This window comes from Papaver somniferum, chromosome 10 (assembly GCF_003573695.1).
Source record: "Papaver somniferum cultivar HN1 chromosome 10, ASM357369v1, whole genome shotgun sequence".
NCBI classification, from domain to species: domain Eukaryota; kingdom Viridiplantae; phylum Streptophyta; class Magnoliopsida; order Ranunculales; family Papaveraceae; genus Papaver; species Papaver somniferum.
The window spans coordinates 131249408-131321496 of NC_039367.1; the positions used below are offsets into that span (position 1 = coordinate 131249408).

Below are 72089 nucleotides of genomic sequence, written 5' to 3' on the forward strand. Positions count from 1 at the left end.
ATGGAGAGGCAGGAAGTTCTTACTAAGACTCAAACGGATATGGATACAACTCAGAAAGAGGTACTCACTTTTCTTAAAATATTAACTGATCGATTTCCACAAGAGCCGCGACAGCCCCTGGAAAGGAACGCATTCAACGCACCCAGAGAAGGTACTTCAGCGGCGCGTGCCTACATGGACCTGATCAAAGAAGCAACATCAGATATGAGGTCCTGTCATGGAGACTCATACACCGGGTACTGATTCTCACAACGATCCTCCTCAAATCAATAGTTTCACTATGAACCAGAGGCCGGATCAGGAAGAAGTTTCTCTAGGAAAGTTTATGCGAACTTTTACACCTCTCGAAAAATCAGCGGGCGGAGACGTTTTGCTGCAATCAACCAGAGGAAGGTCACAATCGTGCCCTACATGTCACAGCATGCATCAAGGATTCAGAGTTCAAGAGGGCCCTTATCGACACAGGAGCGTCTTCGAATGTGATTACTCTCAAGACTCTCAGGACATCCAAGGTTCGCCAAGGCGGCGCAGTCATGCATTCATCTCACAGAAACCGTCATGAATTTCGAAGTATTCTTAAAGAATAACCAATATCCTTCGAAATTTTTTCCTAACAAGCTCGATACTCTATAGGTCTCTTTTTAATCAGATTTTAAAGCTTGGGTTCGCGTTAGGTTTTGTTCTCCTAAAGCGGGCAAGAAGGGAGCGGTGATGAAATCCGAACCCTTATCTTGTTTAGGTCAGGCCTTGCCCTTTACCAGGAAAATAAAGACAATATGGTTCGTCCTCAAACAATTAGCACCTTAAGGAGTACAGTAACTCGCTTGCAGGGGATTCGCGAGTGTTTCGATTGGACTTAACTCCCGTACCATACGGGGGATGAACCGTTGTTGTCGACTCAGGCCACGACTCCTATGCCGTGTGGGAACCCGAGGGGCCGAGGTGATATTGTTATCACCTTCCTTCTCTGCACACAATTTAATATATATTTTTTTTTAATTTGACCCTTCCGTAGGGTTTTAAAAAAATAAAGTCCAAGTCCAATTTAAAGTTCAAAAAGAAAAAAAAATTACAGTTTTCCTCACACACTCTAAAAAAAAAAAATTAAAAACTAAATCCTAAAATTGTCATCTTTTCTTCTCTTTTCTTCTCTTTTCGCTTTTCGCTTTAAGCTTTTTCCTCTCCAAGTCCTTAGTTTTCACTTCGAACCTGCAAAATAAAGATAAAAAGAAACGCAAAAAGGAAAAACAATTTAAAAATAAATAAATAAATAAATAAACCTAAAAAAAAATAATAAACCTAAAAAAAAAAATTCTACCTAAGCACAGGTCCGCGTCGGCGGCGCCAAAAATTTGATGTATTTTCAAAAGTTGTTGTGAATAGTGGTAAGAACTGGGGTTCTTTTCGAACTTGTGAAGGAGATAAATTTTTTTTTTAGATTTAAATAAATTTCATAAGTGAAGCAAAATAGCAAAGTGATTGGAATATTTTTGGAGAAACTGGGGTTAAGGATTCCACTTTTTCTACCAATTTAAAATGATATTTCTAATATTATTATGCAAATTTTTGTTTTAAATAGTTTTAATTATTGCAAAAATGGATTTTATAAAAGAATAAATGTAAGTTAAAAGCATGGAATATCAAAAACTCTAAGTCAAGCATATACCATCAATTAAAATGACAACTATTTAATAAAAATCCTTGGAAAAACTCTTTGTTCAAGGCAAATAATTAAATATAATAAATTGCATAAATAATTAAAATAGAAATTACCCCTTTTTCATTGGCTGAATAGTTTCCTCCGTTGCCCCAGAGGATGGTTTAACTCATCATTGTGTAAACTTGCTCAAAATTGATATTCATTGCTCAAAAGATGTTTACAAGGATGAAATGGAGAAATATGATAAAATCGGCGTTACAAAGAACGATATCCCTAAAGTGCAGTAGTATTTAGAATACTACGACCCACAGTCGACAGTCGTTTTCACTGTTGATAAACGACTGTCTTGGTCAGTGTGTTCTTCGCGTTCTTCCCTTCCAGCAGCAGCAGAAACTTTCTTCTCTGGAAGTTTTTCTATCGATTCCCTTGAACTCTTTGTTGCTCTATTCTATCCCCTCTCACTTTCCAACCTTTCTAGTAGACCCAAGGAGCATATTTATACTCAAAAACACGCTGAAATCCATCGCTATAACTCCAAATAATCCTTCATTACTCGGGCAGTGAAGAGAATATTTTCTTACCATTTTTGGAATTTCACACGTAAACTTCATTGTAGCACGCTCCAATTCAGCTTATACACGCCTCAGAATTCGTCTAACGCTAGCAGAACTTCTCCATGCACAGCAGAAACATATTTTTGCTCGTGTTACAGTCCACGTACTCTGTTTTGGGATTGTGAATCACACCGAGAATTCCATCCAAAGTATATCACATCTCTCTACCAAATTTCAGCCATTGAATCGACCCATGACCCCTTCATTTTCTCAATTGAAATTCTTCCAGAACTGTTTAAGTATTTCCCGCCAAAATTCAGAATTTGAATTCTTGAAGATGACTGCCCCCTAACCGTCTGTGGAGTGTAACTAGCAGGTGTCCAACTCAAGTGCCCCTTATAAATTGAGGTGCCCCTTATCCAAAACAGAGAGTCCGAATAACAAATGTCCTCCTGGATGCTCCGCATAATTTTTCGAGCCGATTTTTCCAAAATTATTTATTTCCAAAAAAATACCTACAAACACATAAAACACCATAATAAGGACGAAAACGAGTACTATCAATAGAGACATTGAGGACAATTCAGACACAAAAATGTGTCTACCACTCCACGACATCTACATGACGGTACCAATTCGACAACTGATGAGCTCGAAGTGGTCAACATCGGGGATGGGGAATATCCTAGGTCTATCTCCAGTTCGACCTTGTCTGCGGAGGAACACACGATACTTGTGCAAATTCTCAAGGAATACCATGACATATTTTCCTGGACGTATGAAGAAATTCCAGATTTAGATTGGTCACCCATCATCTACATGCCATACCTGGATCCAAGCCGGTTGCAGTTCAGACACGAGGAAAATGGACAGATCAGGTGCTGCATGGATTTCAGAGACTTGAACAGATGTCGCCCCAAAAACGATTCTCTTCTACCTAACATCGACATGTTAGCAGATGCTACCAGCGGACACGGCATGTTCTCCTCCATGGATGGATGTAGCGGCTACAACCAGATAAGGATATACGAGCATGACAAAAGTAAGATAGCTTTTCGAACTCCTCTCGGAAATTTTTATTACACTGTAATGCCATTTGGTTTAAAGAATGTCGGTGCAACGTATCAACGCTCTATGACGGCAATCTTCCGCCGGAGCCGATACCTCAAGAGAGCCGCCTCAAGAAGATAACAATGTCCACGCGTCATGTCGAGCAAAATACGGGCGAGTCACTCTATCAAACGATGGTGCATGTCTATCGTGCTATGTTGGAGAATCTGTGCTTTTGGTCATCCTCTGGACTTCGTGAAGTTGTTGAACGCTCATCTACAACAGCATCTGCCCTGCTAGAAAGAACCAGTTTTGCTGAAGCAGCAAGAGGAAAGCCACCGAGATACAACATCCTGCGCGTCCAAAATTGCCAACTTCAACTCTAGTACCACATGCACGACTGCTGAAATAATGAAACAACGTCCAAGATATTCCATATATGGATCGACGGTAACTACATCAATGAGAGACGCTTTCATAATTTGTCTCCCGTGGAAAAAGTAGTTTTGTTGCCAAAGGAGATTGCACCTGGGACTTAAGAGGGTGCCAAGTTCGTACAAGTTGCCACCACGCATCTCCCTGCCAGTCTCTTCTGATCACAGCTGCTGCCAAGAACTGTTGTTGCTTGTCGATTGATACCATCCAGAGCTTCACCATATCAATGACCATTACGTACAAAAGACCCATCGGGCATACAAGATAGAACAATATAAACCACGCTTGGGGACTGAGGCTTAGCACGAAATTTCTTCACCGTCAGTCAAGGACTTCTTCAACACGAGAGAGATGGTCAATCAAGAAGCATGGAATTCACAAAAGTAAATCAAACTGCAGAGGAAGCCACTTCAACGCTCCCTCCAGCAGAAGCTGCTTCGATGGTATATTCAAGAGCCGCCTCAACACTCTCTCCGGGACCCACGTTCGCTTCAGAATCCTGCTTCAATGCTCTCTCCAGGAGCCACCTCCACATTTGCTTCAGAAGCTGCTTCAATGGTTTATTCAAGAGCTGCCTCAACGCTCTCTCCGGGACCCACGTTCGCTTCAGAATCCTGTTTCAACACTCTCTCCATGAGCCGGTTCAACGTTCGCACCAGAAGCCACTTTAACATCCTCTCGAGCTGTTTCAACACACAAGCTACATCAATAATCTGCGCTTTGGTCAAGTTATCTTTGATGTACTCATTGCTCAACATACGTCTCATCCATCCTTCATAAGGGCCCATCGGAGCATGACAAACCTTGAAGTCGATAGGAGAAGGGTTATCTTGTGGAACGAATATTTTCAGATAGTTGAAAGGGCGCGGTGAACAACTCATCATCTATGTTCGGCATATCTTTGAAGCTGTCAACACTCCCTGACTTGGCATCAGCATTATCCCCAGAAGACATCTTAGCAGGACCCCTTTTGTTCATCCTACAATAAAATAAAAGCGGGGGAGTCAGTACTTGTATGAAAACGCATGGGATGTGTAGTCACGCACGACATGACATACATTCACGTTAAAATACACCAGGCTGGGCAAAGCAAACAAGGCTGGTATTGGGCCACGTCAGCAAACGAGGCCGGTGTTAGTCAAGTCCGCAAAGCCGGTGTTGGTCGAGATCGCAAGGCTAATATCCCGTCACGCAAGCAAGACTGATATCACGTCACGCAAGTAGGACGGTATTGGGTCACGTCAGGCCGGTATTAGTCAAGGCTAATCAAGGTCACAAGGCTGGTACTGGTCCACGTTGGCAAACAAGGATGGTATTGAGCCACGTTAGCAAACAAAGCCGGTGTCGGTCAAGTCCACGAAGCCGGTATTGATCACGGTCACAAGGCCGAAAGAAACAAGACAGCAAGGCCGGTGTCGATCGAAGCAGCGATGCCCGTCAGCAAGGTCGGGGTTCGTCAAATCAGCAAGGCCGGTGTTGGTCAATGGGAAAGTCTGGTTTTGGGGTGAGGCAACAGGTATGGTGTTTGGTTGAAGCAGGCACAGCCGACCCGAAGCAAAGCCGGCATGCTGCGGGTCCCGCTTTATCAGGCACAGCCAGCCCAGATTGGTCAAAGCAGGCACAGCCGACCCCAAGCAAAGCAGGCACGCGGCGGGTCCCACGTTCGAGCAAGGCAGGCATAACAAGCCCACGTTCGAGCAATCAGGCGCATGATGAGTCCCACGATCGAGCGAAGAAGGCGCAACAGTACGTTGAGCAGGCACATCAGCCCCACGCTCGAGCGGAGCAATCACGAAGCAGACTCTCGACCGAAGCAGGCATAGCAAGGTCGTTCGAAGCAGGCAAGTGATGAGTGCTAAAAAGTGCATATTTCTATATATTTTTCTTGGCATTTAACTCATCCTTTGTGCATTAATTCTACATTTTATCCCATATTCTGTATTTTCGTTGTTTTCAAGAATAAATAATTTTCTTAATTAATTTTGCATTTTTAGGTAATAAATAAAGCCTGGTTAACTCACGGAGCGAAAAAGAGCAAAGAAACGGCAAAGACTCTCGCTAGGAGGAAGCGAAGAATGATGTTTGCAAGAGCTGGATCAACGAGAAGTGGGCTTGAAGAGGAAGAATTGTTCTTAAAGAAGATATGGGCTTGGCATACCCAAGGCCCAAAACCCTTACCCAAATCCATTTCCATTATCCATACCCATTTCCATGAGAGCCGTCAGATTGGATCCATCTTGTCATCCAACGGTCACCTCATCATTGTGCATCAAACTCCGAAGCTCCCATCAAACACTATAGTACCTAACTCCATCTGAAGCCGTCAGTTTTGTTGTATCTCATCATCCAACGGTCGCTTCTATCGCGTCGTTGGATCATTCCATCACCTTTTCATCCTACACTTTAGCTTCGTTGAGCATCAACCTTTGATACATCCGCCTCACACCCTAGCATCAGAAACCTATACCCTCAACCAAACACATCCTTCTTCTCCATCGGGTTCTTCTTCTCATCTTCCCCAAAAACTCCACAGTTCTGCAACTCCATCACCTCCACCAGCTACACCTTCTTCTCGAACCACACAACCACCACAACTACCCGACAACACCACGACATCTCTCCCTAGCCTAGACTTCTTTCCAAATTCACATCTCTGAACCCTAGGTGTGGGTTTGACAAGGAAGCTCGAGCTAGGGTTTCACCAACAGCGAGGAGAAGACAAAATTGAGGGCAGGAAAAGCTTCAGAAGAGCAGAGGGGACATACCCAAAGCATGGGTCGAGCAGAATTCACACATGGGTATGTCGAATTTGATTTTCCCCAAAAGTTAGGGTTTGCAAATTTAGGGTTTTGTGAAATTAGGGATTTTGTTGTAAGCTATAAAAGGGAAGCTGTAGAGAATGCAAAACTTGTTCTTGGGTCATCCGATAAACCCCCTAATTGGGTTAAGTTCATGTTCAGTTTCAATTTAATCTCATGTTTAGTTTTAATTCCATGTTTATCTGTATCTTCATGTTAAGTATGTTATAAATCACTGTTGCTAAGGTTGAGATGAAATTTAATTCCTGTTAGGTGGTAAAATATTAGGAAGGAATTCTTGTAGTGATCAGTTGCCTAGGGAAGTGATGAACTTAGTATGTAATATCACCTGTGATTGAGTGTGCCTTAAACAGACACTCAATGCTAGGGGTGATTGAGTAACTTAGCTCATTAACTTTCCACAAATGCATACCCTGGACTAAGGAAGGCATGAACCTCCCCCTTTTTCCATTAGGGACAAGAGTATGAACTAGAATTGCTACTATCTAGCTAGGTATAAGATGGATTCAAGACCTTAGTGTTTTACTTCTTTGTCACTGTTTTACTTAGAGAACTCACTGCTCATTGCTCACTGTTATTCATTGCCTTTGCTTCTTTGGCTCACTGCCACTGTCACTTATTGCCTCTGTCTCAGTTACTTTTAAGTTATTATTGTTGCTCTTGCTCACCACTGTCTTTGTCACTATATTACTCTTTTACTCACTGTCCTGTTTAGCTACCTTGCTATTTTGCACCACTGTTACTGTTAGAGAATTAGCTTAGGAGGATCTCAACACACACCAAGTCTCTGTGGAATGACCCTGTTCTTGCACACAAGCTACAACTGACCCTGTGCACTTGCAGGTATAACATGTAGGCTGCTTCATTGTCTTATTTTCTCACATCTTTAAAAGCCTACCAAGTTTTTGGCGCCGCTGCCGGGGACTTGGCGCTGTGTGTTGATTTGTTCTTTGCTGTTTCGTTGCATTCACTTCCATCTTCAACTGCCATTGTTGTTTTCTTTTTCTTTACTTTACCCTGTACATATTTTGTTTAGTTTTTTTTTCTTTTCAGTCGTTGCTACTGCAACTGTGTAGTTCTGCATCATTTGCATACTACTTGTATATATGTGTTAGCTGTACTGTTAGTTGTAGTTTTAGCTTTTCAGTCAATTGCATCATTGTTTTATCTCACATTTAGTTTAAGTCACCTGCATCATAAGTCCTGTAACATATCCTTGTTGTTTTTCTTTCCTTGCTCATTTGCTTGTTGTTGCTCTTAGCTTGCAGCTGCACTTGCATCATTTGCTGTTTACATTGCATTCTTGCTGTTTGCATCTTCATCTAGTTGTTTGCTTGTTGTTCTTGCACAGCATCAAAGCATCTTCTTGCCTGTTGCTTTAGTGCACTGCTGTGAACTGCTTAGCCCATTTGCACCTTTGTTGCTGGTTCTGCATTGAACCTGGTGCTGCTGCTGCTTGCACTGCCTCTACTGTTGCTGGTGAACTGGTGGAACTGAGGCTATTAGTTTCCCTGTTGCTGCCTGCTGCTGCCTTCTGCACCTGTTGCTGTGTGACCTGACCCAAAGCCTGCTGCTGATCTGCTCCTGCTGCTGACCTGCTCCTGCTGCTAGGCCTGAAGTGGTGCTGCTACCATTCATAAGCTAAGCCCAACTGGGCCTCAACAAAGATAAAAGCTTAGGATGATCCAAAGCCCAACTGGGCTTTTGCAACCAAACTGAGCAGCTGGGTTGTGCTTAAGCAAGTAAGCCTAAACCCATTAAGAGAACCCAACCTGTGGGCTTCCATTTTTAATTTGTGGGCTTGTAATAATTTTTTCCATTTTTCTGTTGGGTTTGTAATTAATTTCTTGTGGGCTTGTTTGTGTAATTGCTTGTGGGCTTGTGGTGTTAGATTGATTTGGGCCTGTAGTTTTAAATTAGAAAAACTGAACTTTTGAAAGCCCAACTGGGCCTCAGACCAAACAAGCAACAGTTGGGCTATTTCAAAAGCTACATTGGGCTTCAGTTTGCATACACATTGTGGGCTTAGTTCACCTTCCCTTGGCAAAGCAATTTCTCCCACCAATGTGGGCTTGCTCCCAACACTAAAACCAAAATTCTTGCTCCCAATACTAAAACCAAAATTTTCTACCTCTTTAAAACCAAATTTGCTCCCATCAAAACCAAAAGCTCCCAAATGGGCTTTGTCTTCAAAGTCTAAAACCAAAGTTTTCAAAACCCAATAAACCAAAGTGTTTTCTTTTCCCATTAGGTCCAAATTTTCTAAAACCCATTAAAAACCAAATTTCTTTTTCAAACCCGACAAAACCAAATGTTACCCATAAAAACCAAATTTTTCCCAAAAATCCAAACCCATTAAAAACCAAATTTTGGGCTTTGTAACATAGTTACTTAGCTTTTGAGCCCAATCATGTCTAGATCTTGGTCTACAGTTGGGGAATACAACAAATCCCTTAGAGAACTTGCGTATGGACATACTCCACGTTATGAACCTCCCATAGACCATGATGTCAATAGTCATAGGAGTTATAATGGACATTTTCAGAGTCCCGAGCCTCAATACATGAACCCTAATGACTATTCACACATGCATCATTCATCACAACGTGAAAATGAACATTTTGTTAGTGCCTCACTCACACAATCATCACTGATCGATCAATTAGAAGCTCGAATCGCAGCTTTAGAAATGCAATCACATGAGGAATCTGTCACATCTAATTTTCTTAGGCAACCTGAAATCTATGCATGTCCCGAATGTGGTAGTTTAGACCACCCTGTTGAGAATTGTCATATTTTGCATAATTTTAGGCAATCTAGAGAAAATCCAAGGTATGAAATGCCCATAAATTGTGAGAATGGTAGTCATTGGGACCATAATCAATCCTTTGAGGGTTACGATCAATATTTTGTAAACCCTAATGACCATGCACACATGTACCATTCACCACAATTTGAACATGAAGAATTTTGTACTTCCATGAATTTAGACTCCACCACAGAAGCTTTAAGACTCAGTAAGCAAAACTTTGATAGATCTACATCACGAATTCATGCATATTTAGATCAGATTTTGCTTCACCTACAAAAGGAGGAAATTCATGAGGAAATGTATGTTGTCCCTAATGAAGTGTCTAGTCCCATTCATGTAAATGATGTTGAATATGAACCTAATTTAGAGGAACATGAATCGACTAATGACACCACCACTGTTAATGAGGACCAATATGCATGCTACCATGATGGTGATTATGATGATATGTTAGAAGAACATGAAAATATTGTGGAACCTGTTGGTTCAATAACATATGGCTTCTCGCCCTCGACCTTCATGAATGTTGTTTTTTCTAATACTCATTGTAATTCATATGATTTTGATATTGACATGGGATTCGTACAATTATTCTGTGAAGATGAGCATGACATAGGAATAGTTGAATCTTCTATAGACACTAATGCTAATATGCATGAAAATATATTTGATGTGTCTGATTCTCTACCTAGGTCACATTGTGATATTTCTCCTGATTTTCCGATGCATGAGAATAAATTTGTTGATGATGTTGATGACTCTGATTGTGATCTTGCCAATTTGTTTGATGATTGTGAGCATGTTGTGACACGTGTAGAAGACTTAGGAGATGTTGATGTGATTAGTAATGATGTGCCTATCGTCCTACATAAGTCACAATCTGTTGGCCTTCCACCCAACCTAGATTTGGTTTGTACCCATATTGTCAAACCGATTTTTCTGAGAGTCCCTAATCTAGGTTTGGAACTGTGTGCTTCCCAAGTCCTTTTGGACTATTTTGCTTCTAAGTATAATACATTTGAGGAACCACAGTTGGAATTAGCATGTGTACCCGTCCCTAGCAAAGTTCATTTCGAGTTAGACCTTGTACATGATGAACCCCCAAAACTGCGAGATTTTGTTTCCAAAATTTTATCCGTTGAAAAATCCAGGTTTGGGGGTAGCTCATTTTGTTTCACAGCTTCACTTGCATGCCTATCATATTATTATTGTGTGAAGCTGTTGAAACCTCTACACTTTGTCTTTTGGGTTGATCCTCAATTCTTTAGATTGCTAGTGTATGGTGAATTTTTGTATATAATCCAGTAGATAAAATTTCTTAAAAACCTTTTTGTTCCTTTTGTATATATTTTGCTAATCCAATATGATCTCGGCTGACATATGTTGGATTCTTGCCTTGAATAACGGAGTTCTAATATTGCTTTCGCCGAAATCGGGTATTCTCTTTCCTTTTTCTCTACTCAACATGATCCTCTTCATATGTTGTATTATAATTTTGTTCATATTTTGAAACATTGAGGACAATGTTTAGTTTAGGTTTGGGGGTGAAAAGTAGATACTTTGATAATATGCCATAATTGAAAACAAGAACTCCTTCTTTTTGAAAAAAAAATGAAAAATGAAAATAAAAAATAAAAAATTGAAAAAAAAACATAAAAATGGAGCTCATTTACCTTGAAATGTTGACTCTTGTGCAAATATGTAATTATTAGGAGTCTTAGTCTAGATATTTAGGCACCCTGATTCTAGCACAATTCACATAGTGATAAGAAATTTGCACGCGCACGATCTACCAATACATGTATAGCCTCGATCTTCAAGGTGTTTGATAGGAAGTCACGATTGCCAATCACTTTAGAATACTGAACGAAACTTGACTAGCTTGTTCTTTGGTTGGTTGGGATAGAAGGTGGAGGTTACATTAAGAAAGACAACCATCGAATTTAACTGGGTGCATCAAAAAGGGCTACCTCTTGCAAAGTGTCATGTAATCTTTTGTTTCCTTTTGTATATGTATCAAAAGTGTTTCCTTTTCAAAAAAAAAAAAAAAAAATGTATCAAAAATAAAAAAAAAATCAAGTATTTATCAATTCCATCCTCTCTTGTTCCAAAAATAAAAGAGAGTAGTCAATGTAAATAAGAGTCATGTAAAGAGTCATCTTTTGTGTTTTATTGTAATAAGCAAGGAAGGGTGTATGCCATTGATGTACAACGCGAGTAATTGTGAAATACCTCCAACTCATTCACAATTCTCGTAAAGTCCGGACAGCTAGCTAGATTTCGACCTTGATTCTTAGCCTGAGAAACTATCTCTTGGTGATTAGTAGTCATAACATCCGATCTTTCTTTACACATGTGTAGATACACTTTACACTCTTATCACATGTCTTTATTTGTTATCAGTGCTAGGATTGTGCCTTAGATAGCTAGATTGACATCTCCATTTTGCTGTGAGCTTAAACTGTTTTGCACATGTCACATTTGATGGAATCTGAGCTTATATTTTGTCCTAGAACTTTGTAGGTACGTTCTAAGCAAACCTGTTCACTCGTCCACTAGGGACACTTAGTGGTTTAAAAGGCTTAGTGCATACGCTAAATGCATTCGAGAGACCAGCGACAGTGGTATAGGTAGGATTTCCTTAGTTTTGTTTTACTTGAGGACAAGTAAAATTCAGGTTTGGGGGTATTTGATGAGTGCTAAAAAGTGCATATTTCTATATATTTTTCTTGGCATTTAACTCATCCTTTGTGCATTAATTCTACATTTTATCCCATATTCTGTATTTTCGTTGTTTTCAAGAATAAATACTTTTCTTAATTAATTTTGCATTTTTAGGTAATAAATAAAGCCTGGTTAACTCACGGAGCGAAAAAGAGCAAAGAAACGGCAAAGACTCTCGCTAGGAGGAAGCGAAGAATGATGTTTGCAAGAGCTGGATCAACGAGAAGTGGGCTTGAAGAGGAAGAATTGTTCTTAAAGAAGATATGGGCTTGGCATACCCAAGGCCCAAAACCCTTACCCAAATCCATTTCCATTATCCATACCCATTTCCATGAGAGCCGTCAGATTGGATCCATCTTGTCATCCAACGGTCGCCTCATCATTGTGCATCAAAATCCGAAGCTCCCGTCAAACACTATAGTACCTAACTCCATCTGAAGCCGTCAGTTTTGTTGTATCTCATCATCCAACGGTCGCTTCTATCGCGTCGTTGGATCATTCCATCACCTTTTCATCCTACACTTTAGCTTCGCCGAGCATCAACCTTTGATACATCCGCCTCACACCCTAGCATCAGAAACCTATACCCTCAACCAAACACACCCTTTTCTCCATCGGGTTCTTCTTCTCATCTTCCCCAAAAACTCCACAGTTCTGCAACTCCATCACCTCCACCAGCTACACCTTCTTCTCGAACCACACCACCACCACAACTACCCGACAACACCACGACATCTCTCCCTAGCCTAGACTTCTTTCCAAATTCACATCTCTGAACCCTAGGTGTGGGTTTGACAAGAAAGCTCGAGCTAGGGTTTCACCAACAGCGAGGAGAAGACAAAATTGAGGGCAGGAAAAGCTTCAGAAGAGCAGAGGGGACATACCCAAAGCATGGGTCGAGCAGAATTCACACATGGGTATGTCGAATTTGATTTTCCCCAAAAGTTAGGGTTTGCAAATTTAGGGTCTTGTGAAATTAGGGATTTTGTTGTAAGCTATAAAAGGGAAGCTGTAGAGAATGAAAAACTTGTTCTTGGGTCATCCGAGAAACCCCCTAATTGGGTTAAGTTCATGTTCAGTTTCAATTTAATCTCATGTTTAGTTTAATTCCATGTTTATCTGTATCTTCATGTTAAGTATGTTCTAAATCACTGATGCTAAGGTTGAGATGAAATTTAATTCCTGTTAGGTGGTGAAATATTAGGAAGGAATTCTTGTAGTGATCAGTTGCCTAGGGAAGTGATGAACTTAGTATGTAATATCACCTGTGATTGAGTGTGCCTTAAACAGACACTCAATGCTAGGGGTGATTGAGTAACTTAGCTCATTAACTTTCCACAAATGCATACCCTGGACTAAGGAAGGCATGAACCTTCCCCTTTTTCCATTAGGGACAAGAGTATGAACTAGAATTGCTACTATCTAGCTAGGTATAAGATGGATTCAAGACCTTAGTGTTTTACTTCTTTGTCACTGTTTTACTTAGAGAACTCACTGCTCATTGCTCACTGTTATTCATTGCATTTGCTTCTTTGGCTCACTGCCACTGTCACTTATTGCCTCTGTCTCAGTTACTTTTAAGTTATTATTGTTGCTCTTGCTCACCACTGTCTTTGTCACTATATTACTCTTTTACTCACTGTCCTGTTTAGCTACCTTGCTGTTTTGCACCACTGTTACTGTTAGAGAATTAGCTTAGGAGGATCTCAACACACACCAAGTCTCTGTGGAATGACCCTGTTCTTGCACACAAGATACAACTGACCCTGTGCACTTGCAGGTATAACATGTAGGCTGCTTCATTGTCTTAAATTGTGAAACCAAATTTATGCGCTGACATCCTGCAAAGGATAAAGCCACTGATAAAATGATGAATACTTCTTCACTTCGCTAATTTACCTAAAATTGAGCATGTGGAAACAATCCCATGTACGCTGTGGATTTATAGCATTATTAATGCATGCTTATCCTTGTATTTCCTGCAAAACTCTCATATTAGTGCGGCATGACGACTGAATGTTGCTCTCAGCAGAGTAACACGAATCTCCAAGTGTTAATAATGAAGCATACACGAAATACCCGTACAAGCTACATCTCTCGGTGTGTTATACTAGCCCGATTGAGCATATTTGAATCTGGACTGTCCATATCAGTCTCAGAAACAATCACGACCACGTAAGTTGGCCGCATGATTTAACCAGCTTAGACGATCCTCAGCAGGAGCAGGCTACCACCTTAATAACCACCAGCGGGCCCATTTATGCCCTGGTCGGTCGAATACATACCACGCCTCCCAAACGGTCACCGAACACTAGCCTAGAATGGGATGGTTGGGCTGGTGTGGAGCAGCTTGGAAAAGCTTGTGCGCACAAGACCGCCTGCGGCAGTCCCAAATTCATCACGACCGTCCAACTTCACCAGCATGATTGGACGGCATGGATTATCCCTTGACCGGTTGGACAAAACTTTTCCTGCACACCGGCGTGCCCCCTTCACGCCTGCATAATCCATCCTCCCCTGACCTAGCCATGGAACCATGTACGGTTGCCCGAAGTTGGACCGGCGTGAAAGCTTAAAGGGTCGCAGGAAATTCCATTAAAGGTCTCAAATTGGTCACGACCATCCAACTTTACCGGCATGATTGGATGGCTTAGTTCGACCCATAGCCGTCAGGCAGGTATTGACGTGTTCATCACCGGCCCAATGTGGGCCCCACATGGTCGGCCTCCCCAAAAGAGGAGCGTGGCTTGCTAATTCGTCCAGCCAAAGTAGCGTGGACGTGAAACCCTAATTAGGGTTTGGCGGCACATCACATGTGTCGCAAATCAGTTTCAACCATCCATCTTCGCGGGCATAGATGGAGGGTGTAGATGTAGATTCAAAGGGCCCAGAACATGTCAACACAATCATCGTGGTCCCGTCTACATGTGTGACCAACCGGCCAAGGCCGACCATGACTAGGTGCCTCGATTCGTGCGCCCAAACTAGGTATGGTCGTGCAGTCCCAATCGCAAAACGATCTCGACCACTCATCTTCGCCGGACAAATTGAGTGGCTTAGATCACATCTCCATGGGACAGTGAGGTACATACACGAACGCTGGCAAGCCGTCTACACGCATGCCCGATCGATTTTTCCAAAAGCCTCTCCCATGCTTGGATTCGACCAAGCTGAAAAGGGGTACTTGCGCACCTCCTAAACCCTAATCCGACGGTCGCAGATGTGGGTCGCAAGTCATCTCGTCCGTCCAACTTCGCCTGCTTGGACGGACAGCCTAAGACAAGAGTTAGGCGACCAGTCAGGCATCACCACGATCACCGTCCACCACTCTTCCACACAGAGTGATCGGCCAAGTCAGGGCTTACCTGTACAGCCTCCAAACGATCACTCGAAGATGGCTGGACGTGATGCTATTTTAAGACGCTTAATTCGTGACTTACTCCGTTAAGCCTCAAAACAACGATGCTTCATACATGCTGAATATATTCGATGCATTACAAGCATAGAATACACACGATACTTCACAAGTATCGACTTCCTAAATAACTTAGTTATTTAATCTAGCATCACATGCTACTTTTTGTGTATCCCACGATCCACACATTCGAGACATCAAACATGTCACAAACTGGGAGATACTTACTGGGGTATTGGTCTGACGGTCTACAGCATGCAGCGCACAATGCGCCATCATAAGAACGTGTCAGGAAGACATGGACCGTTAGTGATGATGGGAGAAGTGGGCAAGACTGATCGTGTGACACTAACACACGCAACTCCATTACTCCATCCCTCCACTTTCTCCACTTCCCATGAGAGACGTGGATTAGGCTCAATGACTTGTATAAATAGGTTCTCTTCCATATTTTCAAGACAGAACAAGAAGACAGAAACCAAGTGTTGATACAACCGTATCCAAACACCAGAACTGATATCTTACATTCTGCAAGCCAGTTCAGCTTTCTGATACAAGTCATACACAGTCAACACCTTCACAATCTCAACACCTTCTTCGCTTCCCTTCCTAAGATCAACCCCATCTCCTTCACTTTGTGACCGAAGCAAGTCTGGAACGGCCATTTCTTGGTTTAGGCTAGAGTTGTACAGATTGATTTCTTGAATCAAAAGCACTCCCGTGCAGTGCATTTGTTTAGGGTTTAGATTCGTTTCTCATCCACACACCCACATTTACCAAAAAACCGCAGAAACGGTTTTCACCCATAAACATACAGACCCTGTATATTGTTTCTTCTTTGTGTTATGATGGCATTTTGATGAAAGTAATGTGTATTCCTATCACCTAGCTTTATGGTGTTATCTCTACCTTTTATTTTGCAGAATTCTTCTTCATAATCATTGAGCTTTTGTATTTCAGATTTAGTAGAAAGAAGGTTGTGATCATTAAGTCTAACATTGGGGTTTTCCATGATAGTATCAAGGTTTCTATTTAAGAGGGATAAGTTGTGTTTTATTTTTCCAAATTAAAATTTCTTCCACAGAATAATACATTGGAAAGTCTAATAACCAGAACAAACGCTTTAGAACCACTATAATTTTTTTCCCATGAAGACTTAATAATGTCTCTACACTTTTGCTCTTCTTGGTACAAACCAAAAAATTTGAATGGCTTAGAGCCATTCTGACAGGGAATGGACGTGTCTAAAATCACAACAGAGTGGTCAGACCCTGAGTGATTTAAATGTCTAAGGCTAGCATTTGGGAATTGTGTAATCCATTTCCCATTTGCGATTCCTCTATCAAGTCTTTCTTCTATATGGCAATCACCATCCTGGTAATTAGACCAAGTAAAGGGGAAACCAATAAATCCTAAGTCTTTAAGGCCCAAATTATTGAACATGGCAGAAAATTTCCTAATGGAAGCACCATTAGCAGGGTTACCCCCTCTTTTTTCATCCTTATGAAGAATAACATTAAGGTCACCTAGTACTAACCAAGGCATACTCATGGATTCACCCATTTGGTTTACTAATTCTCAAGATTCATCTTTTCTACTGTCCTTGTAAGGACTACCATACATACATGTGAGGAGCCATTCAGATTTAGTGTTCTCATCCCAAATACAACAGTTAACTTGATTATTGTCAATGTGAAGAACTCTAAGTTTAGTGGACTTATCCCAAGCAACAACTAAACCTCCAGCATTACCAATAGAATCTTTACAAACCAACTTGTAAAACATAGATTTTTTTAAAGTTTTTTCTACAAAAGGTTTTAAATTTTTTGTTTCAGAAAGAAATAGAATGTCAGGTTTTTGAGAGAAGACAAGTTTTTCTAGTTGTTGTCCAGTGTTCTTAGGACCTAGACCTTGGCAATTCCAAGCTAGAATCTTAACAAATTGCCAAAAATAAGAGACAGAAGGATAAGAGAAACACAAAAATTTTAGAGTATATCAGCTAGCAGAATCTAAGTTATCATGGACAATTAAATTGAGACTAGAGTAGACAGTTTTAGCAATAAAAGGAGTAGTTTTGAGACTAACCTGGTTATTCTTGGCTTCCAAAAGATTTGAATGGGAAGATTGCTCCCCGTTTGCTACCTTTGCTCTTTTCCCTCTGACTAGAACCTTCACCTTACTAGTTTTGCTTGCCTTTTGGGTTTTGGTGAAGTTTTTGCTACTGCCAGCGAAAGGGGTTTTTCTGAGGATCGTAATCGAAAATTTAGATTGGAAGAATCATTATAATTGGTTTGATAAGGAGATCAAAAGCTAGGGTTTTGAGGTTGGATGAGTTTCGGGGTTGAAATTGTGCATTTTTTTAGAGTCCCCTGAGAAGAGAACTGACCATGATTGTCTTTTCTTTTCTTAATACCAAGCCGATTTCCATGGAACTCAGAAAGAGAAGGTTGATGAGAGATATCAGATTTCTTAGTTTTGTTTCGGGTCCATTTTTTAGGATTAGAAGGGGCTGAGAGATTTTGGTGGGTGATGGGGGTAGAGAAATGTGGGTGTGGGCCAAAACCCGGTGGGTACTCTTGATTAGTTTTAGGGAGTACATCAGAAATGATATTGTTGATGGGCCTAGCTTTGAAAGGATTGGAAGAATAATCCTATAGTTTCTGTGTTTGTAACTTCACAGTTTTGTTGTTTGCAGTAACAAGGAACTGGTTGGATACCTGTGCCAAAGGAATAGTCTGAAGACTCGTATTTCCTCCATTTTCAAGGCCTTCAACTATTTGAGGAGTAACCATCATAATCTTCTCTTGAGAATGTGCAACATAGTCTGAATTACCTTGAGAGCTCTTTGATGAAGAGGCAAGGGCTGCAAAGGAGTTCTGAGATGCTTCAACAGTAGGGTAAGACATCGAGCCAGAGTTAGAAGCTTCACTTCTCACAGTAATTTGATGATTGAATGCCGGGTTTACCAATTTCTTCGTGCTTAAAGCTAGTCTTGCAGCAAGTAATTCTCTTCTTTTTGGAGTACAGCTGTTTCTTGAATGATCAAGGGTTCTACATGATTGACATAACTTGAAAGGATGAAGGAAATAAGAAAACTCGATCCATGTTTTAACTCCATCAACCATGCAGTGAGTACCATAAAGAAGGAGGTGATCAACTTTGATTTCTACCATAACTTCAACATTCTTTTCATAAAAATCTCTACCATACGGATCTTTGAACAATAAAAACTTTCCTGCAGGCCTGGTTATTTCTTCCAGAGCACTATAGGTTATATAGTTGTTAGGAACTCTTTTCAAGGTGATGCTTATCATAGCTCTATCATATTCTTCTTCTTGTATTTTTTGAACACCTTCGAAGGGGATCTGAATTATAGACAACATAAAATCATGGATCACCCAAGGTTTTGGGTAGTTGACAGAGAGAATATCAGTTGGGTGATGAAAACGGAAATGGAAGTGGTTCTTTCTTTTAAGAAATGGGGTGACAAGGATGTCTTTCTTAAGGTTCCACCATTTTCTAGCATAAGATTGGGCTTCTTGATGATTTACAAGAAGATTACTATGAAGCTTTCCAACTGCACAGAACTTATCATCCTGAATAGGTTCAGGTTTCAAGGAGTCTCTATTAAGAATCACAACATGCCTTAAAGGATCATGGAGAATTTGGCTTGCTTGCATAGCTTCAGTAATTTCATCCACAAAAGATTCTTCAGTTGTATGTGCCATTGAACAATAAACCAGGAGATGAGAAAATTATTACTCAATAGTTTCTTGAATGAGTTTGAAGAGATAATAGTTTCTATAAAGTTGACTGAGTAGATCTGTATAGGTTTGAAACTAGTCCAGAGAGAGTATTGATTTTTGTAGTGGGATGTAGAAGGAGTGTGTGGTGGATAGTGATAGGAGCTCCAGCCATGTGATTAATGCAGGAGCAAGTACAAAGATTCTCTCTTAGCTTCATGCATGCTGAGAAATTTCTGTAATTTGTTTGTCTTATCAGCATAGAGATGGTGGGCAAAAGGACATAAACACTTTGCAGAATCAGCAGGTTGGTATTAATGTTGTTTGTAGTATTACTTTGAGGTTGTTGGGTCAAACACAGCAGGACTGCCAAATTGTTAGCTTCTTGGGTACCAAGTAAAGAGTTTGGATTTTTTCTAGGTAGAGATAAGGTGACGATGGATGAGACAGGTATTGGATCAGAATGAAAGTGACCGAAGCTTGTCCATCTCCCAAGGTCCAAATGCACAGTTTTCCGGTGTTGTATGGTGCATGGAGCATCCGGCAGAGAACCTGAAATCAAAGGAAACTCAACCAACAAATAAGGATGCGAAAAATTATTCAAAAACAGGGAAGGTTCAACGAATTCAAAGATTTTAGATAATTGAAACTTCAAAGAAATTAGTATGACATTAAAACCAATTTGAGAAGATGAGACGATTAAAATTCTGCAGACTTTAAATTCTATAAAAAACCAGTGAAGCCTAAAACCAAACAAGTAGAGATAAAAGGGAGAGAACAAAATTTCGAAAAGAAGAAAGACGGGATTTAGAGATAGAGATAAACCCCAATACACGATACCATTCTTCAAAACATGAGTTCCTGCAGAGGAGATAGACTTTGGTATGCGTCCAGGAGGAGATGTAATACCAATTCCATGGCCTACATATATTACCGACAATTCTCCAGACTCCAAGAAATTTCTGTGCTCCATGAAAACGAAGGAGAAAAATGTCAAGGGAAGAGGCATTAAGCGAAAGCGTAATTGGTGAGGAGGGTGTTTGAATTTAACTTTGATTTTCTTGGATGATAAAGTTTGATTGAGGGAGACTTGCTTTTGCTTGTTTATATTAAGATTGAGTTTGAATAGTTTGGTGTTTAGAATTTTTATTTTCGAAAGTATGTAAGAGATCTGGGTGTTGTTTGTGCTTTGTAATCATGATAATTTATTGGAAGTTGATATTAAGGATTCATCTAGATTGTTATTGAATGATTGTGGGATGATTGGGTTCTGGTTACTTTGTGTATATTTGATGTTATTTGAGATTGCATATTCATGGCTATTGCTGTACGACTGTTTCTCTCTCATGGCTCTCATGGTTTTCTTCTTCCAAACCTTTATGCTTCTGCCATCCTCTGCTCATTCCGCAAAACCCGTAGTGGAAAAGATTAGAAATCCCAGCCGCCTGTCTCTCTTCTTTCGCATGCAAACTACACAGATAAAAAGAGATGGCCGTCAAATAGAATTTTTCCACGTAGTATGGACGTATATCTTCTGCCACAAAAGCACTTTTTTCTTCTGACGTGTATTTGGGAAAGAGATAACAAAATCAGTGGGTGAGACCAAAAGGTGCTGCTATGGTGTTTCATGAGTAATTTTAATAGACGCAGCACAGTCCAAGATTGGCTCAATCTTCAACGGGACCCTGGTGTAGCAACATATCTTCTTCTGATGCTGGTTACACATTCAATTTGATGATACTTGTTACACCAGATCCTCACTTTCAAAAGCTGCAACTGAGACAAGTCAGGGCTTGTCTCTTCGGTCGGTCACACCTTATTTTGCTTGTATCTTCTTCGTACGAACTCAGAGTAAGTAGAAATCTTGTAGTTGAACGAGTTCCATTTGGTCTTTGGCCCTTCTTTATTTATAGGTAGCTTCTTTTATTGCACAATTAAGCACAAATTCACTTCTTTTTTGGATGATTCACCTAATAAAACACAAATAAAAGAAAATAAGTGTAACATACAATAATCTGCAAGAAACCCAACAAATACTAGTATGAAATTGACACCAATTATATGTGAAATATGCACTTATCATATAGCTTTCATTTAAATTTCTCTTTATGTTTAAAATAAACCTCTCCCGAAAAATAAAACGACTAAATTTAGAGTTGTCATCCTTGGCCCTGTCTTTTTCTGTAGCATAATCTTAAATGTACAAATAAAATGACTAAATGAGAAGACTGAATTATGTAGAAGACTAAAGAAGAAACTAAATTATGTAAATGGAAATGGAAATATCAAAGGCAGAATTTAGAGTTCTCAAGATCTGAGTTAACAAATGCTATATGACTAACAAATTTAGAATTATCATCCTTGGGTATGTTTCTGTAACAAATCTAAATGTACTAATAAGGAGACTCAATTATACAGAAGACTCGAGCTAAGAAATGTCGAATGACCACTCTGTTGGGTATCTATCTTTCTTAAAAAATTAGGAGTTCTCATCCTTGGCCACGCCTTTTTCTGTAACTAATCTTAATGTACATATAAGAAGACTGAATTATGAAATGTTTACAATTGACATCATCTTAATGGCCCTAGTCTTATTAGTTCTACCGGGCAAAATACTGCCAGACTACTACTATATATAAATTAATCTATAAAATGATGAAGCTCTTTGTTAAGCAAAACTAAAGATTCATTACCAAATCATTTGCTTAATTTGCAAATACCTTCTACTGGCTCAACATCATCAGTTAACAAACCTCATATTCACCACCAGTTCAAGCCCCTGCATTGGAGGTCTTTTACTTCATTTTCTGCCTTTCTTCTTTTGCAGGAGTTCTTGCAGCTAGATGCTTTATTTGGTGTGAGTGGACGGACTTCTAATAACCTTTTTTCATGAACTAATATAATCAACCGCTAACAGCAGAGTTTTGGTAAAAGCATAAAAGGATCCATTTTCTACAATTTTGCACAAATAAAGTCATGACCTTTCACTACCATCGGTCCTAATACTTGAGAGGTGAATGCAGAATGGCTCTCAATTGGATTGAAGTATTGGTTAATCTATCATTTTCCAAAACCAATCCACTTTGGCATCCATTTGTATTTGTTGCTCTGATATAGGGAAAAAACCATCATCAATTAAAAGAATAATGGAGTTATGATTAGTAAGACTACAACAATACGATATACTTTATGTTTCTTCCAACGACACATTTTTTCGTTAACCCCAAGTGACATTTTATCCAAGTGTATTATTCTATCGTACATATATAAATAGTCGCAAAGCAAATGGTTGAGACATGGCAGTGTGACAAATTGTATCAGTAACCGAAGAATCAGAAAAACAGGAAGGAAGGGGAAAAAAAACTAAACAAAAGAGATACGCAAAAAAAACAATAATCATTACCTTGTCGAGGATGGGAGTTGTGATAATTAGATTCATCATTATTGCTCGTTTACATATTCTTCAAACGCCCACCTAAATATCAATACAACAGTAACAAATCAAAACGAAATTGTGCACCAAAATTAAACTTCCAGTTGATTAGATAAAAAAGTCGAAGGCGACAAAGAAAAGGAAAGATAAAAAAAAACAGAGAAAACATTAGGGCTAGGGTTTATCCAGAACTTATATACTGAGATAACAAAGCCAAGACTTCTGCTCAGCAATTTTTTCCATTCTAGTATGTAACCCGTGCTACGCACCGGGACTTGAGGGAATTGTTAGTGTGGCGGGCTTCGCCCCGAGCCCGTTTCTCAAACGTATTTAAACATCTTCAAAAAAAAATTTGATTAGTTCGACTATTTTGAATGGATATAAAAGTCTGATGCCTCAAACTATTTTTTTAATAATTAAAATGTTTAAAATGATTTGCGCACTATGAAAATATGAATTCTAAATAAGTCTATTACGTACACCTTTGACAATAGCAACTAAAAGCATCAACTAAATGTTTTATATATTATTGTAGCATAAAATTTTGTTTGAATGGTAGCCAAGTTGGAATAGATTTTCAAACATCGTTGTTTGGTCAATTACCAACCTAGGATGTAACCCGTGTTATGCATCGGGTCCGGTGCAAATTGCTGATTTGGTTTGCCGGGGCTACGCCCGCACCCACACTTTAGATGCATTAAAGCGTTTTTAATTCTTTTAATTAATTTGATTATTATTTTTAATGATAGTAAATATTGAATAATGAACTATGCTATAATTTAAAAAAACTTACAAACGCTGAAGCGAACGAAATTTTAAGTTAACTACCAAAGAATTTTGAAGCATGAACACTAACATGCATGGATAATATTAGAAATAATATATTCTTGTTTTTATATTTATTTTTATCTCACTATACGTGAACTCATGATATTAGCCTGAATCCCTTGGTTGTAAAAGAAACGCTAATCCTTATTAGAAGTTCTAAAAAACAAAATACAACTTTGAAGACTAAAATCAAAATATTAAGGCCATGTGAAAAGGGGAAAAAGAGAAAAACCGGCCAGTTTATTATTCTTTTCAAATATAGCGCTCAATAATGGCTACTCTAACTTGATCGCCAATAAGACTACAAAAGAGAGAACAAGTACATAATATAGAATAATGAATGCTTCCCCACAACAAAATAAAAAACGCCTAATCAAAGAACTTTAATTGCCAGCAAAAAAATAAAAGAGAACAACGTTTATGGAGTACTTACGAAACAACCGACAACCGCAACACAAACAGTCAAATAATGTAAGCACCTATATAACAATAAAAGATTCAAAACTCGACTATTCATCATGCACAAATAAAGATCACCTAATATCAAAATATTAGATCATGGATTATCGAAATACTTAACGATTCTATCATAGAACAAAACCACATCAATTTCGACTTTGAGAAAATGAAAAAGCAATAGCAAAAGAAAAAATTATGAACTAGTAAAAGAAACATAAAAAATGTGTATCATTCCGATATAAAACCTTCTCATTTTTTTTATGAGCATTTTATGTTGCAATATTAGGAAAAAAAACGTTAATCATTTCGGATGTCCTTATTTTGCCTTCTTATTCTCCTTTTGTTTACATTAGACCACATTTATTTTGGAGTTGTGATTGGTTCATTCCAAAAGACCAATACTCATCGCTTTTCACAAATTTGGGGTTGAGATTCTTTTAACGATAATGTTAATCACTAAGCTAACCAAAGAAAAAAAAAGGACTTCTTCACTAACATCTACAAATGTATAAATGTAATATTAATTGGCAACTATTGTAACTTATGGCAAAGAAAAAATTGGATTCGCGTTCAAGCCTGTATAGAGATCTTTGAAATTTGATTCCCCAGCTATCATGTGGTATATTATGTGAATAGATCGTAATTATATTCTCGTGTTTTTCATGGAAAAACTCAGACGACTCCGCATCTAATCAACATGGTGAAATACAATATATTTTCGTGGGTGTTAGTTTTCAAAGATTTTGCAGATGTTTTGTTTCAGAGATGTATAATGAACTTTATGATGGGTTTGTTTGCAGAATTTATAACCCCATGAGATTACAAATTCTGGGATTCATATAAATCATTTGTGTTTTTAGTAACTCAATTAAAATTCATAGGATTTATAGAGTTTTTTTTTTGTTTTAAAGTCTTTATACCGTTCGCCATTACCCTCATAATAATTTTTTTCACTAATTTCTCATAATTAATAATTTATTAATCCTTTTCATTACAAATTTTCTCTTAATTAAATTAATAAATTTGTATCTTCATTAAGGATTTTGAGCAAGAAAAGGTTAAGTATTTGTGGTTGAGAATGGTGTAAAAAGTGTTGTGAATTTTCGTGCATGGTTTTAATCATTGTATCTTTTGCATTTGTTTGTTTTTCGATGCACTTTATTATTTTTGGAAACTTCCTACTGGGCTGTGGTTGATTACCCCTTTTCCTCCCTTTCCACATAGAACGAATAAAGACTACCTGATAAGAAATTATTATATATCATAAGGATTTGGGTATCGCGAAATTTAATTTAATTTGATACTTTTGATTTTGTAATTATTATTTGAAAGTTTTGTAATTTTAAAAGTAAGAATACATTTCATTTAGTAGATTTAATTGAGCTTGAATTATTGAAATCTTTTAAAACAAAAAATCTGGTCTTACACGAGTGACGGTCCAAACTTGGATTTGCTAGCTGGATGGGACCCGACCCACAAGGTCGAATCTGTGTCGGCTAGAAGTATGAAAATTCGGGCCGTCATACGCCACCACAACAAAATCACTTGATACCACTGTTGCCACCCCCTGCAGCTAGGTGTGCTTTTAATTGGTAATCACAAACGTCATAAAAAGTCAAACAATGCCATTACGATAACCATCATGAACGCTGGCAGATCAAGTTATTTTTAATTTGTTTTTCTGAGTGTACAGAAATACCGGAGGTAGTATAAATTAAGCAAGACCGCACCAATTGGTCACTGATAGACACATTTTTGTGTCTAATTTGATCTTAATACTATATATTGTTGGCACTCGATTTTGGACTAATTTTGGTGTTTTATGTGTTTGTAGGCACTTTTGGAAAATTCGGCTCGAAAAGTTGATATAGGCACCCTCCGGAGGGCACATGTTATTCGGACTCTCAGTTCTGGATAAGGGGCACATTCTTTACTGTTTACACCCCATTAGGCAAGTACTAAAGGGACACCCATACATGATTAGGGGGAGGTCATCTTCTGTAATTTAAAATTCAAAAGTGGCGGGAAAATTGCTTCTCATCGACCAGAATTAGGGTTCGGATTTTTGGAGGTTTTGGAGGAGATTCAATCGTCGTAATTGGTTTCAGTGGACCTTTTTGGGCTTAACAGGGATGGTATAGGCCTTCAAATCAACAAACTTGGGTTGGATAATCCGGTGTTGGGTGAAACAGGGAGAGAGTTATTTCTCGGGTTTTGGTTTTGAAGTATAGTTGGCAGTTGCGTGGAGATTTGGACATTGTGTATCTTGTTTGATTCGATTCGATCTTGCGAAATATTTTGGACTTAGCCAGCTCAGAAGACGTGTGTGAAAAAAGAAAAGGATATACACTCGGCAAAACAGAGGTCGAATTATTCTCGGAAAGTTTTAATGTGGCTGTTGCAAGTCCAGCTCAGAAGACGCGTGTGAAAAAAGAAAAGGATATACACTCGGCAAAACAGAGGTCGAATTATTCTCGGAAAGTTTTAATGTGGCTGCTGCAAGTTCAACGTTATCTGAGACGTATACACATCTAGTTGAACTGTGTTGTATTCGTTGAGCTGAAGAATAACGCGTGCAGAGATGAATTACACCCGTGGTTGGCTAAAAAATAGATAAAGAAGGAAAATATTCCCGAGAAATAAAAGAAGATTATTGGGAATTATGACGAAGATTTTCTGGTGATGCGGGTATATAAAGGGTTCTGGGATGTCTTGGAGAGAGGATGGAGAGTTGGGGAAGAAAATAGAGAGCTACATAGAGGAGAGTTTGGGAGAGAGAGAACACAACAGAAACGAAAAATCAGAGTTTCAGAAACCTCCATTGCTGCTGCTGCACCAAGAACACGAAGAACATAAGACCCACACTGAGCAGTCTTATTTTGCGACACAGCGATAACAGTCTTATTTTGCTACAGTTTTTGCGACACAGCGGCAACAGTCTTATTTTGCTACAGTGATAGCCGAGGGCCGTAGTTCTCTGGTTTGTAACAAATATAGTTGTTACAAACCCGGTTTTGAATTATTTCTCCCTTTTCATCATTTGTAAGCCCATCTTTGAGCATAAATGAAATCAACTTTTGAGAGTGTTTCCAACATGATGAGAGGCTAGTTTCTCCCACAACCAAGGCAATGAGGAAGCTATTTACGCATGAATAATTGGTAATCATTTATTTCCTCTAATTTATAATTTATAATTCACTCAATCACTGCTTTTGCGGAGTTTTTAATTGTTTGCAAAAAATTTCTTCATTAGTTGTGATTCAATTAGATAGGTTATGCTTTGTTTAGATAATCTATGCTTAGGGATACAATTAATTTTTGAGAATTTTCCAGATTATTTGTGAATTAAGAAATAAGAGTCTTAAAAGATAATTAGAGTTTTGGATTGTTTACCATAATTTATTCATGTGTAATAGTGAAATCAGTGTCTTGGTTGTTTTCTATTATCTTGAAGTCAATTTTGTAATAAGTTTTGTTTGTTTTTAAATTTTTATTAAGTCTAAAATTCATTGACTTCACAAGTATTAAAACAACCCTTTTATCATTATCTACAACAACTTTGACATCACATCAGTTACCAGACTGCTCCACATTGAAAAGACAGAAGATTGTTATGCCATACGCCTACCAAAGAGGTTGACGATTCTAGAGGCGACAATGGCACCTATCGTCAGGTGTAAGAGCGACTTTGCAAGGTAGTATATGTTCTTACAAATCAGCTCGGTAACAAAAAAGATGTACTCGATCATTGAAAGATGCATGACAATAAGTGAACTTCGATCTTTCCTCTCCAATTACATATTAGTCGGTTTTGAAATTTCTTTCTCTAAAAAAAAAATACATATTGCGATTAAGCCGCATACTCCTCGACCATAAAAAGCCATGCAATAGTTAAGGAAAACGGCTGCCAAAGAGGCTAACAATTCTAGAGGTGACTTATCTTCCAAAGAGACTTCACAACATAAGAGTATATATATATATATGGTCCAACAAATCAAGAGATATGTTTCCAGAAGTAAAATTTCAATAACATATATCCCAATAAGTAAAAAAAAGGTCCGACAAAGTACAGATTACGTACATATTTTTTAAACCGGAAATGGGGAAGGAAATAAAGAATCATGGAGGAGAATTCATTTTCTCAATTTAAGATATTAAACGCGTACAAACTCCCATTAAAATTATTTGTAGTATACACTTTTCTGAATTTTATATGGCGACAACGCGTATAATTTTGGAAAATATTTCTGACTTAATGGAGTGTGTTAACAACATTAGTTGTTTACCCGATAGAACAGAGAAAACAAAACAGGGGATATCCCTACAATATCTATGACCAAGCCAGATTTAACATACATCAGACCAGAAGAAGTTAATAAGTATTCGGGACACATTTAATACGATATTAAAAATGAACCAACATCAAGGCCCGTGCCGTTACGTCACGGGTTAAGGGCTAGTAGGATACAAATAAGAATTGTGATAGTCAAATGCACGGCTGCAAACATCAAGAAATTTACTTGTATCCTATTATACAAATCAAAATGCATTTATTTGGGTCGATGACACGAATATATAATTTTGGGTGAAGCATATACAGGAAACAACATGGATGTCATTCAACAATTCAAACACAACTTGTTCATATATGAAATTGAGTACTCCAACGAAGGACTCATATAACAAACTTCCACCATGTGCATAAATTGATTAAGTAAATCTTCTTACCTGATCATATGGGTTAGGGCTCTGCAAATTATCTCATATTCTATAAGAAAGTAGACTGACATATATATCTCACTGCTCATAAGCTCGCAAATAAGATACCATGCCTCCTGAATTTGTAAGTAGTCCTTGAGACTTGATCGTTGCATCTGTTCACCCCGCATAGAGTTCCAATTATCATTGTTGATACAACATCTAATGTTCCCACAGTGTCATTCACCTGCTTCGAAAGAGAAACATATTGTAGTCAGTATAAGTATAAAAGTAGCAATAACATGGATCTTAAAATATTAACCATGAGAAGGAGCATCTGAAAAATATCTGTTATTTAGGTATTACCTCATGACCAACTAAAGAACTCTAAGTTGCTCGCCTATTTTTATTTTTCCGAAATTATCTTTTTCAGGATTGCAGCCAAAAGACAACATAGTCAATCATTGTCAATACTTCGTAACCAGAGTACCCCAAAATCATTATCAGTTTAAACTTACGAATTACAATATAGTCAATCATTGTCAATACTTCGTAAACCACAGTCTTCGACTTACTCTCTTCTCACCTACTGCCTACACAATCATTAAAAATAAGGACATGAATCAAATTTCGATCTTAAAATTACTCTCTCGACTGTATCAAAAAGAAAACCTAAATCAACAACTAAACAATGAAAAAAAATAATAATAATTAAATATCCAAACAAAAATCTTAAATCCTTGAAATAGACAGAAGGAAAACGAAGAGGAACCCTTCAAAAAAGAAACAACTTCACTTTCAAGATAACCATTGTCCAAGGATATTAATGCTACACTGATAAACAATGGAGAGACTTAGAGATTCTTGAGATAGAGAAGCACATGCAAGTAAGTGCATATCATGGTTTTTTGAGCTCCAAATACAGAAATGGGAAAATCGGCTCTTTTTAATCTTAAATGTGCAAGAGTAGTACACCTCAAAACGAATATAACCTTAAGTTTGGATGGGGAAATCACCGAAAAGAGTTAGCTTCTTCAGCCATTTACTTTATTTACATTATCTCTCGAATATATCCGAAAATATTCTTCTCAAAATTTTGTTCCCGTTAATCCAACAGTTAATTTTCAACAAGAAAATTAACGTAAGAACCCATACATGGCATCTGCAAAATCAAAACCCAAAAAAGTATAAAATCAAAAGCAAATAAATTCAAAAACAGAAAAACAACAAAAGGTAGTGGAGGGAAAAAGAAGCATTAGAGAACAAAGATCACCTACCTATCGGGACAATGATCACACAACCTGCAACAAAAGATTGTTTATGAAATTAATCAAACAAACAAATAATAGTATAAAAATGATCAATCAAAAAAATAATAGTGCACAGTCTAGTTTATTAAATAAGCTCCATTTCGGAGGAATACTCGTATTGTACCAGTAATCTTGACTGACCAAACTCCCAGTAAAATCAGGTTATCCTGGAAAGGTAAATACTTTCATTTCAGTGAAGGCACTCATCTCTGCGAACATAAACTGTTGAAGGTATAGAAATTAAAATTACAAAAATCAAATTTTTAATCAAATACACTTAGTTTCACGCAATCCCTATAAATTTAAAATCCAAAACAGAAACTTATAATCAGAATCAAAATCAAATATAGAGTTAGATAATCACCTAATTATGACGAAAAACTAACAATCGTAAAGAACCCAAACGTCAGGAAGAAAAAATAATCCCACAGAAAAGAAAACAAAAATTATCTTGCTAAATATCGAAGCAGGATATCAAATTATTCATAATTGTTCTTCTCAACAAAACATAAAACCTAAATACCGTAGAAAAAACAACAAATTGATCAAAAGAACAAAATATCAGGGCTAGGTTTTGTTTTTGTCAAATTTGAGACAACAAAAAGAAGTTTAGGGCTAAATATTCACCAGTATTCCCCTAAAAACAAAGATAGTCCGTGTATTTCAACTTGCGGATCCAATCTATATAACGTAAGTATATCCATACATGGTTACCGAAGAACTTATGTCAAGAAATAAAAACTGAAACTTCCAAAATTAGCTAAATACGTAAAAAGAAAACTCCCAAAATTAGTTTTCCTGAATATATTGTCGCCTAAATTTGGCATATATAAGATTTTCAATCGTCATCATACATGCTTGACCTATATTTAACAGGAATGGGAAGTATTTATGGTAAGCACCTGTGTTGATTAAGACAGATATATTAAGAAAATTTGATGATACGCGCGTAGTTGAATGTTTCTGAAAATACTTCATCTGTGTCCTTTCGGAACAAATTTTTTTCTTGGAAATATGCACTCATATTTGAAACATAATGAAAATACCCATTTGTTTTTAGCCTAAAATAATTTTTTATTCTTTAATTAAATTTAAAATACCCCTTTAATAGCCACGCCACATATTCCCATCTAATTAAACATGGAAAATTTCCTTAAAAAAATAAAATAAAATATGGAAAACAATACTTACGCATATATTTTTTTTAATTTCTTTTGATATTCCTGTTTAAAAACCATATATTTTTTTATTAGTAATTAATAAGATTTTCAGGATTTCGTTTTTTTTATATTTCATGGCCCTAGAATATCCAGGCCCTCTATTATTGATTCGATTATACGATTCGGATTATATTAATATAATGTAAACGTGGTGTAAGAATTTTTTAACAAATTTCAGCCAATCAGAATCAAGGGTTTCGTCTACCTACCAATATAAAAGAGGGTGGACGCAACCACTAAATTTGGAGTATTGGATCGAATCTATTTAATTAGAAATTGACGGCCACGAAATGTAAGGGGGCTAACTTTTTCAGCCAATCAAGAGCGAGGGTTTTGTTCACTGGCCAATGGGAGGGGAGGTAAGCGAAACTCTCGACGTGGTGTGAGAGATGTGGTTGAGTGGTTAGGTTATTGACTAGTATCTAACCCGTGCTACGCACCGGGGCCGGTGGGATCAGCTAAGAAGCCCCGCGCCCGTGATCATATGCATCAGAGTTTTTTTGAACAGTCTTTCATTAGTATGATTTTTATAAGGGATAGTGGAACTTTAATGGCCATTAGGTATCTACTGAGTTGATGATTGAGATTTAAAAAAAAGATTGACTCCATAAATTTTTGGATTTAGAATAATTTGGATTTAATTAAACAATTAAACACCACTGCCTCGTCGGCATTTATTCAACTATATATATATGACTATTTGACTATTCGTTGACCATATTTCTATATAAAAACCACTACGTTTTATGTCTTAAATTCCACGCGTGGTTAGCCTCACCCATCCACACCAACTGTATTGCAAAATAATTAAGGTGGGAGATCGATGTATCAAAGTGGAAAAACTAAGAGCACTCCAAGAGAAGGTGCGAAAAATCCTATGTGGATTTTTTATTTTGTCCTTTAATTTATGGGGTCTACACGTAGAATAAATATAGGACCTCAAATCTGAAAAACCATCTCCAACAGTGAGAATTTCAACCCTTAGAATTAAAAGAAAATTAGTTAAAAATATGACGTGGAGGTGCAACTGGAGGTGTAGATAACACTTTCTTCAACACCTTTATATTTAGTAATTAGTCCCTCCTAACTTGTAGGACCCTACTGTTGGAGATGGATTAATGCCAAACGGGGGTCTAAAATCCTATGTCTCACTTAAAATAAATAAATTTACCCTCTGTTGGAGATGCTCTAACAAACAAACATGCACGATACAAAACATCCAGATTACATGCCTAATTTTAAAGATAACAACATCACCATTTTTAAAATCGCATAATAATCTTGTATTTTTAAGATTTATACCAATAACATTTAAAAAACACCTTTCAAAATTATAAATAATAACATGCTCAAAGAAACTAATAAACAAAACTATTTAATAAAAGGTAAATTAAAACACATGAATCAAAAAAATAAATAAAATAAAAATAAAAACAAAAACCTAAGCATAAAAATCATGTTGTAAGATCTCGTACAAATGGGCCACTTGGTTCTTTAAAAGATATGAATAACAAAATATAACAATCGTAGCCGAGGTGAATATCATAAACAACCACCCCAAATTGAGATTCTTCGTATCGAAGCTAAGATTAATAAATGTTCCTGATAGTGTCGGTCCAAGCAAAACTTGTTGAACCAACCATAGAAAATAGGCTGATTATCAATCTATCATGCAAACTAATTATATCAAATAATTATACATAGATTATATTATCCTTACATCCAAAACATAATGTACAGGTCTTTGAACTGTTGAGGACTTCGAAAATCTTCTTTCACGCCATCCCAATATCTTTGCGTAGATGTATCTTTCATGGAGTCTAGATGTTGTTCACGTTTATTTCATGAGTTTTTTCTAAATATTTGCGCGTGTATCGACTCTAAACCCTTTACATGTCCATAGAGTGAAAAACAACAACACCTGCTCGCTCTTGATCCTATGACTTCCTTTTATCAGTTTTATATATTTTTTGCTCGACTGGACTGATAATTCCTTTACCCAGCGGTCTCTGAGGATCATCCATCCCGAATCTCAAATCATGGACACGCAACACTTTTTTATTCAGCTTTTACGTGTTCATTGTTCCGCCATAATAAGGAACATAGCCCTATATATACCATATAATCAACAAAAGGTGAAAATTGAGGATGAGGTAGCTTGTTAAAGAACATGAAAAAGTAATACATAAAAAAATATATCAAACCTGTTTTTTAAGAAAACTAAAGTCACTATAATAAAGGAAATCATACGATCCAGCGTGAATTATGTATATTCCCACCAAGTATCTATCTGGTAGATATAACCTTAACAATCTTCCATGACTTAAGGAAGATTAACTTGATCATAATTCCAGTTCGACATACATCTCTGTTTTGACTTTAACTTATTCTTTTCCAACGTAATAATAAAAATATTTCACCCACCTAATCTGTCATACCATCATTTTGAATGGAGCTCATTTTCCTTTTCTCTCCCTGGAAACTACACCTCCAAATGCTGGAATCACAAAGAGTAAGGACTCTCTGGCGCCGAACAGTCAACAAAAAAAACAGAAAGTTGGAATCCAATTCCAGTATAAAAACAAAAAGTGAAGACGTTTAAAACATTATATGAGTGTAATCACAAAAGGTAGATTGATGGTCCACTGGTATGTGGAATATAGGAACCAAGACTTAAAAGAGAGTAATTTTAGTTAATCATTAAAGAGAGTAATTTTAGTTAGTCCAATAGTCGACGAAGAAGTACATTTGAGTTTTCTTTTATTCTTGCTAATTTAATTTAAGTTGTCATATCGACAGAATATCCCGTCACGTAATCCAATGAGCACACCATGCATATCATTTATGAAAGCATGCATGGGCCGGGAAATAAAAAATTAGAATCCGCTTGTATCACTTATTTACTTATGCAATCAAAGCAAGCATTAGTTTTGGTTTATTTAGTTTAGTAATGAACTGCCCAGCCCACTTACCTTGATGACCTTGTTTGCAGCATCACCGACACCAAGACCATATCATACTCCAAATCACATTCTATAGTGGTTGTAGTTTTAATACAGTAAATGATGTGGGCCTATCGTTTTTAATTGTGTCAGAGGACAAGCCCAACCTCACGAAAGCAGATGATGTAAGGGACAATGACAATGCATCCTGACCATCTCCTATAGCGTCGTCAAATGCATCCATGATGGAGGAGCCATTGTATCCAATGGATGTGCATAGCAGTTCTGGATTCAACAAACCCACTCTTTGCGATTCCTGTATCGAGGCCGTAGTATGCAATGGACATAGTGTGGGTTCCATGCCTAAAGTGTCTCTTGGTGAGTTATGCTCATCATCCCTGTCATTGTAAAATCACGCTCCTATCATTTTCTGTAAAATGCTATTATTTTTCTAGTTAAAAAATGTAGAAAGTAGTTGTACTCAGTGAAATAAGATATGCTTGAAAGGGGTCTCCAAAACATTCTATTAAAAGTATGATAGATATGAAAGAATAAAGGAATGAAACCTATAACAGCAACCATGTCCTTTGCATGCATACTCTCTTCCACCGTGATGGCATTGGCCACATACCTTTGTCATTTGGGACATAAGTTTAGTAGCTTAAAATTTGAACAATGATAATTTATTTCAAATTCGTACTATTTTTCCTGGGTTGAACTGCATATTCCCACATGTTCATTCTGCACAAGTTCCCTGACGCCCCCATTATCGAAGTGTTTTGTGGGTGCTTGATGTCATAACAATCGAAATTATATTATATTCTTTCGTTCTCTCATCTTAGGTGAAGCAACTCTGCGCACAAATGAAAAACATAATAAAAATTGGTCTTTTAACTGCCCCCATGGGGAAAGTGACCTCTTGAAGTTGACGAAAATTGTCTGAATTATTCACTTCATTTGCATATACCCTTGGCCTCAACATATAAAACCTTTCGGCATTAAGGACCAACTTGTTTCTCCGATATGTGTTATATATGGCGGTGCTTGATTGAACTGTCACTATGTCTTGCATTACCTAAATTCTCTGTAGATTTGGATAATAACCCGTTAATGGATCAATTAAGGTATCCAATTCACCAGTTAAGATAAACTACTCACTGAAATAGTTCAGTCCACTATAGTTTTTGAGTAATTGAGTTATCTACCGACAAAGTACGTAGTTAGCACACTGCTGTTGCATTCTTTTTCTTCAGAACAAATTAAGAAAAACAGAATAAAATGTTAATGCAACACAAAAATCTTTTTTGGCTTTTTGAAGTCATATCATGGGTGAATTTATCTATGCAACCGGCATGTTGTAATACACATCTACGATACCTTCCAAGACCCTTCCAGACGTGCCTTTTTTATTGTACTTTTCTTATAAATGGTTACCTTCTTTGCTGGAAAGTTGATATCTACCATTTTTATTGTTCTGTAACCTGCTTTGCATTTAATGAGAAGAACCATAACTACCTTTTCTTGCCCAAAAGTCTTCAGGTTTTGAAAACAAAAAAGAGTTACCCATATAACCCGGTCTGATATGAAACTAACTAAAAGAATTAATACCAAAAGCGTTTCTTATACTAATGAAAGAGATGAAGCGGCATGCTTTGCCACACCATATCTATCAATGTAAAACAGAACAATTTTTAGGTTGCATGCGTCATGTCTCTGCTCAGCTCCAAGATGAGAACACTTCAGCAGAGTTCTTCAACTTAAGTTTTTGTCCAGAACTCTAACAATTATTATTTTTAGGAAAGAAGCATATATCATAGAATATAGAATGTTGCTCCATTCTGTGACCTCAGAGTGGCTAAGGTGAATGCTTAGAGCACATACTTTTCAGAGGAGACATCAAAAATTAGAATATCAGGACATAAATTCCATTAGCCATTATAAATAGGATTAGCAATTTTTTGAGAGTATGCGAGAGATAATACTAACCAGAATACAAATGTCCTATCTGTTGGTTGGTAATTCAAGTGGTCATGGACCAATAAAAGTGGAAGCAAAAATCTGAACTGATCAGTTGAAAAATCAAATGCCATGACAGCTTGATGTCCCTCTTGATCACTGAAGCTTATACCACATCATGCATTTGAATCACTAAAGGTAAGAAATATAAATAGTGGAATTATAAAAACCTAAGAAAAATTATGAAAGATGATATCATTTCATTATTTTTTTTCTTTGTACAGAAACTTGACAATGTTTCATATAGCGTGGGAGCTCATCTAATATTCTTAATACGAAGAAGAGAAACAACACTGCGAAAAGTAACTATTGTATTTAAGCTACTAAATTAACCTAATTTAAACATGTACCATGATAAAGTGTATTCAGGTCATCTCAAAGATAACCTGCTTCAAAAAAAAAAATCTCAAAGATAACCGACCTAAAAAAGCAAATTTTCTCTTGAAGAATTAAGAAACTTGCACATACACATCATCGAGTTTTTTTATTCTTGTTGTTTTATATGTCATCAAATTATTCGCCCCGTTTAGAGTTCCAAGTCTCCCCCAGTACAGACTGCACAGTCTACCGCAAAAGAAACCTCTGTAAACTTGGCATTGCTTCACAATCACCTCCCTTTTGAATGGCTCATCCGTTCGTCTCTTGGTTTCCCATCTACATTTTCCCAAATCCATCAGCTAAACCAGCTATTAGCTTTATCTATTATCTGCATTTTATTCATATAACATGTATATCTTTCATAAACTGGCACATTAAAATCTGTATGCATAACGATAGATTCTTTTGAAATCTTAGAGATTTTTCGCATCTCTCCATTAACACTACTAACCTCGCTTTGGGAATGTCGGTTTATAGTATGTTAACGTTAGGTAATCTGTGTAGCGTCCAAAAAAAACATAGTGCTTAAATTTCTCAAGGTACATCATCAATGACTCGGTTTATATTTTCCGAGATTGAACTCATTATATTAAAATATATATCACAGCTTCGCAATTCCTTGGACAACGCATCTACATGCTCTTTGCTTGGTACCTATGATCCATTAAAAATGTGCTTAGTATTTTGATCCTAATGTGCTTGTTATATATAAGCTAGCAAAGTTTTGAGAATGCAACCTTTGATCCTTATACTCCATTAAATAAATTGTAATAATTCATAAAGGAGCTATAAAACCCAAATTAGCTTGTAACACCAGTTTGGCTAATCTGGAGATAACTTCTCAAGCTCAATAATACATAACAAATAAGCAGCTAACTAAAGCCACCCAATTGAACAATTTTATTATATACATGAGTTGGTAGCGGATAAAAACTTCTAAGAAACTTCAATAATGCAAAAACTTCCTTGATATTTCCAAGAAAGTATCAGTATGTACTATGAGGAAACTTTGCAAAGGTAAATCCTGAAGTACAAAGATGCACAATTACAATCCAAGATACATCAGAAGTTGGCAGCATCATGGGTACTTTCCTTCCATGTCCAATTTGGATTAATATTAAGGAAGATCCGACGGCAGACTACTCCACAGAAATTCCCAATTCCCAAGAATACTACCGAAACAACACATAGTTCATTTTTAAAACCACAAATACATGTGAAACCAAATTGATAAAACGATAACAAAAAAGTAGAAGGATAAATGAGAATTACCTTTGACCGCAACCATCCACATCTTAGTACCCAGCCTTCAATGAACCCATAAGTAAATATATTATTTGTATGAGAAATAAACTCAACATAAGTTATTCATATGTTAGTATAAGAAGCCAAAGTCACATTCATTTTAAAGAACTATAGCTCCTCGATGTTGTCAGACGATAATGAGAAGGATAATTTTAGGGCATTGAGAAAAATTCTTTGAGAAGGAGTCCATAATGACAAACCCAACTATTTTGCTAGTCGTGTTCATAAGAAGAAACCCATAATAGGATTTTTCTGTACTGCAAAGATTTTGGAGAAACACTAAATCGGAGAACCACTAAATCAGAGACTTCAAAAAAGTAGAAATAAAAATATGGAATTAAGGATTTAAATTGGAAATCTTACATAAAAAAAAGTACTACTGATTTGCTTTCCACTAATTAGGATTTTTCTTACAGGACTGCAGATCCTAGTATGCAAAGCTCCATCAAGATGCGTTTATATATGATTAATTCGGTGAGGACAATGAATCAAGTCAAATGGAAAAGTAATAAGTAGAAGTCTAGCGACGGTGACTCATAAAAGAGGATAAAGCCAAGTACTCACTGAGACCTGAGAATTTTTATGTAGAGGAACTATCACCCACGTCACCACCTGCAGTCATCCAATGCAGAACAATCTTAGCTTTCGCCATTCTGGCTCACATATGGATAAGGTCCTGTTTAAAAGGGTTGTGTACCAAAAGACGGTTAGGAGTGCGAATACACCTTTTTTTCCCATAAATATCCAAAGCATCAGTAAAAAGGTAAAATACACCTTTTTCCCGTTCCAAGCAATTAAAAGACTCTTTGTCCAGGACAATTAAACTGCAGGAAACTGGCAGCTTAATTTTTGTCATCTCTCACACAAAGCCATGATCAAGAAACTATTGTAATTCTTGAACACCAAAAAAATGCTTATATCTATTAGCCCACGTAGGTACTAAAGAAATACTCCCTCCGTTCTTTTTTAATAGGCCAGTTTTGTTTTTAGCGAAATTTAAGGAAATTAAGAGAACTAATCATTGAAAGTGGTCCTCATGACACTTGTCAATAAAAGAAGTGAAGTGAAATGGTCCCCATGACACTTGTTAGCAAAAGAAGTAAAGTGAAGTGGTCCACATGACACTTGTCATCAAAAGAAGTTAAGAGAAAAGTGGTCCCAAAAAATTAAAATAACATTTGACTTTCCCAATTAGGAAACTGGCCTATTTTTTTGAAACTTTTATTTATAAAAACTGGCCTATTAAAAAAGAACGGAGGGAATATATTTTTATTAAGTTATCTATCAAACAGTGCACACAAATGGTTATGCTGATATGACTACATATTTCCTTTAGCATCAAAAAAAACCTCCGCATTACCTGACTTGTGGGATTATGGAATCAAACAACATGATAATTGAATCTAAATACTAGATTCTTATTAATTCTGACCCCACCAAAATCTGACGTGGACAACTGTGATTTGAGTATTGGTGAATAGAACTTTCTCATTCATTCTGGCCACCACATGAATCTAAAGTAGTTTGCCACGAGTCCTTTACATCTCCCACTAAACCCTTAACCCCACTATCTCAATGCAACTGTCGAGCAAATAAAGAAAAAAAAGAAGAAGAAAAAACTCGGAATTTTCAGAACCCCTGTTTGATTTGATCCATCCTCTCAAAATTAATTCTTCACAGTCACAATCTCAGTACGTTGATCACAAACTGAGTAATTTTGGTTTCTATTTTTATTCTCCTTAGATAATAAAAAAAATAATCACGGAAACAGGTTCGTTGGCTCTCCCATCACCACAACCATCTCTCACAGATTTAGGTTACATGATTTTGGAATCTGCAAAACTGATATCTTTTTTTTCACAGCCACTATTTATGGGTATGATTACAACTATGAGTGATTTGGTTTCTGTTACAACCATGTGTATGATCACCATAACGATTTCTTTGAACTCATCATGGTTATTAATTTGGTTTTTAAATCTCTCACAGGTTTAGGCTCAACAAATTTGGATTCCGCATGTGTTGATTATGAATTTTCTACACCGTTTTTTGAGGTAACCCTAAGTGTTTTTGAATTGATTTTGTGCTTTTGTCTTTACTGTAATCAAAATCCAACTTCGAACAAGATGATAAGTTGTTTTCCAAAAGATTTAAGTAAGAAAAGATAATTAGTTGTTCATCAAAAAAATTTAAGCTTTTCAATTATTTTTTTTTCTTTTTTGCTAATGCAGGTCAAAAATCCAAAATCAATCGATTATGGAGTACTTCAGAGGAATAATCATACTACTCTTTTAGTTAGTTTATCTGATTTATAACCAAGATGTCTCTTCTTCATAATTTCGCATAGAATTGTTTTAGATTTTAACCAATTACTTGATCATTGGTTTTTCTCAAATGGGTTTGTTTCAGTTTTAAGAATCCTCCATCTTCTATAGAAATCTTCAAAACCAGTACCCAATACGGTTTGGATTACTTTAACATATGGTTTCTAATTGACTTCTGTGATCTTTCTCATAGTAATTAAGTTTTAAGTTCTATCTTTTGGTTTCATTCTAATTTTGTGTGTACTTTCAGTGATATAATTAAGGATGGTGAAAGGAAAAGATCCACGTGAGAGTAGGATCTATGCATTTGTAAGCCACTGATATGAAAGCCTTAAAAGGAACTTGATGATTCAAAATTGAAGTTAATACACCTTCTTTCTCTGCAAATTAATTTTGTTTATGTTTCTTGATCATTGGTTTTTCTAAAATGCGTTGTCTCAAATGCTGGATTGTGTTATTGATTCTCTTTTATTTGTTGTGCTAGAGATAAAACTGTTGGTGGTGTGTTGTTTGTTTTTTACATTTTGTTTTTGTTACCGTTTGTGCTTCGATCTATGGAATACCCTTTTGTTCATTTTTCTACTCCTTGTACAATTATTTTATTTAGCATAACAGAGAATTTTTTTCATGCTAATTAGTCTGCAACATAGGCATGATGATAATAACGAGTCTTTTGTTTTTGTTTTTTTGATCAGCATGATGACGACTTTGGAGACAGTCACCCATGTTGTAGACATGTTGCAGTGAATTTATGTTGCACCCGTTATCATTTATTTTCTTTTCTGTTTTATGCCACCAAAAGGAGCAGGATTTTGACATTGTGGTTAGTCATTTAGTAATTTGCAAGTATTTGTAATTGTGCTTTTTCCTTACATAAAGGTGTATAGTTGATGGTATGTATGCATTGGCCCAAAGCTTCAGGTACATCAAATTCACAAGCATATTTAAAGACTGAATTAGTTTTCAACTACCAAATCAGGTGTGCCCGAACTGACAGTGCATAAGAAGAGTCGTAAAACATCCACCAAAGGTAACACTAATTTGTTCACTGTTGACGGCAAAATTAACGACATTTCCTAGATGAGTAAATAAATACTAACCAGCACTTTTTCTGGTGTATGGAAGTTGGAACGCACACATTGGCACTGTCATCAAATCTTTCTTTGGTGAATTTTCTTTGCAACTTCTCACAATTTGTTACTTTGAATGGCATCCATTCATTATGTAGATAATACACAGAGGGGTACATTCTTTACTTCTTTTACCTATACATTTTGTTGCTAATAATTTGCGGATCGATTGAATTAAAAATTCTTATCTAATTCTGTTATTGCCTCCATAGGTATAATATGAATGTGTTGTTGTTGTATATAGCTGTTATAATCATTGCCCAACATTCACTGAAATTGTTTGTCACAAATGTTTGTACATAGTTTTTGCACAATGAGCAAGGCTTATCTTCATTCTTCTTTCCTTTCACCTCAGGCTTTTACTCAAGTTGCATGAGCTGTAAATGCAGATTAGAACGCAGGCCAGGTATTTGAGCCCCAACATTTTTCTATGCTAGACTGACTACAGAATAAGGCTCATAATGTCTGCAGAATACCCGAACACTTTGGGTCATAGACTCATAGTGACTTTGATGTCTTGATAAGTCTAAATTGGACTAAAAATTAAATAAGCTTTTTTACAATTACAAGGAATTTCAGTGGGTTGGAAGGAGACTAAAAACTAAATAAGCTTTGTTGCAACTACAAGGAACTTTATTAGGTTGAAAGAGGACGGCGTACAATTTGTACATTGCCGAGATCAGTCTGCCTTTAATGACATTCCAGTTTCAGCTTTGTATTAATCTTCTTTGCGGGGTCCTCTTTTGCCATGGTTGGCACCAGAGACTTGGTGGCCACTAGCGGATGGGAAATTTACCCGTAGGGAGCTTTGTCGGTTTCGTGTTGAGAGTAGTTGAAGTGTTCCCTAAATTTGTGAAAAGAAGTTACAATCCCAGACTACAATATTATTGTGGTTCCCGAACCAAAGGCGAAGAGGTATATTAGAGCACCAAAAACAATGATAGTTAAAAGAAACGAGATAATCAAACACTTAATCCTAATCTTAAATACTTTGTTCTATAACCAGCAACATTATTGAGAAAATCAAATTGGCACAGATACGTATATGAAATGCTATCTTTGCACACAGGCTCAAGATGGCAAACCAATAATCCCAAAGATAAAAAAGGAAAAGAAAAAAGTGGCAGCCCAAATAGTGCCACTTATACCATCAGTCTTTCTATACTCAGTTCAGAAAGGTGTAGTGCGGGGATGAATTAAACTATATTCCCCGGTGCGAAGCACGGGTTACTATCTAGTTATGTATAGGAAAGCCGAGCAGCTCGGGTCCACCAACAAAAACTAAAAGAAGAAAGACTAATGGACAAAAAGTACAAAGGGCATTTTAGCTTCATAAATTTTCTTAAAATCCGGCCATAATTGGGAACAAAAGACGGTTAGGAGTGCAAATGAGATGCGAATCACTAATAGAATACAAACTGTACTAACCATATATATTTATAAGCATAGCAACATAAATAATGGGACAAACATATATATAAACAATCTTAACCGTGAACTCACAACTGATATTTAAAATCATCTTCTGGGGCAAATCGATTAGAAGGAACTTATAAAGGGATAATTATATACAGTACTTACATTTCCCAAGTACTCTCTGCAATATTTGCTGTAGGAAATATGATTGCCCACATATTCTACTTTCTTGTTGCTAGTTTTGCAGGTCATGTAATACCGATCTTCATAATTTAGCAGTTCACCAATCTTTGCTTCACAGTAGCATCCGGTGTTTCTGTATTACATAAATACCAATGTTAATTGACTAACCTTCATGTCAACTGGCCATACAGACTTGTGTGTGCATATCTTATTGTGCCGTGATGTAGCTTCTTAGTCACTTCAAACAAAGACGCTATTTTTACATGGATTTTGTTCTTATTGTGCATGTAGGTGTAGATAATCCACAGGGCTAGGTGGAAAGATCCTAAGCTGTGATACACCAAAGAACAAAGAGCGGAGAAGCACAAGATAGAATCAAACGGCGCAAAGAGCGAGGTATCACGTGGGTCGGACGTGATGGACCAATAGGTGTCGGATGTGACGTGACCCTTATCCTCTGACAGGTCGGGCGATCAGAAAGCACTCGGTCAGACGAAGGAAGATGGTCAAACAAAGGAACGAGAAGAAAGAAGGGCGACATCGTGTTAATCAGACGATTAAGACTCGGCCTCGGGTGAAGAACTATCGGTCAAACCAGAAAGTCGGGCGAGCAGTGAAGGTCCGATATGAACAGCTAAATTGATGTAATGTGACCAGCATTGTAATTCTGTTGTATGTCGACCTTGGCCTATAAATATAAGGGCAGGTCGAGAGAGAGAGGCAGGTTGCAAGGAGAGAAAAAGAAGGCACCATACTTGAGTTGTGAGAGCTTCACCATTTGAGAAGGAGAGGAAAAGAAGGCACCATACTTGAGTTGTGAGAGCTTCACCCTTTGGGGAGGAGAGAACATTTGTAACCAAAGAAGAGAAATAATAGCATTCACCCTTTCATCCCGTGGACGTAGGTAATCATACCGAACCACGTATATCTTTGTGCCTATGTTTGTTGTGTATCTTCACTTTGTGTTAATCGATCTTCTACTTCGTTGGATGTGGTGTGTGGTTTTATGCCACTACATTCTGGCGCCGACTAAGGGGAACGTCTAAGTTCTCCGGATACCTTGACTGCATGTGTCGACAGAGACGATCCAAAATCTCCTAAAAACACTTTGTGTGTTAGTTGATGCTATGGGATGAACTCTGATCGGTAAAAGTCTGTAGATGATCGTTTGGTTTGAAGTCTGTTGAGTTTTCGTTGTTAAGATCGAGTCGTTAGCAAACATGTTCAGTTGGGTCCATCCCCAATAGTCGACTAGTCTTGCTTGTAGGCGAGTCTGTTTTCATGTCTTAATCTTCGTTTTCATAGTATTTTTCGCACTTATCTTCGTATTTTTATCTTAGTTTTTGTCTTGCGAGTTCAACAACGAAATACCCATAAACTTCCAAATAACATCTTTGATGTGTGGTTGAAGTTGCTTGAGGTTCCATGTTGGCTGGGGAAAATGCCAAAGCAACAGCACGGAGAGATCATCGGTCGCTGGTGAAAAAATCCAAGGAATCAAGGGAAGACATCCCTTTGTAGTTCCAATGGAGTGCATAAGTCTTAGTCCAGTTTTTGCCATGGCATGCTGACCTCATAAAAGTAAGAATTATGACCTTTTACCCACAAAGAACTAGGTGTTAATGATTTGGAGTCTAGGGAATGTAGGACAAATTGTAGTTAGTGCAGAGTCGTGGTACTGAAACCGATGTCGTGCCCTTGAAAGCAACGTAGCATGATACCCGTCTAAAAGAGACACTTAGAGTATGAACATGGCAAACTGGCGAGGTCAGCATGACAGAGCATAGGGAATCGTACTTTTGAAACTCAGTTTTAGTGTCAGTCACCTTTTTCTTCTAAAAACCGTACGTACTATAGAAACTTTTCAAAAACTGGTCAAAGTAAGGTGTTGTCTGTTTTCGCTGACGTAGGTAGGGACGACTCTCGGACTAACAACACATTGTGTCCAATGGCTAGCACGTCAGGGATGGGAAGAACTCTGAGGAACCGCACGATCTCCAGTAACAGCATGCAAGGAGGAGTAACTGGGACGAGGCGAGGGAGTAACGAGCATCCACCACCAGAGGAATCACGAGCTGCTGCAAGGGGTATGCCAATTTTGGACGAGGAGATCGATCTGGGACGAGACGGTGACCCATCGCCTCTGGAGAGAATCTCCTTGCCCCCAAGGAGGGATGATCAAATAGATGGACTTACTGCGTCAGACACGGAAGATGATGAGGCAGCATTGATCCTGCATGCTCGGAGACGAAACATCAGACGACAAGCTGAGTATCAATAAGCCCTCGGTCTAGAGCAAGAACGACTAAGGCGAGTACAACTAGGACGATAAACAACTATCGGAGTCGATCCAGCGACATCGACTCAGATACCCCCTGCAGTACCACCTCCACCACCTATGATGACGGCACCACCCCCTGCCCATTTAGGCCATCCAAATGGTCACTCTATCCATGAGAGTACAGATCCAACACTGCTCGCAATTCTAGAAAGCCAAAGAAGGCAAGAGGCGGCTCTAAGGGATCTTCAGCAGAGGAACCTAGCTCTAGGGTTCGAGAACTATCATCTACAGAACTTAAGGTCGAGGTCGAGAGGATCTTCTAGATGAGGGACATCAGGACACCAAGGCCTAATCGGGCAGGTACCACCTGCAACAGAACCAAGAAATTATGGTCGATCAGGACCACCCCCAACACCACCTATCGGAAGATACGGTCCACCCGAGGATTCATCGACAGACGACGAAAGGCACGAGAGGAATAATCAACAGAGAAACACAAGGTCTGACAGTGCGACTGAAGCCAAGCTAAGAGAGTTAGAGGAAAATATAAGGAAGTTGTCAGGAACCGTCGAAGAGGATAAGCTCGCCGAGGTCATAAGCGAGGCCGAGAGGACCCCTTTCACCCAAGGGCTGGAACTAAGGGCCTTCCCACCTAAGTGCACACTCCCCACCTTCCCATCAAGGTTCGACGGCACGGGAGACGCAGTTGAGCATTTGAAGATGTACACGATGTCCCTAATACAATGGAAAAACCATGAGGTGGTAATGTGCAAGTTCTTCCCTTCAAGCTTGGAAGGAGAGGCAAGGAAATGGTTCTACAACCTCGCACCAGGAACAGTCAACACTTATGAGACTCTAGTCAAAGCCTTCCTTGAGACATACATGCACAACAACAGACCTCGGCCCAGAGTCAACAGGTTATTCACCTTGGCCCGACGGTTCAGAGAACCTCTCATATCATTAACCGATAGATGGAGAAATTTGTGTACAGAAATTGGGAAAGTACCCGTCGACCAGCAGATATTCGGGTTTGAAAACTCACTTGGGAGGTCGGATCCCATCTGGATAGCCATGTTCACTGAAAAACCACAAACATTGAAAGAAATAAGGAAAATGCAAGAACATTTCATCGCCTTAGAAGAAATTCAGGAAGAGTCAAGGGATAGGGGAGTGCAAGAGGATAGTGCGGCGCCCGAGTCGACATCGGACGATGTTCAAAGGCGGCCCGAAAAGAGACCGAGCCCACCTACGCGAGGAAACGGGAAGAAGGAATGGGTGGCTAAAGGAAAGAGGCCGAGGCACGAGGCGAGAACGTACACCCCTTTGAATGAACCACTAGAAGAAATCTTCAAAGAGGTCGAAAAAAGGAGTGACATCATATACCCAGCTTCAAGAGGGGTACAGTTCGAGGAGACCAAGGATCACCCGGAATATTGTCGTTATCATCAATATCGAGGCCACTCTACAAATAACTGTCGAGAAGTGAAAGACACCGTGCAACACCTTATTAGAGATGGTTATCTGAGGCAGTTCGTCTGACAACCATCCCAGGCGACCGCAGCGCCCGATGCACCCGTTCATCAGGTCCGGATTTTCAGATCCACACAGTTTGTCAACATGATTTCCCATCCCGCCACTCAAGCATACAATCTGAATCCTGGAATCATGTCAAGAATCCACAAAAAAGATCATAATGGGAAGGAAATTTTCAGTGTAGCAAAAGCTTTGCCGATGGAATCCTGGATGATGCGACCCATCTTTTTCTCGGCTCAGGATGTCCCAATGAACGGCCAAGCTCACAGTGATCCCTTAGTTATCACCGTACTGATTGAGAAATGGGGGGTAAGAAGGATACTAGTAGATAGTGGGAGCTCAGTCGAAGTACTCTTCTACGATACGTTCAAAAGGATGGAGTTATCAGATGATATACTCGTCCCGTCGACATATCGTATCTACGGTTTTAATGGGACCGTAACCATCCCGAAGGGCGAAGTAACTCTAAGGGTATCGGATGGAGGTGGTTACCTAGATACTTTAACCACATTCTGCTTGGTTGATATCGCCTCGCCCTATGAATCTATAATCGGAAGACCATGGATCGTGGGAATCAAAGGAGTGGCATAGGCCTATCATCAAAGGCTACGATTCCCAACGTACAAGGGGATAGCTCGTAGGAGATCCACAGGCAGCCCGATGATGAGTGCTAAAAAGTGCATATTTCTATATATTTTTCTTGGCATTTAACTCATCTTTTGTGCATTAATTCTACATTTTATCCCATATTCTGTATTTTCATTGTTTTCAAGAATAAATATTTTTCTTACTTAATTTTGCATTTTTAGGTAATAAATAAAGATTGGATGAGTTGCGGAGCAAAAAGAGCAGAAAAGTAGTGAAAAGCCAGGAGGAATTACGCAAGGAAGCCGCGAAGAGTGATGTGCGGAAGACCAAAAAAAGGATAGAAATGGGCTTGAAGAAGAAAGTTTTCTTAAAGAAGAAGTGGGCTCAAGGTTTTCCAAGCCCAAACTCATTTCCCAAACCCATATTCTATACCCAAAAGCCTAAAACCCAAATCCATACCCGCTTGCGTCTTCAGCCGTCAGATCAGTTCTCAGAAGCATCCGACGGTCGCTCCCTTGCTGTGCATCGAAGTTTGATATCTCCGCCTTACACTACAGTACCTAACTCCATCAAGTACCGTTCGTTTTGTTGTATTCCTTTATCCGACGGTCGCTCCTATATGCTCCTATCTCACCGTTAGATCCACTTACCATCTTCGCATCCAGTGGATTACCTTCGCTGGACATCGAACCTTGATATCCCTCCTAACACCCTAGTAACCGAATCATTTAACCTCAACCAAACATCCCCTCCTTCCTCTCCATCGACCTCATTTTCTCTTCCACCCCCTCACCTCTGCAGAGTCACCATGTCCTGCCACCACCAGAACACCACCTCTGCCACTGCCGCTTCATCACCAAACACCATAGCCACCCTACATCAAAGACATCGAAACCCATCCATCCTATTAGCCTATTTCGCTAGTTTCACAAACCCTCTCAAATTTAGGGTTTTGAAATTAGGGAAATAGAGTTATAGGCATGACAAAGATGGAAGAAGAAGCAATAGAAGCATGGGAAGAGCAGGAGGAACAAGAAGAGAGCATGGATCGTCGACGTGGGTGAAGAATTTTAGGTAAACCCTAACCCTAGTTTTCTCGGTTTTGGGAATTAGGGTTCGTCATTCCTTTTTTGTATAAATTGAGGGCTGGGTATTACTGTTGAGGTGTTCTTGGGTTAGCCAAGTTAACCCCCAATTTGGGTCTGAGTAGGTTTAATTTTAATTTTAATTTCAGTTTCAATTTCTATTTCAATTTCAAATTACTCTTTCTGTTTACCATGTTTTAATTCATCACTACCATGTTTTAGTTCATCACTAGGAAGTAGATGAAGCCTCTATGCCACAGTGAAGTAAATGATTAGTTTTGTTCTTGATGAGCTTGAATTAGAACCATGGAGGATTGATTACTCAGTGATGATAGTAACCTGTGATTGGTGGTGCTGTAAGAAGACCACCAATGCTAGGGGTGAACAGGATTAACTAGGTGAGCAATTTTCTTTAGATATAGGATAGTTAGTCAATTAGTGACCAAGTCCATCTGTGATTGATGGTGCTGTAAGAAGACCATCAATGCTAGGGGTGCATTAGTGAACTAAGTGAATAGCTTATCCTAGATGAAAGCCCAGAACACAAGGCAGGCCTGAACCTTCACCTTGTTTACTAAGGCCAAGAGCAAGACTTGCACTGGACATGATATAGCTGAGGATTTAGGTGGATTCAATATCCTAGTTTTCCCCAATTCCCTGTTTAGGTAGATTTTACTTAGAAAACAACCATAGCTCCCTCCAAGTCCCTGTGGACAAACCCCTTTCTTCCCATCACTAGCTACAACTGACCCTGTGCACTTGCAGGTCAATTTGTAGGTTCTTTCAAAACCTTACCACCCGACAGTGCATGCAGGTCGATACCCAGATAAGTGAGGAGCGGCGAGCACGACAAAGGGGAGGGAAGAAAAGGGCTAAAGAAGCCAAAGTCGCAGAAGAACTGGAAAGAGTTATTTCGCAGGCGGTCATGACTTACGAAGCACAAGGAAACGAGCCTTCATAGAAATTAAAGGAGACGGCGCCGGTGAAGGAATCAAAACCAAACTTCTCGGCCGTGGAACCTACTCGGGAGATTAATTTGGGAACTGTAGAAGAACCAAGGGTGGTAAGGATCGGGTCCTTACTATCAGACGAAAAAGTAAACCAGATCGTGGCGGTGCTAAAGGAAAACATGGACGCATTCGCATGGAACATGCACGATATGGAGGGTATAGATCCGGAGGTATGCTGTCACCATATAAGGATCGACCCAAGCTCCAAGCCAGTCCGACAAAAGATGAGGTAAATCGCACCAGAATTACAGGAGGCCGTCGAGAAGGAGTTAAAGAAGTTACATGAATCGAGAATAATTAGGAAATCGCACTACCCACAGTGTATATCTAACATGGTCGTGGTACCAAAGAGAAACGGAGGAGTCAGAATCTGTATCGACTTCAGCGACCTGAACAAAGCTTGTCCGAAGGACAGTTTCCCTCTCTCAAGTATCGATCAACTGGTGGAATCTATAGTGGGGTACGAGGCACTAACGTTGATGGACGGATACGCGGGGTATAACCAGATCCCGCTGGCCGAGGATCAAGAACACACTTCCTTCTTCACACCAAGGGGCCTATACTGCTACACCAAGATGCCGTTTGGGATAAAGAATGCAGGCGCCACATATCAGAGGTTGGTGGGCGATATGTTTGAAGACCAGATCCACAACACCATTGAGGTCTATGTCGACGATATGCTAGTAAAAATTCGCCTAGCCAAGAATCACATCCGAGACCTGCGGGAAATTTTTCGAACGATGAGAGAATGTAAAATGAAAGTTAACCCGACCAAATGCGATTTTTGGGTCACATCGGGCAAATTTTTGGGATATATCATCACTCCAAAGGGGATAGAAGCAGATCCCGAGAAAGTCAGAGCCATCCTCGGGATGCCGTCAACAGCCACAATAAAAGACGTACAAAAGCTGAACGGAAGTATAGCAGCATTGGGGCAATTCATATCTCGGTCGTCCGACAAATGCAAGGATTTCTTTAGCACTCTTAAAAAGGGAGAGAAATTCAAATGGACGGACGCCTGTGAGGAGGTGTTTCAAAATAATAATCTACATCTTGTAAGTCTTCCAGTATTACAAAGACCCGAGCCGTCGGAGGTCCTCACGTTATACCTCAGAGCAACTTCATATGCTATCAGTGCAGTCTTTGTTCGAAATGAAGGTAACAAGGAAAAGCCCGTTTACTTCATTAGCAAGACATTGAGTTCGGTCGAGAAAAATTATACAAGGATGGAACAAATGATTCTAGCGCTAGCTTTCGTCACCTTGAAGCTAAGGACATATTTCCAATCCCAACGGATCCGCGTGCTCACAAAATCACCTATTTAGGAGGTACTGGACAATGCAGGCCGATCTGGAAGGATCTCCAAATGGGGGGGGGGGCGCAAATTAAACAGTTCAACGTTTTATACGAAATGAGGGCAGCAGTGAAGGCACAAGTAGTGGCAGATTTTTTGGCAGATTTTCCACTAAGCGACGAAGATGAGGTCGAGGACATACCCGGAACGGAAGAAGATCGAGAAGACCCGGCCGACTTACTCTAAGCAAGCAGCCCATCACGTTGGGAAGTATTCGTCGATGGAGCGTCAAACAAAGATGGATCGGGACTTGGGATAGTCTTTACCACACCAAAGGGACGAAAAATGGTCCATTCGTTTAGATTGGAATTTAAGGCGACAAACAACGTCACCGAGTACGAAGCTGCGATTCACGCCCTGAGATTAATCGTCGAGATGGGACTACAAGATGTAAGACTAACTAGAGACTCGCAGTTGATGATCCGACAAATCACAGGCAAATACGCCATCCACGACCGGATTTTGCAGAAGTACTGGGAGCTCGCCCAATTCTATATCGACCAGATCCCCAGCATCAAATTTCTCCACATATGCAGAAAAGATAATCGACATTCGGACGCATTGGCGTATATTGCATCCCAGCTCACAGACCCAAGTGTGGAGGGTATTCGTGTCATGAGACTCCTCGCCCCATCTATACCATAGATACCCGAGGTGCACGTCGACGTGGCTATCAACACGGCCGACAGATATCCGGATGGAGATTGAAGAAAACCGATTCATTCGTACTTGGAGACAGGCGAGTTACCTAAGGGGCGACCCGAGATCAACAAAGTGAAAAGCAAATCGGCCGCTTACGAGCTAAGAGACGGAATCCTATATAGGAAATCATACCTGGGACCACTCTTAAGATGCTTAAGTAAGGAAGAAGGTCAGACAATCTTGAATGAACTACACTATGGAGCGGTCGGAAATCACAGCTCGGGACGAAGTCTGTCAGCGAGAGCGAAAACGATGGGATACTTCTGGCCGTATATGAACGATGATGCAAAACAAATGGCGCAAGCTTGCGAAGAATGCCAGCGGTATGGTAAGAAGATACATGCACCTTCAGTAGCTCTAAACTCGGTAGTAAGCCCCTGGCCCTTCGCAAAGTGGGGGATCGATATCGTGGGACCATTACATGTAGGATCGGGGCAGATTATTTCACTAAATGGGTGGAGGTGGCACCACTGAGACATATCCGTGACAAGGACGTCTTCAGGTTTATTTGGGAGCACATCATATGTCGTTTCGGAGTACCAGCGTCCATCGTCTCGGATAATGGAAAAAAACTCCATGGAGGAAACATCGACCTACTATTTAACACCTACAACATCAGAAAAAGCAAGGTTATCCCCATATACCCTCAAAGTAATGGGAAGGCCGAGATCACAAACAAAACTATTGCCGATAATATGAAGAAAAAATTAGATGGAGAATACGGTAATTGGTGCGAAGAACTCTAAAATGTTTTATGGGCCTATCGAAACACTCGAAGGGAAGCAACAGGGCTATCACCTTTCATGCTGACCTATGGAACCGAAGCGATACTCCCAACTGAAGCAATGATACCCACCACAAGAACTGAAGCCTGGAGGCGAAACATATCGGCGGATCTAATATTGGCCAAGCTCGATGACTTGGAGGAAACAAGGGAGATGGCGTTGCAAAAAATGGAGAATTACCGAAGGAGATTACAACGAGAATACAATAAACGAGTTCGACCAAGAGAGTTTCAACCGAGGCAGCTAGCGTTGAAATACCTAGCCGATTGGGAACGTGACAAAAAGGGCGGTAAACTAACGGCGAGGTGGGGAGGACCATACACAATCGTGTCTAAAGCTGGAGAGGGAGCTTATCGATTACTCAAACCAGACGACAAACCCGAGCTAAAACCGTGGAACGCACAACATCTGAAACTCTATTACCCATGAGGGGTTCGAGGGAAACAGGAAAACACACTTGTCATTCATTTCTTTAAAACTGCGAGGGGTAGGAAATATGACATGAGCGACCACTGGTCATTCGTACTCGGGGCAAAGCCAGTGAGGAAGTGCTAAGGTGACTTACACTCGAATGGTCATTCGTACTCGGGTCAAAGCCAGTGTGGAAGTGCCGAGGTGACTTACAGTCGACTGGCTATTTGATACTCGGGGCAGTGGCAGTGTGCAAGTGCCGAGGTAGCCTAAGGGTACTGGTGGTTGGAAGCCAGATACCAAAGGTTTTTAAGATTCGATTTCTTCTCATCCATGTAACCTACTTACATCTGAAAGGTTACCCCCATCGCAGGTGGCCGTGACCACTTGCCCGAGTTGGTTGGTCGATAACCACTCGGGATTATCGGGCTAGACCTAGAGAGACTATAACCCTTCCACTGAATCTAAAAGATAGTGATGAGATACCTCGGCTGGGACATGGCATCGATCCCGATGACCCTCCTTGTTGAGTGTGTTCGACAGAAAAGGCACTAATAACCAATTCATGTGACATTAAATGCAGGTGCGTAACATAAACAACAAGATAAGGCTGAAATTATCAAGAGAACTGTCAACAAAGTGGAAAAGGCGGAAGTTGTCAAGGAAAATAGAAAAGAAAAAATAAGCTTGGCAACGCAGCACCCCATTTAAAAGAAGCTGTTCAAAGAAGCATAAGACAAGTGTTCAAACGAATTACAACACGCAACAAAGGGAAAATTAGTGGCGAAGCACTACAAAAGGCGTGATCAACTCCTGGGTGGAACAACACCGGCCCCTCCCTTCCTCTGGGAAACCTCGCGGCGCTTTTGCGCGATGTACTCATTTACACCGGCCTTGATCGTCTCAGCAAGATCGCTCTGATGAGCGTTTCTCTCATCCACAATCTGCTGAGAAAGCTGCTCGAACCTCGACTCGGCGGCTTGAAGCTTAACATTCGTCTCTCTTTCAGCCTTCTTCCACTGCTCCACCTCTTTCCCGAGGTTGTGCACATCTCGCTCCAGATCCTTAGCACGACCCTGCTCGTCTGCAACAAAACATTATAAGCCTGTTAAACACGGAATATAGCAGAACACAGAGTAAAAACAACAAATTAACTCGGTCTTAAGGCCACCCCAGCATGCACTCCAGATACCTGATAGGCTTGACAGCACAGATTCTAACGACTCCACGGACTTGGACAACTCATCCTCGGCCTTAGAAAACTTCAAAGTTAACTCATTATAGTATTGTTCATTGAATTCATTCGAAGGGAAATATTTCCTGTGATCGCTCTACTCGGACCTCTGACGATTATAGGACAATTGTAGCATCGATAACTGGGCTTGGGTCCACTCTAGGTCACTGGACAGCTTATCGAAGCCCTTGGTCCTTTCAAGAAGATCTCGGTTGGACTGTTAGGCCACAACTTTTTCCCTCAAAATTCGTCGTCGATCTTCATGAAGATCCCGATTTTGAAGCCTAAGGGAACCATTTTGACTCTCCAGATTATCGACTAGTAACGTTTTATCATCAGCAAGTCTCTGAAACATCCCCAAGCGAGCCCATAAGTTATCTATCTCCTCGGGGACATACTCAAACAGGCGATATTTGTCCAATTCCTCTTGAAGTTGCTGGATCTCGGCCTTCTGTCGGTCTATCTTCCCATCCTTATTGCAAATTCGTTGTCGAAGATTCTCCACAAGATCTTTCTCGATATCCCATTTTCTCTTCATAAGCCTATACTCCGAAGAAGCATCTAGATCTATACTAGATATTTCGGCTAGAAGAACAATAATTGACTCAGGATATTGGTACGAAGAACTCAATCAACACAACTATGTAAACAATATACCTTGAGCATAGGCGAGTTTGATCTCCAGGTCACGAGATCGTTCCTTCTCCTGCTGAAGAGCAGCCTCCAACTTCCTAATCTCTTGTCGGCGGAGTGCAGCCTCCAACCTCGACCAATTCAACGCCTACAAATTCCATCCCAGGACGACATTAATAAGGCCCGATAACATCAAAACGAAGAGTTCAAACAAACCACTTACTAGATTATCAAAGACCGGCGCAATTTCATGATACAGGGGCACGACAGCAATCATCTGCTCATCAGTATAGGAGCCGAACTCCTCCGAGTGTAATGCGCCAAGAGAATCACACATAGGTCCCGATATGGTAAAAAATGTCAGAACACCCGAGGAAGACCGAACATCCTTCTGGGGAAGCTTTTGGAGCGATGTTTGGGTCGACTCCTGAGCTCCAGACTGCACGATAAGAGTCACAATAACAGTTTCCGCAGGAACCTCCCCTTCCTTCTGACCACCAGCATCCTCATCAAACAACTGCTCGTCCCCGAATATATCGTCCTCATATTCTTGATCGGGGATGTCAATCACAATTTCCGAGCTTTTCAGCACCACTCCCTTCGCGGCCACCTTTCCCCGAGAGGGATTACGCCTTGGAACTAAACCTTCACCACCAACAGTATCGGACCCTCCAACATCTTCATCATCGCACCTAGGGAATTTCTGCACAAAATTCAGCTTCAGAACACGTGAAGGAAAAAAACAGGGGCAAGTACATGTACTTAGAATAAAATTTATATGTTTGTTACCTTCCCCTGGTCTTCCTTGACCCTTCTGCCAGCGCTCCTCTTCTTGGAGATAGAAGTCGATTTGGTAGGCTCGCCCTGAGGCTTAACCTACGACAAGAAAGTAATCAGTACCCCAAGCCGGTATAGCAGGAATCAACGAAAGTGGAAAGAAATCAACATACCCTATCATCGTTAATCACCCAGAATGGATAAGGCTTTGCAGGATATTGAGGAGGAGGAAAGCTACCATGCAAAATTTAGCTGCGAAAAAGAAGTGGAACTCGGTCCCAGTATGGGTCATTAGTGTGGCGAGCACGCTTGTTGGAACCTTTACCAAGGGGATCAGCATCTAGCATCAATCTGTCAACACCCTCAGGCATAGATTTCTGACGGTGAGGGCTAGCAACAAAACCAGCAAGGTCGCCATTGGTAACTGTCCCGCTTCGGTAGTTCACGATAAAATTGGCAGAAGTGTAATCGGGAGCATCTTCAGGCTTATAGGTCTACCAATCGGCCGCAGAGCCGCGACCCTCGCCTCGGTCTCTCCACTCATTCATCAGAGGGAAAGTGTTGCCATTCCACTGAGTCAAGGCCCGATACGGACGAAGCTGCGACAATACCTCATAGTAGAAAGTGCTGGCAGGGTTGTATACAGGAAAGCGAAGGCCAAGTTCCAACTGCCCACAAGTGACGATGACCGCCTCGGACGACTGCTCATGCTTATCGACATCGGTCTTCTTTAACACACCCGTTTGGCCAGAGACTAGGGTCACTTCATAGTTTTGAAGACCGAATTCTTCCTTCAGCTGTTCAATAAACTCATCATCAGACAAGTCTTTGGAGATTCTCTTATCAACCCTTCATGAAAAAGAGGGAGAATCATCAGGAAAAAGGGAATTTATAGCACGATAATCGTGATGGGAAGGACTCTCAAGCCAAAATAAGGAATCAAGTGAAACAACATCACTCTCGGAGAAGGTATCACTCACGCACCTTTTTCAGTCATTGACGGAGAAGAAGTAGCCATGGCAGAGAGAAAACGGAGAAATATGAATTCTGATGAAGAGAGAAGTAAAAAGAGGAACCAACCACGACTGTCGCAAACCTCACCAACGGAAACAACGAAGATGAAAACTGAGGAGATAAGAAGGTCACCGGAGTTAATGGCGTCGGCAAAGAAGGAAGGTGAAGAAGAAGAAATAACAGTGCTTAGTTTCTCTGAAAATGGCGGATAGAGGAAAGAGAACATAAAGGGAGATACTTATAGGATGAAGTGTCTTGACCGACAACAGCGGTTACAAGTCATAAATGGATGTTTAATGGGGAACTGCATGGCAGAATTCTCGGCATGCTCGAGGACGTGGAAAGGTGGAGCGATTTTCTTTCCCTCGTGCCAAGCACACGAGCGAAATAATGGGCATAAATGTAGGTGTAGATAATCCACATGGCTAGGTGGCAAGATCCTAAGGTGTGATACACCAAAGATCAAAGAGCGGAGAAGCACAAGATAGAACCAAACGGCGCAAAGAGCGAGGTATCACGTGGGTCGGACGTGATGGCCCAATAGGTGTCGGATGTGACGTGACCCTTATCCTCTGACAGGTCGGGCGAACAATCAGAAAGCACTCGGTCAGACGAAGGAAGATGGTCAAACAAATGAACGAGAAGAAAGAAGGGCGACATCGTGTTAACCAGACGATTAAGACTCGACCTCGGGTGAAGAACTATCGGTCAAACCAGAAAGTCGCGCGAGCAGTGAAGGTCCGATAAGGAACAACTAAATTGATGTAATGTGACCAACATTGTAATTTGTTGTATGTCGACCTTGGCCTATAAATATAAGGGCAGGTCGAGAGAGAGAGGCAGGTTGTAAGGAGAGAAAAAGAAGGCACCATACTTGAGTTGTGAGAGCTTCACCATTTGAGAAGGAGAGGAAAAGAAGGCACCATACTTGAGTTGTGAGAGCTTCACCCTTTGGGGAGGAGAGAACATTTGTAACCAAAGAAGAGAATGATAGCATTCACCCTTTCACCCCGTGGACGTAGGTAATCATATCAAATCACGTATATCTTTGTGCCTATGTTTGTTGTGTATCTTCACTTAGTGTTAATCGATCTTCTACTTCGTTGGATGTGGTGTGTGGTTTTATGCCACTACAGTGCACATACCTTATTTTATTAACTTCAATGGAATCTAAATCAAGTATAAAAAAAGAAAGGATTGCAACTGTGTGTAGTATTAGTTGTACTAATACTTACAACACCTGAAACTCATGCACTTGCTGGACATCCAGATTGACGAATACTCTTGATGCCCTTGATGCAGCTGTAATACAGAGGCTTGGTCTACCTGTAATGCCACATTAAGTTAAATACATAGTTGCAGTGCATAAATTTTTAACTCATAAGAAGCACAAAAGGAAATTTACATCTTCAACACCAGTCAGCGTAAAATCAAAAATACATCAATCAACCGAAAATAAATTCCACTCATAATGCACACTGGACTCATTCAATCAACCAAATACATCAAAAATGAAAACTCCAAAAGATTCTTGCAACAATGCAACAATTGGTTGAATGCAACACAGTAATGATACACTAAAACAAATCCATAAATCAGTACTAAAAGAATCCAAATTTTTCGTAATAAGTAAAAGAAACCCAAGACCAAGTTAAAGCAGATTATGTTCAATGCTAAACTTAGATCAGTTAAAATTCTTTTTATCTGAGACCAAATAAAACTACCCTAGTTTTAAAACCTAAACATATAAATATTACTCCCTCCGTTTCACAAAGACGGTCCGTTTTGACTTTCTCAAAATATTAAGGAGACCATACTATTTTACTTGACTATCCTTAGTTACTTACCTATTTTATTTTAATAAAAATGCTAGCAATAAAGACTATCTAAAATTGGTGTGAGAATTATAAATACAAAATATAAAAGGGAAATTTAAAAGATATTGAATTTAAGAAGTATAAAATTTATAAGGAATCTAATTTTTAGAGTTAAATGTATATTTCTTTAAAAGGAATGAAGGATATATTTGTTTCCTCAATTATACTAATTTCTTTAATATTTTAGATTAGATCACGTTAAAAATGAATTTATAAATATAAAGAATTCAAGGATATATTAGAGAGTTCATTGAAAAACACTACAAAAAAGAAGGCTTCTAGGGACGGCCAGTTTTGAAAAAACCGTCCCTAGAAAAGGATATTTGGGACGGTGATGGTCTTACCGTCCCTAATAGTCATAAAATATTTAAATCAAGACTAAAATATGTCCGTCCCGAAAAGAAAACATGGCCAAATAGTATTAGTGACGGTGGAACAGGGGACGGTACATAAACCGTCCCTAATACCTCTTGGGACGGTTTTTTGTCCTCTTGGGACGTTTTTTGGCCGTCCCAAGAGGCCTTCTGTTTTGTAGTGAAAGTATGACTATAAACAGAAGCTGGACATAATTTTGAAACTGATGAAAAATGAATAGAGGACGATCTTTCAAAAATATAGGGAGTAATAGAAAGCGATCGACTCAAAATCAAAATTTTGATGTAACAATATATAGGAAAAGAATACGCTTTTACCTGTATGCTTCTCCATTCGAAACGAAATTAGGACTTCATTATTGACTGCAGTCCAAACAAAAAACCTATACCAAAGCTAAGAATATATTGGTTACCAAAGAAAATTAACCACACGCGATGAGATGAAAATAAAAATAAGGACACTTCAACGTCTTCAATCTTAAAAGTTTACGGCGTGCATTTCCTGTCTATCAATCATTTACCAAATCTAAAAACAAATATCCCAAATTAACATTTACACATAAATTAGAAGAAGGCTTTCAGAAAATGCCCATGTTCAACCAACACTGAAAATTCTATGCCTAATTAACTACAAAAGTCATTGATTTGCATTGCTAATATGTGGTGCTATTCGCTCCCTTTGTTTTGAATCTTTTGATTTGGAACTATTCGCTGCCTCTTATTTTCTTTGGCTGGTATATACTACCATCATGACCACGATGCTGACAATTTTTCTGATTAAGATAGCCAATTTTTGTTGGGGTGGGGCCCTCGATCATCCAAGAGAGGGTTACTTATCTAAAATCAATGAACAACATAAAATCAATGAACAACAAACAGTAGTATCGCTTTTCCTGGAGGCTATGGAATCATACTTCTAACGGGCGAAAACTCGTTGGGTCATCCTTAATATGATAATAATATAATATGATCTTTGTAACATATTCCGAAGAGACTTCTGTAAGTACCATCGGTTGGTGATGAACTGTACGTGATCCTTGCATTGCATTGAGTTCCCTCTATAAGACCTATTTAAATGTTAGGCTAATTCTATAGACAATTGACGGATAATTATGAGAGGAATTTACTCACATCCTGATCAATAAGATGACGATTTCACCACCTTTCGAGTGGAGTGTTGCGCATTGAGATCACCAAATGGTGGATGAAGTGGCCTTACATATACGTATTGGACATACAAATTTTGTGCCAAAGATTATTAAATGAAAACAAAAGATAGCGAACCATGAAAGGAAAGATAATACTTCAATAAGACCTAAAGTAATTCGTCTCAAGGTTTATGGAAAAAGAAAAAGAAATCATAGCAGTGCCTCAAAAAGACCATCTTTTGCAAGATTGGTAAAAAATGAACAACTTCACTGCACGATTAATTAATTACACATTAGGAAGAACCATAGTAGTACTCACGATTTGCAAACTTGGATGAGACACACCACTTGCATGGTTAATTAATTACACATTAGGAAAACCACCTTTTTTCCAAAGCAACATAGTTTTCAAGCGGAAGCTTAAAAAAAAAAAACAATTAGGTAGTTCAGATAAGAACCTCCAGCTCTTTGATCCATGTAGTTTAAATAAGAACCTAAACAACGGTATCTCTACTCATAACCCCCTCTAGATATACCTCATCTTCCTGTAACCCAGAGTCCATAAGGTGTAAAGATCAACAAAGTGATAGACATGGTGACTTCTATTACCTGATCTGAATATAGCAGTCTTCTCCACCAGAGCCTACGGCAGGAGGAGCTAACCGGGTTACATATTTCTTATCGGTCAAAACAAAGATAAAACGGATTAAAAGGAAACTATATTTTATCACCTAAATAGGTATTTTTCCTTTCTTTTTTATCGGTCTCGCCTAAATTAGGTATTTTTGAAGTAAATATTGACACAAAAACGATTCTCCTTCTCATGTACGGAATCAATTACTAAATTGTTGCTTAAATTAATTTCTCTGTTAATTTATTTTGGAACAAAAACATAATGAAAGAAGAAGGAAGAGAATGTTCAAAACAAAAACAGCACAAAAAAAAAAAATATAAATAAAAAATATAAATAAGGAGTAAAAACAAACGTTCACATTCCAAATAAAACACCCAAGGTCGATGGTTTCCATATCTCACCAGCTGAGTAGTTTTGAATATTTCTTTTGAACCCGGAAGATTAACTCCAGTTTACCACGTAATTTCCTACGTAGGACACTGAACAATGGGAAACCAATTGATTTTAACGCACCAAAAAAATGGAAGTAAATATGTCAGAAAGAGCAGTGCATATGAGCACCACTTGATGCTCATATGCACTTGCATGGTTAATTAAATACTCGGACATTTTTGCATAATTGTATGACTTCGCAGTTACTTACTCATACTCGGTGTATTTTTGAATATTTGGATCCGTGCCAATTTCTATGGGAATACTCCGAGAGCCGCCCGATAGTTGGCATGGTATAGCGGTACGTAGTGGTGATAGTACTACTGCCACCAAATGGCTTCGAAAGAATCAAGGTGCATGCCGCTCAGGAATACACTTACTCGCCAAAAGGGGGTTACGACTGAAAGTGAGGCTCATGGTTTTGTGCTTATGTAGTTTTCGTAAATTCTACTTCCCCGCGTAATCCTTTCCTCCAAAGAAAAAGCCTTAGATATCTGAATAATTGATCTTGTGTATATATGCAACAAAATCCACCGAGAGGTTACCCAATCTAAAGAGAAACAAAAAATTAGTCATACACACCAATGAAGAGGATCCTCTTTCGTAATCTGGAGTATCAAAATAAGCTGCATACTTAGTCATAATGTGGTTTAAAAAACCCCTTTATTATTGCGAAGCACCAACATGAGCTACCTAGTATAGATTATCATGTTAGCACATCCAGCATAACTATATCCCAGAAATAACCTAATTTTCAATTTTTCTGTAACTCCTATTTAGTCGTACCTTAATTCACTTATCTGATGTTCAAAAATATCAACAGCCTGAACTCAACACTCCATAATCAACATCGATTGCTGCCGCTACTTGATTAAACAATATGCACTAATAAAAAACGTGTTAGAACTGAACATTCCAGAATATCAAAAAATTGATGCGCCCGTGTGATCTAATCACAACACACAATTTAAAAACGTTATCTCATATCAGATAACATTTTCATATCAGGTGACGTTAAATTTATTTTAGAGAAACACTAAAAATACCTAAGAAACAAAAAAAAGCTGGAATCTATAAAAAAAAATCGCAAAATCGCAAGAAATAAATAGAACAATGAAGAATAAGCTTAGGGTTAACCGAGAGCAGAACCTTCATAAATCAACTACGAATAATAACATGAATAAAAATAAGAGAAAAATAAAAATGACACGATTTTGATTAAAATGAAAGATGAGAAAGAAAGAGATCGAAACAGAACATGGAGAGACATTTGTACTACATCTTTTTCCACCGTTGTGGTTCACTATCGGTGATCAAAGAGTTGTGGTTCACAATCGGTGATCAAAGAGAGAGGGTAATAGAGTTTGTAGTTTAGGGTTTGGCCGTTGTATTTATATGTGGACTCTGGAGTAATCTAAATATGGAGATCAACAAAAAAAAATTCTGGCAGTTCCCAGATTTGTTAACAAAATTACAATATTATTCCCAAACCATACCTAAAAATTATGGAAACTAATAAGACCCAAGATATCCATCATATTTTTTTCTTTTTTATTCCCTTTTTCTTCAAATCCTGATATAGCATTAAAAATCAAAATAGGGAAATAATCAGATTTGCGGTTTCACTTTTCTTCTTTCTTTTTTTCCTACGGTAATAATAAATTTGTTGATATTTTTTTGCATCCTGACACTCTATTGTTGATTCGATTATATAATTTAGATTTTATTAATATCACGTAAACATGGGGTAAGAAACTTTAAAGAATTTCAGCCAATCAGAATTAAGGATTTCGTCTACCTACCACAAAAAAAAGGGTGGACGCAACCATTAAATTTGGAGCATCGGATCGAATTTATTTAATTAAAAATTGACGGTCACGAAATGGAAGGGAGCTAACTTTGATTTCATCCAATCAGAAGCGAGGATTTTGTTCACCGACCAATGGGAGGGGAGGTAAGCGTAACTCTCGACGTGGTGTGAGAGATGTGATTGGGTGTTTAGGTTGTTGATGTGTAGGTCTAACTTTCTAAAGACCTTCAACACTCTCTCTAAACATTTATACTTTGAAATTAATTCTTCTATCTACTTTGAAATTAAATCAAAAACCTAAAAAAAACAAATACTAGCATAGTGCATTTATGGAAAAAAGAAACTACTCTCTATGTATTTCTTAACTAGGAAATGACCCGTGCCGTAACGGTCCGGGCTCCGATTTGGTTTCACTATTGCCAACTGTTAGCTTGTTGACTTACTTAGATTGGTCCTTTTTTAGTGACTACCCAAATAACATATTTTAATCAAAATCTCAACAAAAAGAAACATCTCAACAACATGGGATTTTGTATTATCCAACTTTAAATATGTGATTACGCTTGAAAAACAAAAATTATAAGCCACACGAACAACAAAAAATGATAAGAGGAGATAAATGTGGATAGAGATAGAGATAGAGATGAACACTGCAGAAATGCTAGTGGTTGTCCAGGTAAGGAAGAAAAAACGAACAAATAGAAGTCAGACATTAGATAAATTCCGAACTGTATAATCAATATGCAAAGAATCACATAATATTAGGTACAATAACATTAGACACACCAACCTTTTGCCTTTATCATTGTTTCTAGCATTCTAAGCCTTGGATTAATATTCACCGTAGGCCAAAGATGTACTTAACTCCGTTGAGGAAGATACGAATATTTATCTTCTCAGGCTGTAATATAAAGGAGATGGGTTGGTGATATTAGATGGCCCATATGTCTCAACTCTCTTGATTTAGTTTGAGCTCGCTATCTTCTTCTTACACTAGGATAAAATTGTATACATTATTTAGTATACCACGGTGAAACAGAAGAGAGCGAACATATATCATCTTGCATCCATATTGGTGACTCTATTACTTCTTTCATGTGACACTAGAATATGGAGAAGTACGGATTATCTTTGTAGTGGTTGTTGCTATGGTAAATCTCTGGCTGGTATCAACAAACGAACAACAACAATTCTTGGCATCAAATGTGATCAGAAGAGACTACATTGTCGTGGGAACCAAAATAGGTTAGCTGGAATTGCATGGGCGTCCATGAAAGCAAAGGAATTGGATGGACGCGTAGGCGAGTAAACTTTCCACGATCACGAGCTTCGGCGAGATGGATCAAAAAGTGGCCACGACTACGAACCTTGGCTGGCTGTGTCACGACCCTTGACAGGGAGGAGCGGCGACTTTCGAAGAGAACGTTGAAGCGGCTTCTGGAACGAAACATTGAAGCGGAGCGGCTCCTGGAGCGAAACGTTGAAGCGGAGCGGCTCCTTCTGAGTTGTGGCCATGTTCGTCTGAGTTTTGGCAAGAACTTCCTGTCTCTCTATTAAATCGATAATGTTAATGGGAAGGTTGGTTTCCTCTGGCTCCTCCAGTCTATCGTCCTGACGAAGAAGTGGTGGCAGCCCTGGTGATGATTGGAGGTATCATGCTCAAAGAAATATTAGGAGTAGCGACGGCTCTAGTTCTGGTAATAAGAGGCGTCACGTCAGAGGGGATGCTTCCGGTGTTGCTGGTGTTGGTGGTAAAGGATGTAACGCCATGGGACATGTTGACTGGGCTTGCAGATGGTACATTGGTGTTGTCCATTCCCTTTTTGCTCTCGTCCGATACGACCACATACTCTATTCGCTTAGGGGTCTTTCCACAAGACTGAATTTTCAGGTTGCAAATCCGAGTCTATTGTGTGATGCAATTCTGGCCGCGAGAAGTCCTCAGTCGTCCTTTATTGTCTGTGTAATATCTTTATGTCGATCCGCGACAAGGCATAGAATCTCCATTCCCCCAGACGCAATTCCCCTGGATCTATCTTTTCTTGGACAATGCGCTTCAGAGTATTGCATTCATTGGTTGGATGATTGACAAACCTGTGGAAATGGCAATACTTGGGATTTGCCATTTGTTCCTCAGTTGGTAGGCGCCTAACAAGAGGTAGTTTGATGGTATCGTCTTGAATCCATACTTCCAGGAGTTCAACTACTTCTTCGATCGGGAACGGGAAGTTTGGAGCAGCATCTCCAATTTCTTGTTGTTGCGCAGGAATCTTAGCCGCGACCTTCCGGGGTGGAGCCGTATGATGCGTTGGTGCCATGCGTTTGGGTTGTTGTTCCTCTGCTGGAGATTTTCTCTTTCTTCCTTCATTAACGATTGACTGGAGGTTGGATATTTTATTGAAAGGACGCCTGCTTTCCTGAACGTCTTTATGAGCTTCTTCATTATGGAACGGTTCGGATCAACTGAGTAAAGCAGCAGCGGATCTCTTAGCAGCTTATGATGCAATATGAAAATCGATATTTTCCAGGAAAGACGCACATAATGAAATCACCTTTTCATTGCAAGGAATCTGATGAGAACGTGATAAATCCCACGAGTCTTTTTTCTGATTTCGAGGAAACATCTCTTGATCTTCATGAGCATACAAGTTAGGTTGGTGGATACCTTTCCAATCATCTTGACCATAGGCTTCATCCTCCTCATTAGGAGTAGGAATATGAATCTTGGAAAAAAGACTACTAGCATCAGCATTGATTCAAAATGAATTGTTGATGGCGTTTACCCAGGAGTGAATACGTGTTGGTTCCTTTGATAGTTGATCCGTGAGCTCTTTCAAAAGCGTAAATACTCCATCCTGCGTCTTGACAATAGTAGCTTGGTTCCCGACAATATCATTCAGGATTTTCGTCAAATCGTGAATAGTTGTTAAATATCGAGACTCCATAGCCTCGACAAGGGTTTTGAATGAAAGAACAGATTCAGGGATAACATGTGGAGTATTTTCAGTGCTATGAGAAGTAAAATTGGGATTGAGGGTTTCTGAACCATTCGTAAGATTAACCATCTTGAGAAATTTAGGAAATTGAAAATGGAATAGAGAAAATGATTTTTTTTTTTTTTGCAACCGAGAGATTAATCTCCCACTGTGGTCGCCAATTGTTTGTGGGTGAAAACTGTTTCTGCTAATTTTGGTAATTTTGGGTGTGTGGATGAGAAACGAATCTAAACCGTAAACAATGCACTGCACGGGAGTACTTTTGATTCGAGAGATCAATCTGTACAATCCTGGCCTAAACCAAGAAATGGTTGTTGCAGGCTTGCTTCGGTCAGAAAGTGAAGGAGAATGGTTGGTCTTAGGGAGGGAAGCGAAGAGAGTGTTGAGACCAGAATGGTTAATTCTGAAGATATGGCTTGATTTATGACTTGTATCAGAAAGTGGAACTGGCTTGCAGAGTGAAAAGATATCAGTTCTTGGTGATTTATGGATACTATGTTGTTGCCGACCAAAAACTTGTTGTTTGGTGGAAATAGGTGAAGCCTATTTATACAAGTCATATTTAAACGTACTCTGGTCTTGTGGGAAGTGGGAACGATTGGGTGATGGAAGAGTGGAGTAACGTATAACCGTCAGAAACCCATGCTTCCATGATGAAGGAAGTGGATCCGTTTACACCCGTTACTTCTTGCCGCCACTAATTGTATCGCTTCATGATACTTTCTTATAACGGGCGTATTGCACGCCGCACGCTGTAAACCGCCATACCAATACCCTGATGAGTATCCCCCAGTTTGTGACATGTTTGATGTCTCGAGTGTTTTCATGGAAAACATGTAGTAGGTTGCTATGTGTGGCAAGTCAAAGTCAAGAGTCTTGCCGAAGGAAAATAGCATGTGATGCTATTAGGCACGTCTTGTTTGTTCGCTTAAAACTCGCCACAAGTACGTTAGTTCGGTGGCGAACTTGAATGGCTGAGATTGCACCTCATGAGGAAGGGTAGTCGTTGATTATGGTACCTCCTGTTGGCGCCTGGTAATGGCATAATGGCGTTTTTGGTGTATGACAGTGGCATTGCGTCATGACTGGCATAACTCATGCATGCCAGTGGCACGGTGGTATAAGTGGCGCCTGGCGTAGCCATGGCCACGAGATTTAAGTGTCTGGTCGCCTAAAACTTGCCACAAGTCTGTCAATTCGGTGGCGAACTTGGATGGCTGAGATTGCATCTCATGAGGAAGGATGGCTATTGATTATGGCTATATTTTATTGTATAACAAAGTGGCTCCATTGGCATAGTGATGTCTGGCGTAGCCATGGCATGGCTCCATACCAGTGGCATAGCCGTGGCAACTGTTGTGGCATATTGGTGTTAGACCCAAATATGACTTCGGTAACATTGGACCTGATACTAAGTTAATCTTAAGGACTTAGGAGTGTTAGTTAACTCAGTTGGCATGGCAACTTTTGGCTAAATTAGGGTTTGGCATATCGCAACCCTATTTAGCACGTGCGGCGTGATGGTGCCGTGGCTGGCATAGTTAACACATGCCAGTGGCACAAAGTAGCGTCTGGCGTAGCCATGGCCGCTAGACTTTGGAACATTGGCATGGAAACATTTTCCCTGTTTCCACATCAATCCCAATGCTCTGGGAAACATTACTTGGCTTGGTTGGCGTAGCAATTTTGCCTAAATTAGGGTTTGGTGCGCCAAAACCCTAATTAGTGCAAACGCGCGTGCGGCATATGGTAATTGCACATCGATGTTTTGTGCAAATGGTGCCATAGCCACGCCAAAGGAACCATATCCAGGCCATCATGTGGAAATGACCACAAGAGAAAGATTCTCATGGGTGGCCATGTCATGGCGCCATTATTAGGGTTTCCTGGGTCCTGTACGGTTCGGGGAATGTTGTGGGGTCCGAAGTGGCATAATTTGCACCACGACTGGAAATTAGGGTTTTGACCATGCAAGGTCGTGTTTCCGGTTAGATTAACCATATTGAAGTCTGTTATGGCGTTGGCCACGAACAAAAGGTGGTGTTGGCACGTTCGTGCACTATTTATGGTAAGTTGCCACGTTCGGCATGCTTCTGTGGTAAAATAGCACGTCGGCACGTTGGGTATGCACGTTTGGCATGCCAATTGGCGCGTTGGCGCAGTTTTGGGAAAGCCAATTTGGTATTAGCGCAAGTTTGCTTCTCTTTTTAATACTGTGGTAGGTTTAGAGCAACCTGATTGGTCAAACAAGAGAGGGCCGGCCAGACACGAGTGGCCACACTTCTGATGTGAGTGTGGCAGGTTTGGAGCGACCTGATTGGTTGAAAAGAGAGGGTCGTCCAAGCATGGGCGTGGCTACACTTCTAGTGTGAGTGTGGCGGCTTTAGAGCGACCTGATTGGTCGATGGGAAGGGGGCCAGCAAGCAACATGGGGCCGACCTCATTCTAAATGCGTGTGACACATTTAGGGCGACCTGATTGGTCGATGGAAAGGGGGGATAGCAAGCAAGGGCGTGACCACACTTCCAGTGCACCGTGGCAGATTTAAAGCGACCTGATTGGTCGATGGAAAAGGGGCCGGCAAGCAACATGGGGCTGGCCTCATTCTAAATGCATGTGGCGCATTTGGAGCGACCTGATTGGTCGATAGAAAGGGGGCCGGCAATCAAGGGTGTGGCCACACTTCCAGTGCACCGTGGCGGATTTAAAGCGACCTGATTGGTCGATTGAAAAGGGGACGGCAAGCAGCATGGGGCTGGCCTCATTCTAAATGCATGTGGCGCATTTGGAGCGACCTGATTGGTCGATGGAAAGGGGGACGGAAATCAAGGGCGTGGCCACACTTCCAGTGCACCGTGGCGGGTTTAAAGCGATCTGATTGGTCGACAAAGGAATAAAGGCCGTTTAGGTAGCATGGGGCGTGGCTAAGTGGCGCCGGCTAGCCTATGGCATGGTCACGCTTCCCTCGTTGTTGCTCCTACTCCGCGGCTCTGTTTATTCTTTGCTTTCTGACTGAGTATTTTGCGCAAGGGCCTTAACCTTGGTACTTGGAGGTTCGTGCTACTCTGCTGCGACTGAACACAAATCCGTCATGCCATACCGATATTAAGGGTTCTGGAGGGGAACATAACACAGGAAAAGTACTCAGTGAATCTTATATTAATAAGTAATATAGGCAAGGCGCCAAAATTTACAGAACATCTGGGTGGTTTCTACATGCGCCAGTCTGGATAAATTTCATGTAAATATATTGAACGACTCAATAAATATGTCAGTGGAGAGGTTAACACTCATGGCCCCGTTTTCTTACAGAGTGACGTCACATCAGATGCAAGGTTTTACAATTTTAACCCTAAGCTAAAAACCACCATCGACACTAACCTAACAATTGGTACGACTATGATTTCCTTTAGGACGTCAATCAAACAATCAACAGAAAATCTTTTTGATTCGAACTTGGTCAAAACCACAAATACAGATAAATGATATAATTTCCAAGTAAAAGGATCTTTTGTTTAAGATATGAAATACTTGAATCATCACCAAGATAATATCATATTTGAAACACCTTGAAAAGATCAATCAAGATAGTGATTACCGAAGCAATCAATCTTGGTTCCAAGAGATTTATATTTGCAGAAATCACAAACTACTTGTATCAACAAGCTTTACGTTTATGAAAATAAACTACTTGTTGGATCCAAAAGCATATTCTAAATCACTTGAATTTTTATAACATGATCTTAAATGTTCTTGAGTAGCCTTATTGCAGAAGAGAAGGACCATAGAATAAACAAGAACTCATCTGGAAGCTAACTACGGGATAGTCATAAATACAATCAAAGAAAAACTAAATAAAAATCTAGTTTCCAACCAAAGCTATATTATGCTCCTTGATCCTCTAAGAAGGCTTTAAACTAGTTAATCGTGTTTTTATCCGAACTTAATCGCGGCTACTCACTACTGACAGTAACTCCACATAACTCGGTTGTGTTCTGAACATCCACGTGTTGAAAGTTACAAATGACAGATTTTCAATAATAATTTATTTTATTTGTCGTTTCCAATATAAAATAGTTGGACGTTACTTGAAAAAAAAAATTAATCACGCAGTGCGAGTTCAAAATTGAGCTAGCAACTTTACTACCATCGAATAATCAAGATATCACATCAGTTAACTATACACTTAACCACAGTTACATGCCATGTTCTTGAAAAAAACCACCGTCTTGCCGAACCCAATTATTTTTTAACGTATGAATAATACCTATAATTTGGAAGCCAAAATCTCAACAACCATTATCATATGTAAATCCAGTTATATACTTTCCCCGATCAATATATTTACGTTGCTTGAAGAAATTCAAGTCCATTAGTTATATAAAAAAAAGGACATAATGGATATACCAGATGGTATAGCTGACTGTGTTTGTTTTTCATGATTACGATCCAGGTTCAGTTTTAATGGATGCTTATTACCATTCTTTCCAGTTGAATTCTTTTATTTCTTTTTGTCTTCATTTATTGCAATCTTGAAAGGATTTGACAAATCAGTATAATACATATATCAGTGGTTCATAACAACCTTTTATATTCTTATATAACCATTAATGCAACTTGGTATATTGATTGATCATCAGAAAAGAGAACGTTATTGAAAGTCTTTGTATTGAAATCAAGAAGAGGTTAATCAGGTTTTTTTGAATCTAATATGTTATTTTTTGTTTCTGACCTTGCTATTTTAATTGCTCATACTATATCGAAAGAAGAAGTTAATCAGGTGAACCAAGACAATGATGAATATATTTATGAATAATAGCACGCGACCAGAAAAAAGCTAAGGAATATTTATACATTCATAAAACAGACGTTAATGAAATTTTCATAATAAGAGACAGCAAGAGATTCGAGAAAATAAATTCATGATGTTCTCGTTAAAGTTGTATATGGCTTGTAACTATAGTTAAGTCTACGGTTAGCTGATGTCATATCTTGATTATCCAATGGTGATAAAATTTCTAGTTCAATCTTGAACTCGCACTGTGAGAGCAAATCTTTTTCCCATTATGTGTGCAACAAGATTTTGTATTTTCACTTAGTCATTTACACTAGATATTTGATGTTATAAATTCCCTGCGCGAGCTGTCAACATCAAATATTTTTGTGATTCTTTGTTGCCTCTTTTCTAAAATAAATACTGCTATATTGAAAAATATTTATGCATACCATTGCTCTCGCATGCAGATATTAATTCACCGCTATAAATATACTTGTAAAGATTATTATTATACACGTTTGTTTCCATATATAACATGATTTAGTTATTGCTTAACTTAGGATATCCAAAAACTTTATTTTATCAAGAATAGTTGACAAATATTTCCTTCATTTATTTACCAATAGTCGAGAATAGTTGAGAAATAGTTGAGAAAGTGATGTCAATAAATTTGGAGAATCAAGCAAACTCTAATTAATTTTTTCTTTGTGAATCTCGTGACACCCCATTTAGAACAATGTACATTTCTAAAGTTAATGGTTTATACATTTCTATCACAATATAAAAACTACTCCCTTCATCCTAGTTTAGTTGCCATATTTGTGTTTTGCACAAATATTCTATCTTACAAAAATAAATGGTTTTTGTCTAATCTAACGGCTCCACATGGGCCTTTGTCAGAGATCAACGGTTTCAATTGCTTTGAAAATGGAAAGATAAATCGTGGCTCAAAACTAACCCCTTTTTAAGCTCTTATCCGACGTCTGTGATCTCTTCTTGCCAGAAATCAGCATTTTCTTTGCCTTCTTTTGCTCCGATCGTTCTTCCATTATAGAAAAATAAAAACCATTAACACCACTTTTCAATCCCTTAAAATATTCAGACATTACGGAAACACCATTATGTTTCCTTGCCAATCCCTTAAAATATTCGACTACATAAAACCCCCAAAAAGTTATCCTGCGCAGATTCTCAATGCCTACCAATCCACTTTTGATATTGTTGTATCATTTTTTTTTGTTTATTTGGTACTCTTCCAGAAGCATTGACTGATTTTGTTGTTGCAGATTTTTCTTTTGTTATTGGTGCATCACGGATTTATAGTTCAGAGAAAGGCGTATATCTCAGGTAAATCTCAATCGGATTATTCCATTTCGTTTGAATTGAATTATTCAAAATTCATCTGTTTAGTCACATCAACTATTTGTTATAATGCATATTCATTTTTGGATGATGAGAACCTATTTTAATATAAAATGAATGGTCACATACCAAGGTAATAATGCTTATGAATCCCCTCTTTCCGTTCGTCGGCTTACCTTAATATGATTTAAATTTTCCAGCAAACAGTTCCATGTTTCAATCTGCATTAGTCAAGCCATAGCTGTTATCAATTGTCTTTTGTAAGATAAGGCATTTGTGTAATTTCTATCATTTGTGGTTGTTCTTTTTCAACTATAATCGATTGTTTGATTCATATCATTTTTAGTTGTTCTTTTAACGTTGTTGTGCCTCACTTAACTGAAAAAAGGTATCCTTATCAGCCACGCAGGACCGATCC

At 39.0% G+C, this 72089-nt stretch overlaps 1 protein-coding gene and 2 long non-coding RNA genes across 7 annotated transcripts in view; 1 reads left to right on the forward strand and 2 right to left on the reverse strand.

Moving 5' to 3' along the window:
- Positions 1–19052: 19052 nt before the first annotated feature.
- Positions 19053–20510, reverse strand: LOC113317611. Of its 2 annotated transcripts, none has more exons than XM_026565768.1 (2): positions 20053–20510; positions 19053–19764 (listed from the first exon to the last, which is right to left on the reverse strand). In XM_026565768.1, the coding sequence occupies exons 1-2, from the start codon at positions 20219–20221 to the stop codon at positions 19271–19273; spliced, it is 663 nt and encodes a 220-aa protein (XP_026421553.1). In that variant the 5' UTR covers positions 20222–20510; the 3' UTR covers positions 19053–19270. The 2 variants fall into 2 exon arrangements, with proteins under 2 accessions (XP_026421553.1, XP_026421552.1); XM_026565767.1 differs by having other exon boundaries at positions 20038–20510.
- An 8035-nt stretch (positions 20511–28545) lies between these two features.
- Positions 28546–30453, reverse strand: LOC113317048. Of its 3 annotated transcripts, XR_003343209.1 has the most exons (6): positions 30305–30453; positions 30065–30162; positions 29908–29931; positions 29623–29792; positions 28997–29223; positions 28546–28877 (listed from the first exon to the last, which is right to left on the reverse strand). It is a non-coding gene; the product is annotated as an uncharacterized LOC113317048 (long non-coding RNA). The 3 variants fall into 3 exon arrangements; XR_003343210.1 differs by having other exon boundaries at positions 28546–29223; positions 29647–29792; XR_003343208.1 differs by having other exon boundaries at positions 28546–29223.
- Positions 30454–71422: 40969 nt separating this feature from the next.
- Positions 71423–72089, forward strand: part of LOC113315077 — a 4969-nt gene continuing 4302 nt past the window's right edge. For both annotated transcript variants that reach the window (XR_003342719.1, XR_003342718.1), the window contains exon 1: positions 71423–71656. This is a non-coding gene — a long non-coding RNA (uncharacterized LOC113315077). The remainder of the gene's footprint in view (positions 71657–72089) is intronic.

Bases quoted from the DNA above. Each gene is read 5' to 3' on its own strand.
- LOC113317611 (XM_026565767.1), bottom strand. From the start codon at position 20,221: ATGCCTCTTCCCTTGACATTTTTCTCCTTCGTTTTCATGGAGCACAGA. The intron at 19,765-20,037 runs GTTTATCTCTAT...CTTTGATTTCAG, and splicing joins GAATGGTATCGTGTATTGGG to GTTCTCTGCCGGATGCTCCA.